Below are 71,612 nucleotides of genomic sequence, written 5' to 3'. Positions count from 1 at the left end.
AGTAGATAAATTTGGAAATGCCGTTTTCAAGTTGTAGTGTTGACTGTCAAAACGGAGGTATTATGATGTAAGTTTAGTCATGTGACGCATATTGAAGCCATGGATATTGATGTTTATACAGGTATTGTGCCTGTTAGGTGCTATTCACTTTCACACAGTTGCTAAAATATGTTTACTCGCATTTTCTGTCTTGCAGCAAAACATGAGAGCAGTTGCGTTTTAGACCAAAAATATGGTGACTCAGTGCGACCTGGACGCATCAGTGAATGGTGAGATATTTTGCTAAATAAAATTATCCTGCCAGAAGAATTGCGCGATAACTTGTAACTTAATTTATTTTTACATTCCATTTTTCATCATACTATCATCTCAGTGAGCTTTTGTGAGGGTTTACATATGCGCAGTAAGGTGAATTTAGCGTTTTCAGATGTTTCAGTGTGGATGAGAAACTTTTGGAAAACGTTTGAAAACACAAATGTGGACGGAGAGCGTTTTTAAACAAAAACGCTGTTTTCAAATATATCCAGATTAATGTAGACGCAGCCTTAGACCGACAGTCACAAACAAACAGCAGCTGCCTTTTACAGTTCCTCCTGAACCAAAACAATAAACTTATGCTGCGTTTACACCCTCTCATAACCGTAATAACGAGATGGCAACCCGTGACGTTCTACCCGGAGCTGTTCACGTCCTCAGACTCGGATTTATGCTCTTCTATGTCAACACTATCAACAGTGAAATTAATCTGCAGCAGTCAGGTGGTACAACTAAAGATCTTTAAGTTGTTTGCGTTCATTATGATTGTAATATTATGTGCTTTGAGACATGAGGTAATTTAACACCGTCTCTGGTGACGTTTTTGTTTGCTTTGTTTTGAAGGAGGCATGGCTTTAGAAAGCGCTGTGAAGAGAGGTTGGGATCTCATGCTTTCAGAGCTAACTTGCTATTGCTAGCTTCTCCGAAATTGCCTAATCTACCTTTAAGGGATTAAAATTTACAGAACTCTATTCTCTACTTATAAGAACTAGTTAGACATTCAGTATGTCTAACCTCACCAATAGCCACAATGTGCTGTTTGTATTTGTCAATCAGCGGTAATGCAGCATCTAAATCCTGTGGGACAGAAAGAAGGAAACCGTGTAAGCTGTAAGACAGTAAATAAAATAAATGTATCTTTATACGCATATGTTTCAGACCTCCGGTACGGCTCCTCTGGGTTGTGCTGGATCTTGGACAGGATGAACTCCAAGACATGGCATAATGAATCCAGGGAACCTATAGGAAATTTATAGCCATTTAATATTGAGTTTGCGGGAAATAATACACAAGATAATATGTAAGATATACCTTTGTGAGAGCTGTATAATTTTCTCAAATTCACCAGCATGCTCTGCTACAGCAAGAAGGGCAACAAGCCCAGCCTAAAAAATAAAAACAAACATTACTGCACTCTTAATATGGGTATCAGATTGGACAGAGAATATAGATTGAAATAGGTACCTTTTTAGACTCTCCAATGACATCATCAATGTCCTAAATAAACACAACACACACTCATTAAAGAACTTCTCAGATAGTTCTATAGTATTATGAACATTGCAACAATTTTTCTTTCTTACACTGTCAAAATCCTCGGCAGAAATATGACAGTGACAGTCGATATATCCTTGCATAGATGTAGATTTTCAGATCGTTGATAAAACCAAAGTCCACGCGGATCACTTCATGTAAACTAGTACATAACAGGATGTGACGAATCCCACTACAGCGAAGGTTTATGTCATGAATATTATTTAGGTCCTCCAGCATAGTTTTAGCCAATCATCGTCGAACGTCGTCTTACCTAGTTAATATTCATAAATCGACCCTTCGCAGTGGTGGCGCTTGTTTCCAGGTTTTGAATGAGGAAGCTTCCTGCTGTATTTTAAACGTTTTGTTAAGCAGTTGGCAGGTATATCACGTGAGTTTATGTAGACAACCACAACACATCATGTGATCTGAAACAACTCTCATTTGATCGCTGTGAATAAGAGACAGCGGCAGCATAATGCATCACTGGGGTGTTCTGTCCCTTTATTTACTCTCGATTGGCAGCTGCCTTTGTCAATACAAACCTACGTGGGAATCAATTGATTCAAGACCCCTACCGGAATGGTTCGATCAAGCCAAATTCGGCATTTTCATTCACTGGGGAGTGTTTTCAGTTCCCAGCTTTGGCAGTGAATGGTTCTGGTAAGTCTGCGACTCTGCGTCTGGTTTGACATTAGTTTTACATTCGGCACGGAGATCAGAGTTGGGGAATGTCGGAAAAGTGCAAAACGTTCAACAGTGCATGATCATGTACAAGGCATTTTTCTGTGAATACATGAATTATGCTTTAATTAAGTAACGATTCAACTTAATTTAGTCAAACAAGAAGTAGCTATATAATTTATTTATGATTTATAAATGTGCTATTATAACTGTTTAATGTAAGTGTTATATTTAAACTATTTAATTTCTTATTTCTTATTGTTTTGACCTACATATGTCAAACCACATGCAATTCAATCACTAGCTCTTGCCACATATCTTACACCGTGTTATTTTTTTGAACTGTTAAAATCTATTTAACTTCCTGGTCATGTGACCTGATGCTGCCACACACTATATTATAATAGCAAATATCACTTGCACAACTTGCATGTAGCTATGTGTTTTTTGGGAAAATTTCTTTGTTGATTTTATAAAACATTTTGAATGATTGAAATCTATTTAAATTGCTAGGGTCAAGTCAAGTCACCTTCATTTATAAAGTGCTTTTAACACTGGATTGTTTAGGGTCATTTGACCTGATTATATCACAGCCTTTTTGTATGATCATTTTGCATCATTTGCAATGATTTTATTTTTCAGAATGAGAAAGCTTACTCAGTTGTGGTATTTTGAATGTTTTGTTTTGCATTTGTTTCACACTCACAGATCATGTGAGTTTTTGTAGGCAACCTCACCACATCATGTGATTTTTAAACAACTCTCATTTGATCGTCGTCAGGGTATGCCTTTACAGTACTCGACAACAATATGCTTAAAACGGATAAGTTTATTCTTTGAGTTTTCCAACATTGTCAAAACAATCCCCATTCACACGGATTCGCAAAAAAGACTAAAAACACTGTATTCTGTTGCCAGGCCATTAGATGGCGATGAAACACTATTGACTAATACGTGAATGGATAACTTCATCGTTTTCACAGATTCATGTTTTTATTGTTTACAGTTTTCAAAAGTTTGCGTTTAAAGGCACCCAAAACGGCCTAAACTTATAAAAAAGTTTAACGTTTTTAGTTGAAAACGGTGTCGTGTAAACAGCTTAGCACAATGCTTCACTGGAGTGTCTTTGGCAGCTATTTAAATTGCTTGGGTCATGTGACCTGATGATGTCGCATTAGTTGTAATATCATTTTGTTTTTTTTTTTGTTTTTTTTTTAATAAGGAAGCGTCCTCAGTAGGTCAAAGTACTAAATTGTTTAATTTAATTTAATTTAACATTTAAGCAGTTATAACACATTTATAAATATGTAAAACACATAAATAAATGCATACATTATATTGCTACTAGTTTTTGTTTCAAATCAGATGATGTGATGCATGAACTCACCTGATCTGTCACATACCTGCCAACTGCTAAACAAAACGTTTAACATACTGTACAGCTTCTTCATTCTGAAATGTTTTTTTAATTTTTTTTTTTAAATGTTCAAACTTTTTAACTTCCCTGTCATGTGACCTAATGTTGTCACCCAAGGCCTGTTTGTATTGTCATACTGTTATCACACAAAATTAATTTCATTACTATGTTAAGTAAATGCTTATCAAGTGTTTTTATTAGTAGTACAACAGCCAATTGTACTATTAACTTGGCACTTTGCAGAATTTAGTGGGTCTAGGCCTTGGTGGCTTTTTCTGAGAAATGCATAAAATAAGAATATTATCATGAAAAAGAGTGGAGTGTTCACATGGACGATAGAATCAGATCAGTACGTGACTCTGGTCAGTCTTGAACCATGTGCATTGTGCTCTGCGCCATGCATTCATTAAAAAAGATGGTTAGTAAAGGAATTTTAAAGGTGCAGTAAGCGATTTCTGAGAAACGCTATTGATATTTAAAATCAACTCAAACAAACACACCCCTCCCTTCATTGTTCCACCTCCAAAATGCACAAACATGCACATAGGAAAACCCTTAGTTATAAGGTTAAGGGCAGCCTCAGTGAAACATGGGTTGCAAGAAAAAACCTAAGGGTCCACTTAAGAAACTTTAAAGGAATAGCTCACTTAAAATGAAAATTCTGTCATCATTTACTCACTCCCAAGTTTTTCCAAACCTGTGTGAGTTTCTTTTTTCTGCTTATCACAAAGGAATATATTTTGAACAATGTCGGTAACCAGACAGTTGATGGACTCGCTCTCCTCCCCAATCATGAGTGACACGCCCCCTAATGCTGATTGGCTACAAGTGTGTTGTGCTGCTCGGTCCGATCCGCTCTCAACAGCGTTTCTCAGAAATCACTTACTGCACCTTTAATTCACCAAGGAACTTAGAATGTTTACTTATGTCATATTTTTGTTTGTGTGCAGAAAACATAAGTTTAAAGACCCAACATCAGGTGCAAGTTTACTCATTATGTTCATGCACAAATGTCATGAGTTCTTGCAGTACTTAAAAGCCATGGACAACTTTCAGCGAAGAGAAATTTCCACTACGGATCCATGGATGTGTACAAAATCTATTTTTGATTATTTGAAATCATAACCAAGTTGGTTTGGGCAGTTAGTTGCCAGTTGGCAGTTAGTGGCCAGTTGCATGTTTAAAAAAAAAATTTAAATTACCAAAGACATTTTTCCACATACATGTATTGTAATTCCATGTAAGATGTTTGAGAGATGTTTTTAAATATAATACAGTGGGTGTGCCAACATCAGGTCACATGACCAGGAAGTTAAATGGGTTTTAATCATTCAAAAAAATGATATAAAATCAACAGACATGTTCCCAAAAACAGGTGCATGTAAGATGTGTGACAGATGTTTATGAATATAATACAGTGGAGGTGCCAACATCAGGTCACATGACCAAATCCAAGTCATGTAAGATATGTGATATGTAAAGATATTACAACTGATGTGATATCATCAGGTCACATGACGGGCAAGTTATATAGAAAAAAATCAAAACATTAAAAAACATAAAATGATATTTTTTTCAAATCCAATATGTGTAAAATATATGGCATGGGTATGTGAATGCATTACTAAACACCTTAATAGAAAATAATAAAAAAGCATTAACTATGTTACTGTATCTAGTGAACAACCCCTAGTGATTTTTTTCATACTTCTCCACTTAGTTCAGACTATTACATTCTATTAATAATGCTATCCATATTTCAAATTATTTGAATGATTTTAATTTTCATGCACTTTTATGACAGTCCCTTAATCTGGTCAGAGAATGCCAACTAATGTCCAATTTCAAACCAACTTTACCCTCAGTGCAAAATAGCATCAGCACAAATACAGTGTTAATGACACTAACATAAAAACTACCAGTATCATGGCACTACCTGTTACGAATTTGCGTGGAAGCAAAGGCAGTAGGCGGATCTAAATGCAGCAGTTGACTTTAATTACGGGTTCAGAACAGACAAGATACTCGTGGTACGCACATTAAACATACATTCAATAACTGACCACGAACAAAAGAGCAGACAGGATTTAAATACACAGACGGGATGAGGGAACAAGACACAGCTGGGGCAAATCAGAACACCGAGCGGGACCATACAACCTAACAAGACAACACACCTGAACCAAGGGACCTAATAATGACATGACTAGAATAACAGACTACAAATAACAAGGCACAAACTGAATAAAAGACCAAAGACAGAGAAACCACAAACCAGAAACATGACAAAATGAATAAACACCGTAACATTATCCCCCCCTTCCATAAGGCGCGACCCCGCGCCGAATGAACATCAAATAGGGGCGGGAGGGTGGGCGCCCTGGAGGCTGACGAGGGCGTGGCTTGCCCGGAACAGGAAGCCTCCAGGGCGGAGCAGGACGTGACGGCGGCCAGGGCGGAGCAGGATGAGGCGAAGGCCAGGGCGGAGCAGGACGAGGCGAAGGCCAGGGCGGAGCAGGACGAGGCGAAGGCCAGGGCGGAGCAGGACGAGGCGAAGGCCAGGGCGGAGTAGGACGAGGCGAAGGCCAGGGCGGAGCAGGACGTGGCAAAGGCCAGGGCGGAGCATGGCGTGGCAAAGGCCAGGGCGGAGCATGGCGTGGCAAAGGCCAGGGTGGAGCATGGCGTGGCAAAGGCCAGGGTGGAGCATGGCGTGGCAAAGGCCAGGGCGGAGCACGATGAGATGGTGGCCAGGTCGGAGCAGACTCAGACGAGGATGAGGACCATGTCGACGTCGTCTCCATGGCCCTCACGGAGTACCTTCTGCCCCCCCCCAAAAAATACTTGGGGAAATCCTCGGGAGGAACCTCCAGGTGGTAGATGGGTTCCGGGCAGGCCTCCCGGAGCTTGAAGGGCGCAGGCAGGACGAGGCGCAGAGGCGGGGCCGGCAGGGCGAGGCGCAGAGGCGGGGCCGGCAGGGCGAGGCGCAGAGGCGGGGCCGGCAGGGCGAGGCGCAGAGGCGGGGCCGGCAGGGCGAGGCGCAGAGGCGGGGCCGGCAGGGCGAGGCGCAGAGGCAGGGCGAGGCGTCTGGGAACGCCCTCCGTAGCCTGGCGAAGCAAACGAGTCCTCCTCCTCCTTCTGCGACGACGCTTCACTGGGCTTGATTCACTACTGGACGTACTTGACTCAGTAGACTCACTTGACTCAGTAGACTCGGTAGACTCACTTGACTCAGTAGACTCGGCAGACTCGCTTGACTCGGTAGACTCGGCACTTGATTCACTTGACTTGGCACTTGATTCACTTGACTTGGCACTTGATTCACTTGACTTGGCACTTGATTCACTTGACTTGGCACTTGATTCACTTGACTTGGCACTTGATTCACTTGACTTGGCACTTGATTCACTTGACTTGGCACTTGATTCACTTGACTTGGCACTTGATTCACTTGACTTGGCACTTGATTCACTTGGCTCGGAACTCGGAACTTGATTCACTTGACTCGGAACTTGACTCGGCACTTGATTCACTTGACTCGGCACTTGACTCGGCACTTGATTCACTTGACTCGGCACTTGATTCACTTGACTCGGCACTTGATTCACTTGACTCGGCACTTGATTCACTTGACTCGGCACTTGATTCACTTGACTCGGCACTTGATTCACTTGACTCGGCACTTGATTCACTTGACTCGGCACTTGATTCACTTGACTCGGCACTTGATTCACTTGACTCGGCACTTGATTCACTTGACTCGGCACTTGATTCACTTGACTCGGCACTTGATTCACTTGACTCGGCACTTGATTCACTTGACTCGGCACTTGATTCACTTGACTCGGCACTTGATTCACTTGACTCGGCACTTGATTCACTTGACTCGGCACTTGATTCACTTGACTCGGCACTTGATTCACTTGACTCGGCACTTGATTCACTTGACTCGGCACTTGATTCACTTGACTCGGCACTTGATTCACTTGACTCGGCACTTGATTCACTTGACTCGGCACTTGATTCACTTGACTCGGCACTTGATTCACTTGACTCGGCACTTGATTCACTTGACTCGGCACTTGACTCAGAACTTGATTCACTTGACTCGGAACTTGACTCGGAACTTGGTTCACTTGACCCGGCGGCGCTTGACTCACTTGACTCGGCGGCGCTTGACTCACTTGACTCGGCGGCACTTGACTCGGCGGCAATTGACTCGCTTGACTCGGGAAGCGCGGTCTCACTTGACTCGGGTTCGTCGAGGCTGAAGCGACGTGCGGGTTCGGAAGACAGAAGCTCAGCCTCAGGCATGTCGATCTCGGCAGGAAGAAGCTCAGGCATGTCGGTCTCGGCAGGAAGAAGCTCAGGCATGTCGTGGAAAGCGGGCTCGACTCGGCTCACGTGAAGCGCAGGCTCGTGGAGCGTGGTCTCGGCTGAGCAGCTGACGTGAAGCGCGGGCGCGACCGGGCTGACGTTAAGCGCAGGCTCTCGCAGCTTCTCCTCCACACCCACAGTAAACGGGGAACCGCTCCACAACAGGGCCAGGTCAACGTACCATTCTAAAGATCCGTGAGGACCAGGTTCGGGCATCAGAGACCGGAGTGGTTCCGATAATCCTCCGCGGAAGAAGATCTTCAAGCCGTGGGTGTTCATGTGCGCGAGATATGCCAGCTCGAGGAATTCTGCGACATAATCCTCGATGGCGCGATTCTCCTGGCGAAGACGGAGGATCTGGACATCAGGACTCCAGGTAGGCATGGCTGCTAGATCCTAGGGGGTCAGTTATTCTGTTACGAATTTGCGTGGAAGCAAAGGCAGTAGGCGGATCTAAATGCAGCAGTTGACTTTAATTACGGGTTCAGAACAGACAAGATACTCGTGGTACGCACATTAAACATACATTCAATAACTGACCACGAACAAAAGAGCAGACAGGATTTAAATACACAGACGGGATGAGGGAACAAGACACAGCTGGGGCAAATCAGAACACCGAGCGGGACCATACAACCTAACAAGACAACACACCTGAACCAAGGGACCTAATAATGACATGACTAGAATAACAGACTACAAATAACAAGGCACAAACTGAATAAAAGACCAAAGACAGAGAAACCACAAACCAGAAACATGACAAAATGAATAAACACCGTAACACTACCAATATTGTGATGTTTTGCACATATGCCGTACAACACCATGTTACTGTTTGAAATACCCATGAATACCATGTAATTATCAGAGCACACTAATGTTAATCATTCATTACTACAATATGGTATAACAAAGTACCATGTTTCTATAATCTGATACCTTACAATGCTACAGTAGTGAATGTGAATGTGAGTTAATAACATTAAAACAAGAAACAAAGAAAATGATGTTTGTAAAATGATCATATTTCGCATGTTTAATTCCATGAAAATATTGCATGATGTGAACACATTTTCCCTCCTTCAGACAGTTTACTTTTGAGATATTTAGCAAAAAAATGCTGTAATAATTTTTTTTTTTAATTCTCATTACAGTAATAAGATTTATATATTTTTATACATTTCAATGTGCATAATCTTAATAAAAAAATTATATCTGAAATGCAAATAATCCAAATCGTTCTAAAAAGTAAGCTTTATTTTCTTTAAACAAGAAGTGAAATGGCCTTGGTCACTTTATGACAATGTTTTTGAATTTATATATTTTAGGTTAATTGTGCTTAATAATATTGTTTTCCAACAGGTGGTATTGGCAGGGCAAGAAATTCCCATCTTATGTTAACTTTATGGAGCAGAATTATCCACCTGGCTTCACCTACGCAGACTTTGCATCTCAGTTCCATGCTGAACTCTTTGATCCTGTAGAGTGGGTTGACATTTTTGCCTCGTCTGGAGCCAAATATATTGTGCTCACAACCAAACACCATGAAGGTTTGTGAGGAATGACTGCACACACTGCAATGCATTTCATTTTTGCATATCTGTCAAGTCTAATTATTTTAAAGCTATATAGTTATTTTACAGTTAACCAATTAACCGGATTTTACCATGGCATCTTTACAGTATTTTTCAAATTTCTTTATTGTAATTATGTATAATTACAATAAAAAATATTGGAAAAATGCCATGGTTAAAAACTGTTAATTGGTTAACTGTAAAATACCTTGCTATAAATGGTTTAACATCACATTCTATGTGCATTTCCTATAAGATACTATCAAATTTATGGTCTTTTTAAAGTAAAAAGTATGGTTTACCATATAGCTTATAGTGAAAAACAGTAAAAGGCCATTTCCAGAAGCCCTATGTGACAAACCATATACAGAATGATACTATTTTCTTTAAATAGTTTATATAAATAGTGTCTTCTTTTTATTTTTGGTTATCAGTGATGTACTGTACTGTACTGTACATTGTGTTTTCTGTTACAATCTCTGTTATTGTGTTTTCTGTTACAATCTCTGTTATTTAGTTAATGTTTATTGCATTATTTTAGTTTCAGTTGTGTTACTCTGATGGTCTTTGTGTATATACATCTGTGCCCTGTCTATATATGAGTTTTGGCCATGTTTTATGGTGGTTATTACATTTCAAGATGCAAAGCAAATTGTATCTGTTCAAGTAGATTGGGAAATTCAAATGATATAAATTAAAATATACAGGCACCAATATGCAATGATAATGCAATACTTGAAACATTGGCTGCGTCCGAAAGCTTAAAACTGCTGCCTTTGGATGACATATTCCAATGTAGGAAGGCATCAAGGCACACCTAAATCCAATGTTAGCTTCACTTCCTGTCTCCTGAGAGACCTTCAACTGATGGATTTTTGAAGGCAGCATAGATGCTTCACTGCCTTTGACTTCCCACAATCCTGTGCGCTTTCCATTCAGTGATGGTTGAGCTAAAAATAAAGATGGCGCCTGAAAGTTGTGTTTGGAGGGTAAAAGTTTGTGTGTAAATGTTTTTGGCCCTGGTTTTTTCACATTTATGTCATTTCTAGGGACATTTATGTCATTCACAGTGCATTACAAATACAACTTTTAAATTTTAATAATGTATTTATAAATGTTGAGATGAACTAACTAAGATTAATAGGTAACACTTTACAATAAGGTTCGTTAGTTAACATTAGTTAAATACATTAGTTAACATGAGCTAATAATGAACTGCACGTATACAGCATTTATTAATCTTTGTTAACGTTAATGTCAACATTTATTAATACTTTATTGAAATCTTGTTAACATCGGTTGATGCACTGTGAACTAACAATGAACAGCTGTTTTTATTAACTAACATTAACAAAGACAGTGCACTCTGTACAGTTACTCTTTTAACTGGTGATTTTAATATTCATGTTGACAATATTGCTTGCAATAATGCTGTCTGTTCATATACTAGAATGTTCCAACTTCACTCAGCATGTCAACTTTCCGACACACAAACACGGACATGTATTAGATCTGGTTTGCACTTCAGGAGTAGGCCTACTTATTGATCATCTTGAGTGTACTGATGTATGTATAAGTGATCACAAGCTCCTCACGTTCAATCTAACTCCTCCATCTTTACAGACAGTGAAAGAACATGTTATCTGTTTTAGGAAAATAAGTGATAGTGATTTTGATCGTCTTAGTCAATCTATGGGTGATTTACCTGTTGCGGCCTCTGTTGACCAGTACAATGCTGCTTTTACATCTTTTCTGGTTGAGTTTGCCCCTCTAAAAGAACGTGTTGTTTCCTTTAAGAGGTCATCTCCCTGGTATACATCTGAGTTGCGCAAGTTGAAGGCGATAGGCAGGCAGTTGGAACGGAAATATAAAAAATCAGGCCTCACAGTTCATAGACTAATGTTTGATCAGCATCAGATTGAGTATCATAATGCTCTCAAAGCTGCAAAAGTGGCATATTATTCTACAATTATTAGTAGTAACATCTCAAATCCCAGAGTTTTGTTTAGAACAGTCAATAATCTAATTAAATCTCCCAGTAACTTTAACTGTCCTTCCACTGAGCAGTGTAATGCATTTCTCAATTATTTTTCATCTAAGATTGACAATATCTATAACGCTATTGCCTGTGAGGATGCTTTTGAGTTTGTTGAGGTGCATCCTCCTAATCTCTCTGGTCTGTCTTTTTCAAGTTTCAGTTCTGTTGATTTTGATTTTATTTCTAAACTTGTTTTGTCAATGAATTCTACTACTTGCATACTTGATCCACTACCTACGACTGTTTTGAAAAACTGTCTGCCTGTCATTGTTCCCCACATCACTGCTATTGTCAATACCTCACTCAACACAGGGAATGTCTCTTCTGCTTTAAAAATTGCTGCAGTTACACCAGTTCTTAAAAAGGCTGGGAGTGATATCACCGATATGTCAAATTATCGACCCATCTCCAATTTACCTTTCCTGGCAAAAGTACTTGAGCGTGTGGTTGTTGGGCAACTCCATACTCATCTTTCTACGTATAGCATACTAGAAACTTTTCAATCCGGGTTTAGATCTGGCTACAGTACAGAGACCGCTCTAGTCAGGGTCCTGAATGACCTCCTCGTTATAGCTGACTCTGGGGCTTGTGGCATTTTGGTTTTATTAGACCTTAATGCTGCTTTTGATACCATATGTCACTGCATATTATTGGACAGATTGCATACGTGGACAGTCTGTCTCGAACTGTGTTAAACTTGTTTAAATCCTACCTCTCAAATCGTTCCCAATTTGTCTACCTGGGTTCTAACAGATCTCAGACTGTGCCTCTATGTCAGGGTGTCCCTCAGGGGTCAGTTTTGGGTCCTGTTTTATTTAGTATTTATATGCTACCTCTTGGGCAGATCATTCCACTGCTTCCACTGTTATGCGGACGACAGCCAGATTTATTTCAGCTCTCAGCCTGATCTTAATTATTCCTCTTCAAAACTTTCTGACTGTTTGTTGGAAATTAAAGCATGGATGAAACTAAACTTTCTAAAATTAAACTGCTCCAAAACTGAAATCTTATTAATTGGCACTCCTATTGATGTCAGTAAATGTAAGGATTTTAAACTTTCAGTTGATAATACCCAATTGTCCCCTTCTGACCAGGTGCGTAACCTGGGTGTGATTTTTGATGCCCAGTTAACTTTTAATTCACATTTTAAAAACATAACGAAAGTTGCTTTTTTCCATATGAGGAACATTGCACGTGTTAGGCCATTTCTCTCTAGGCCTGATGCATAGTGGCTTATCCATGCCTTCATCACATCGAGGCTTGATTATTGTAACTCTCTCTTTGCGGGTTTACCAGCAAGTTCTATTAGGAGGCTGCAATATATACAAAACTCGGCCGCACGTGTCTTGACTCATACATCCTCACGCCAACACATTACACCTGTGCTCCAGCAACTGCATTGGCTTCCAGTTCAGCTGCGTATTGATTTTAAAACTCTGATTTTAACCTATAGAGCAGTACATGGGTTGGCTCCAGATTACATCTGTGATTTAGTTTCTCCATCCATTCCCGCTCGTTCTCTCCGTTCTGCTGGCTCTCTTTCTCTGTGGCAGCCTCGTTGTAAATTAAAAACCATGGGGGGAAGGGCCTTTTCCTACAACGCACCAAAATTATGGAACACATTACCTACAACTATTAGGGATGCTGATTCTCTGGATTGTTTTAAGAAACTTCTGAAGACACATCTTTTTAGTCAAGCTTTAAATTTATAATTGTATTATTTTGTTGTACTTTTTTTACTATTTCTTTATTTATTTTATCCTCATGTTTGATTGTTTTGTTCTGTACTGTAGCACTTTGAGTCTGAGAAAATAATAATAATATTATTATTATTAACAAAGATGAACAAATACAGTAACAAATGGATTGCTCATAGTTAGTTCATTTTTGTTAATACATTAACTAATGTAAAGTGTTACCGATTAATGCATTCTGCAGAAGTATTGTTCATTCTTAGTTCATTTTTAACTAAAGTAGTTAATTAATGTTAACTAATGAAACCTTATTGTAAAGTGTTATTCATTCATGTGTTTCAATTCCTCAGGCTTTACAATGTGGGGCTCAAAGTACTCGTGGAACTGGAACTCCGTGGCGGTTGGGCCGAAGCGGGATTTGGTGGATGAGATCGCCACTGCTTTGCGGAAACACAGTGATTTGCGTCTGGGGCTTTACCACTCCTTGTTTGAGTGGTTTAACCCTCTGTACAGAGCCGATGCTAACAACTTCTTCAAAACCAATGTGTTCCCTACTACCAAGACCCTGCCTGAGCTGTACGAGATAGTCAACAAGTTCAAACCTGACGTACTGTGGTCTGATGGTGACGGAGATGCGCCTGACACCTACTGGAACAGCACAGGGTTCCTTGCCTGGCTCTATAACGAGAGGTAACATGAGTGGCATGATTACAAACCAAGAAACCAAGAGGAGGTCCAAAGGCAGCAGATAGGAAAAAATATCAAATTCAATGTCCATATTTTCCTTTAAGGGTCACACTTTTGATCCTCAACAGTCAACATTCATTTTTAAATTAATTGAATGTACTGTATTTAAATATTAGTTGAAATTGGTTGAATTATTTTAAAATATTTTTATTTTTGATATTTTGTATTTTGATATTTTATGCTATGAGACAATATTCACATCTAATTTATACAAATTCAAATAATACAAATATTAGAATTTTGTTTTATATCTGTATACATTTTTTAAATATTTTTTCATAATATTTAATTACTATTACAAATGAAGTAAAAAATAAAATAATTTCAAAATGTACAATTTTTAAAATGACCAAAGACCACCAGAGAGTTGAGATCCCTCTGTAAAATCAATCACTGATAAAACATCTACTATAAGATTTTAAAATGTTGTGATTTATATACTCTTTGCCATTCTTTTCTACTTTGTTAGAATACACGGCTACTTTTGAATGGCCGTCAATGGTGTAATTGCTGCATCTACCAGCAGGGGCTCACTTGACTATTTAAAATAGCTAAACCTTAACCCCATTGCAATAGCATTTTTCTCCTAAATGCTTATTTAGTCAATGTTTTGGAGTACACTAAGTGTCTAGATGAACTCAAAGCTATCAGACATAGACTAAAGACTTTGATTTTGATTTACTTTCAAAATAATAATGTAGAGAAAACCAAACAAGTTGCATACTGGAACTGTCTATGATGCAAAGTCATGTAGCTTAACTGATGGCAAATGTGTGTTTTCAGCCCTGTGCGTGACACTGTTGTGACCAATGACCGGTGGGGATATGGCAGCATATGTAAACACGGCGGATATTACACCTGTGCGGATCGGTACAACCCAGGACACCTGCTGAAGCACAAGTGGGAGAACTGCATGACCATTGACCAGAGGTCATGGGGCTACAGGAGAGAGGCCAAACTCAGTGATTTCCTCACCACCGAACAGCTGATAGGAGTGAGTTTTACATTTACATTCATTCACTCGGACACTTGTGTGCTCTTGACTAGGGGTGTGTGATTTATATCGTCTACGATCATATCGTAATTGCTGTTATGTGCGATCTGACATTATCGAGTATGTCCCCCACTTTGCAAAAAACATTTCTATAGAGTGCATACAATGTTTAAGGGGATAGCTCTCCCAAAAATGAATATTAGCTTGGCTTACTCACCCTTAAGCCATCCTAAGTGTATAGTATATGACATTCTTCTTTCAGATGAATACAATCGGAGTTATATTAAAAAATGTCCTGGCTTTTCCTAGCTTTATAATGGCAGTGAATGGCTGTTTCTGTTTTGAAGTCCATAAAAGTGTATCTATCTATCCATCATAAAAGAGCTCCAAACGACTCCGGGGGGTTAATAAAGGCCTTCTGAAGCAAAGCGATGGGTTTATGTAAGAAAAATATTCATATTATTTTTATATTATATTTCAAATATTTCAAACTTTATAAAGTAAAATAACGATACTCGGTTACTAACGTAACCTCGGTTCTCTCTAGAGAGGGAACGAGTATTGCGTCAGCTTAGCTTACGCTACGGGAAAGATTCATCTTCTCGAGATATTGAAGCCAAAAAACTATCCTTAATTTTGTATTCATTGTCAACGCAGTGCAGCAGCTAGCAGACCTAGAGCAGGCCATCTCGCGTGCTCATTGGCTGCCCTGCGGGCAACTGCTGCAACCTACCAGTGAGCCCGGCGTGATGTCACGCCCAATGAAGGGCGCCCGCGCCTTCATAGCGTCACAGCCCGCCGGAATGGGCGTGGCTTAGCATATAAAAGTAGGGGCTGTAGGCTGACTTCTCTGGTTTTTCGTCGACTGAAGCGAAGTCGCTCGTGGCGCGAGCACGGCCGGTTACGCAATTCTCGTTCCCTCTCTAGAGAGAACCGAGGTTACGTTAGTAACCGAGTATCGTTCTCTTACGAGAGGTTCTCTCGTATTGCGTAAGTTTAGCTTACGCTACGGGAACACTTTGTCAACGCCGTGCGCGCCAAGCATCCACCATGAGACCCCGAACTTTCAGGGGAACCCCATAAGTGGAAAAAATAAGGTGGCCAGCCACGCGGGCCATTACTTGTACATAAGCAAACATAGGGAATACAGAGCAGCGCGCCGGTCTGTATAGGCACATGGCACATACCCTACTAGTGCAGCTCAACCAGGAGAGCTGAGTCACGTGAGAGTGATCTGAGCAGGAAGATCTGGGCAGAATACACCTCTCCTTCAAACTGACAAAAGTTTAGCCTGCAAGGCAGGAACTTGTAGGTTATAAAACCTGACAAAGGTAGACGGAGAGCTCCAGCCCGCCGCTACACATATGTCATGGATAGAAATCCCACTGGACCATGCCCACGACAAGGCCACGCCTCTCGTGAAATGTTGTGAACGCCTGAAGGAGGCGGAGCGCGTAATGTAAAATATCAGCGCCCTGACAGGGAAGAGGATATTCACCTCACCTTCGCTGTCAGATGCTGGCAGAGCTGACAGCGAAATAACTTGTGCTCTGAATGGAGTGCCCATCGCTTTAGGAACATAGCCATGTCTAGGTCTGAGGATGACTTTAGAGTCATTCGGCCCGAACTCAAGACACGACACGCTGACAGACAGTGCATGCAGGTCCCACACGTTTTACTGAAGACAGTGCAGTCAGAAAGACGGTTTTCAGTGATAGATATTTCAACCCCACGGAGTCTAGTGGTTCAAATGGAAAGGCTTTCAGGGCCTCGAGGACCAATGAAAGATCCCACATAGGAACCGACGGGGGGCGCGGCGGGTTCATCCTTCTAGCTCCTCTAAGGAAGCGGATGACCAACTCATGTCTGGCTGTGCGTCGATTCTGCGAACGCTGCCACGGCCGCCACGTATACCTTGAGCGTGGATGGGGACCTTCCCTTATCCAACAGCTCTTGTAGGAAGGTGAGCAGATGCGCCACCCCGCATGTCCGTGGGTCCAGACCTCTGTCGGTGCACCATCCGGAGAACACCGACCATTTAAATGCGTAGAGCCTTCTCGTGGAAGGAGCTCTAGACTGCGTGATCGTGTTCATCACTCCTTCTGGCAGGGCAACGAGTACCCGTTGATCAACCATGCGTGCAGAGACCAGTGCTCTGGATGGGGATGCCAGATCGCGCCGCAAGTCTGAGAGAGGAGATCTGCCCTCACCGGAATCGACCACGGAGCTGTAAGTGACAGCCGTGCTAGTTCCGGGAACCAAATCTGATTCTCCAAATGCGGGGCTATGAGGAGCACCGAGTGGTGCGTTTCCCTGATTCTCTTGATCACCTGTGGTAACAGAGAGACCGGAGGGAAAGCATATAGCGGGAGGCTGGGCCAAATCTGGGCCAGCGCGTCCTCGTCCTTCGAGAAGAACGTCGGGCATTGAGCGTTGTCTTTTGACACAAATAGGTCGACTTCCGCTCTGCCGAATAGGCGCCACAGCTTCTGGACCGTTTGGGGGTGCAGGGACTATTCCCCTGGGGGAACATTGTCCCTGGACAGTTTGTCTGGGCCGTCGTTCAAATGGCCAGGCACATGCGCCGCCCTCAGCAAACGCAGGTGCATCTGAGACCAAATAAGGAGGCGTTCCGTCCGATTTCAGAGATTTCTGGATCTGACACCGCCCTGACGGTTTACATAGGATACCACAGACATGTTGTCCGAGCGGACAAGAACACGTTGGTCCTGTATGAACGGGAGGAAGCACTTCAGCGCGTTCTCGACCGCTATCATTTCCAGACAGTTTATGTGAAAACACTTCTCTTGGTCTGACCACTGGCCGAAGACCGGTCTGCCCTCAAACAGCGTGCCCCAACCCGAGTTGGACGCGTCTGAAGCACCGCTGCAGCTGATGCCATACAGCCCAACATCCTTTGAAATGTTTTCAAAGGGAGAAAGCTGCCCTTCTGCAAAGATGCGGCTAGGTGGCGAACACGGCGCACGCTTTGTCGATAAACAAGCCATCATGGTCACCGAGCCCAGTTCTATTCCTAAAAAGGAAATTGACTGGCTGGGCAGTAATGAGCTCTTGGTCCAGTTGACCGTGAGACCCAAGCTTTCCAGGTGACTGAGAAGCACTGTTCTGTGAGATAGCAGTTCTGTCTCTGACTGTGCCAATATCAGCCAATCGTCCAGATAGTTCATTATTCGCAGCCCCTGACTTCTCAGGGGGGCGAGAGCCGCATTCCCACGCCCCAGTGTTCACCCCTACACACAAGCACTTCGAATCTCGTGTCACTCACAGAGCACACTCTCATAAAGCGCAGAAAAGCCGCTCGAGTGTTGAATGTAAGAAATGTGTCCACAGGTCTGTGCCCACTCTCTGCCCGCTCTGTTACACAATCAAAAAAGCAGGTTCCGCATTCACTATCGTCGCGGTCCGGGCTTAAAAGCGCGGGGGACGGCGAATGAATTGAAGTGTATAGCCCTGCTTTATTGTGCTCAGCACCCATTCTGAAATCCCTGGGATAGTTTCCCACGCAGCTATGTGAGCCGCTAGGGGGCGAATGGCCTCCGGGTTCAGATCGCCGCCATTTGCGGGCTTGTGAGACTGAACCGGAGCCGAAAGCGCGGCGCGCGCTCTCGGTTCTGGGCAATGGTTGCTCGCTGAAAGCCGAAACGGCTGATTTATGTGAGATGTCCCAATCATAAGGGATGGGGAACATTCTTTTTTCACTTTTTGACGCGCGAGCAGCGCTCCGGGCGGAAAAGCTTCCTGTAAGCGTGAGCGCGTGTGCGCGGGCACGAGACTTACAAGTGTATTTGACGGCCGATCATAATGGATGGGGAGCGTCTTATAATGCCCTGCGTTTTGTGATAACACTTAAACGTGCGGGCGGAGCCCGGGGGGAGGTTTGTGTTAGCAAGCGTGAACGCTCTCTGGCGGGCACGAGACTCATAACCTGCTTTTTTGATCGTGTAACAGAGCGGGCAGATAGTGGGCACAGACCTGTGGACACATTTCTTACATTCAACACTCGAGCGGCTTTTCTGCGCTTAATGAGAGTGTGCTCTGTGAGTGACACGAGATTCGAAGTGCTTGTGTGTAGGGGTGAACACTGGGGTGTGGGCACTTTCACTACACTTAAAACACCGACGGCGTGAGCCGGACCAGACATTATACTCTTTTTGAGTACTCTTTTTGACACTCATTATGCTCGTTGGGTGCTAAATAAACCACTGTAGTAGCCTGTTTGAAGGGGACTGACAGGGAAATAAACTTTGACGGCGGTCCGGCTGCAGCGGGACACGCGCGTCTTTTCTCTCTCTTTGTTAGGAGGGTTTCGCGTGCTCAGACTTCAGCGTGATCTTCTGCCGAGGCCCTCTGGGGGGCGGCGGTCTGTGACGGCTGTCTGAGCGCGACCTAGGGCGGCCGTCCTGACGTCGCTGCGAAGGCTGAGGCTTTGCTGGACGCTGGGCGCTGGCTCGCACAGGAGGCTGTTCTTTCTTTGTCTCTCGCGAGAGAGGCCTGTAGCCAAGCTCTAGCGCCGCGGCAGGAAGAGGTGCATGGCCTGCGTGGTCTTCTGTACCTCAGAAAAACGGTCAACGATCCCGTTCACCGCTGGGCCGAAGAGACCAGTGGGGGAGAACGGCGCGTTCAGGAAGGTGGCTCAACCAGAGGTGCCTCTCTGTTACAGTCAACGCAGCCATGGCTCGTCCAATGGCTTGAGCTGCAGTTTTAGTGGCGCAGAGAGAGAGAGATCCGTCGCACTTCTCAGGTCTGTAACCGCAGCTGGATCCCGGCCCTTCTCATCCCATTCACAGAGGAGGTCGGCTTGCAGGATCTGTAGCACCGCCATGGAGTGGAGAGCAGACGCGGCCTGGCCGAAGGCGGCATATCCGCGGCCGACCAAGGCGGAAGTGGCTCTGCAGGCTTTTGACGGGAGGGCTGACCATTCCTCGCTGTCTGATGCCAGGATGGAGCAGCAGTCTCTCGTGGAGTGTCCCTCGGCCTCATCCTCAGATGCAACGGCAGTAAGGCTCGTGAGCGGCAGCTGCGCGTCGGTGAGGGGGGGGGCGGGGAAGGCGAAAGCGAGGCTCGAGGGAGGTTCTCCGGCGAGCGCGTCGCTGTGGGCACAGGTTCCGGCTGTCTCAGGGAACGGCGCTTCTTCCTGCGCGGTCCCACAGAGGGCGGATTGACTGCTGCAGTGTTGAAGGCTTTGAGTCGAGCCCACAGGGTCGACAGCGGAAGCGCTTCACAGAGCTCGCAGCCCCCAGACGCGAGGGCGAGCTCTGCATATTCCAGGCCCAGGCAGAGAGCGCAGATCAAGTTGCGGTCTCCGGCGCTGAGCGGGGCTCTACACGAGCCGCAGGAAGCGCGAGGCATCTTTAAAAAAACACTCGCTGCTCTTTTAGAATAGGTAGCAATGTAAAGGATACGTTGCCGGATAGCGTAGCTCGCACGGATGGCTGAAGGTAGCGAAGACGGCCGGCTTCCTCAGCGCTGTCCTAAGCTGTTCGACGGCGGCGGTGGCTTCTCTCAGATCCAGCGATGCGAAGAGCTCGCTGAAGAGACGAAAAATCAGAGAAGTCAGCCTACAGCCCCTACTTTTATACGCTAAGCCACGCCCATTCCGGCGGGCTGTGACGCTATGAAGACGCGGGCGCCCTTCATAGGGCGTGACGTCACGCCGGGCTCACTGGTAGGCTGCAGCAGTTGCCCGCAGGGCAGCCAATGAGCATGCGAGATGGCCTGCTCTAGGTCTGCTAGCTGCTGCACTGCGTTGACAATGAATACAAAATTAAGGATAATTTTTTGGCTTCAATATCTCGAGAAGATGAATCTTTCCCGTAGCGTAAGCTAAACTTACGCAATACGAGAGAACCTCTCGTAAGAGAACTAGCTTCCGGTGAGTAATGCAATGTACTGCTGATATTTAGGCTACGCCATGACGTCACAAGTTGCGTAAGTTGCGCATTAGGCGTAAGTATGGCTGTTTGGCCGGAAGCTAGAATTTTACTTTGTTAAATATGAATACTTTTCTTACACAAACGCATCGCTTTCAGAATTCCTTTATTAACCCTCCAGAGCCGTGTGGAGCCTAGGATGACTTGAGGGTGAGTAGATCATGGGCTAATTTTCATTTTTGGGTGAACTATCCCTTTAATCTTTTTGTGGAAACTGTGATACAGTTTCTGTCAGGATGAATATTTCGATGAATAGAAAGTTCAAAAGAACAGCATTTATTTGAAATAGAAATCTTTTGTAACATTATACATTTATTTACTGTGCCTTTTAATCAATTTAATGCATCCCTTCTTCTTAAAAAGTAAATCTTACTGGCCCCAAACTTTTGAACGGTAGGCCTAGTATGTATAAGCATTTAGAAGTCCTCTGTTTGTCTTACAGAGTCTCGTGGAGACCGTGTCCTGTGGGGGGAATATGCTGTTGAACGTTGGCCCCACACATGACGGCCGTATCGTGCCCATATTTGAGGAGCGTCTGCGGCAGATTGGTCAGTGGCTTCAGGTGAACGGAGAAGCCATTTACAACAGCAGCGCATGGAGAGTTCAGAACGACACTGCCACTCCTGGAGTTTGGTCAGTTACATTATGAATTCTGTCACATGTACAGTAACGTGCTACGCAAAAGTCTGTTTGTTTCTTTGCCTCTGTTTCTCTCTTCTTCGGTTTAATCTCTTTCACCTTTATTTACTTTTATAATCAAAGTATAATTTTGCTTTGTCCTAACAGGTATACATGGAATCCGAAGGGGAACGCAATCTATGCTATTTTTCTTTCATGGCCCACTGATGGGTACATTGTTCTGAACGACCCCGTTGTGTCAGCGTCCAAGACTCAGGTAATGTATATTGTAGAAATTATAGATAAAAAAAGATTCTTATTGTATAATTGATTGTTTGTAAAGCCTGGCTTTTAAAAGACCCTGGATCACAAAAACAGTCACAAGTCGCACAGGTATATTTGTGGCAATAGAGAAACAATACATTGTATGGGTCAAAATGATTGATTTTTCTTTTATGCCAAAAATCATAAGGATATTAAGTAAAGATCATGTTCCATGAAGATATTTTGTAAATTTCCTACCATAAATATATAAGACATTTATTTTTGTGAGTGAATGCAGCACGATTAAGAACATAAATGGACAAATTTAAATGTGATTTTCTCAGTTTAGATTTTTTTGCACCCTCAGATTCCAGATGTTCAAATAGTTGTATCTCGGCCAAATATTGTCGTATCCTAACAAACCATGCATCAATGGAAAGCTTATTTATATTTATTTATATGATGTATAAATATAAATGTAAAAAAATTTGCCCATGTGACTGGTTTTGTGGCCCAGGGTCACTAGCAGCTGTTGCCATCTCATCAGATGATCTTTTTTTCCCTATGTACATTAACGTTCAAAAGTTGTTTTTTTAAAGAAATTAATAATTTTACTTAACAAGGATGCATTAAATTGATCAAAAGCGACAGTAAATACATTTATAATGTTATAAAAGTTTTTATTTCAAATAAATAATGTTCTTTGGAACTTTCTCTTGATCAAAGAATCCTGAAAAAATGTGTCACGGTTTCCACAAAAATATTAAGCAGCACTGTTTTATAATAACCAGAAATGTTTCTTGAGCAGCAAATCGCATATTAAAATAATTTTTGAAGGATCATGTGACACTGAAGACTGGAGTAATGATGCTGAAAATTCAGCTTTGCATCACAGGAATAAATAAAAAAAACATGTATTTTAAATGTACACAATATTTTCACAATATTGCTGTTTTTACTTTATTTTTGATCAAATTAATGCATCCTTGGTGAGCAGAAGAGACAAAAACTATGTAAAAAATCTTACTAATCCTAAACTTTTGAATGGTAGTGTCTGTCCTAATTCTTATTCAGTTTGGCAGTTTTTACTATGTATACAAAATTCTTTGCATTGTTACATTTTCATGGAAATATCCTGTTTGAACCCTTTAAATTGCTGTTCACTAATCTGCATTCATTCCTATGGGAATGTCTGAGCAAGTGACATCTGCCTTAAAGGTGCAGTAAGCGATTTCTGAGAAACACTGTTGATAGTTGAAATCAACTCAAACAAACACACCCCTCCCTTAATTGCCAAAAAACACGAACAGACAATGCAAGAGTGAATGTCACAATTCAAGAGTGAATGAAAAATAAAGCTAAGATGACAAATGAACAACAAGGAAGAACAAAAAATGAACATACAATACACGAGTAAATACAAGTAAGAGTTGTTTGTTTGTCGCCACCAGCACAGCAGCTCCAGACAAACAATGACACTCAAAACTAGCTGTCCTGTTACTACAGCTAACATTACAACTACAGCATATCTTGGTTCTGTGAAACAGCAAAACTATGTTACTCACATACAGAGCAGAAACAACACATCCTCTGCATCCGTTTTCAGGCCTTCCCGCTTGGGTCTCTCCAGCGCTGGAAAGCTTTTCTAATATTAATGCAGGTCATAAACATTTTGCTTGATCATAACCCTTCTTTTTCCTGTGATTTTCCTCTGACATTTTCTCTTTTGTAATGTCTCTCAGCCATCTCTCTTTCTGCAGTCTTTCTTCAAACCTCCCTCTTGCCCCCTACTGCTGATTGGCTCACTCTCTCTCCTCCCCGATCATGAGTGACATGCCCCCGACTGCTGATTGGCTCACTCTCTCTCCTCCACGATCATGAGGGACATGCCCCCTACTGCTGATTGTCTCACTCTCTCTCCTCCCCGATCATGAGTGACATGCCCCCGACTGCTGATTGTCTCACTCTCTCTCCTCCCCGATCATGAGTGACATGCCCCCTACTGCTGATTGGCTCACTCTCTCTCCTCCCCGATCATGAGTGACATGCCCCCTACTGCTGATTGGCTCACTCTCTCTCCTCCTCGATCATGAGTGACATGCCTCCTAATGCTGATTGGCTCACTCTATCATCCCCCATCATGAGTGACACGCCCCCTGCTGCTTATTGGCTACAAGTGTGTTGTGGTGCTTGGTCCGATTTGCTTTCAACAGAGTTTCTCAGAAATGGCTTACTAGCTTAGTGAAGGCTCGTCTAATTATTTAGAACGGTTAGCAGAAGGTTCAGAGCATTCACATCTGAAGCAAAACTGTTCTTATTCTTGTTTCAAACCTTTTCCAAATCAGGTGGTACTGCTTGGCTATAAGTCCGTCCCATGGCAGTCCATGAGTCCCACAGGTCTAAAGGTTAATCTGCCCCAGCTGTCCCCCAGTCAGATGCCCTGCTCCTGGGCTTGGACCCTGCGACTGACTGGTGCGATGTAGCCTGAGGATATCGGCACTGTTAATTGCTGCTTTGAGGACTAATGAAGCCAAAGATTGAAGGCACTGTTTTCCCACAACTTTTACATTGAAATAATAATTATACAAAAATAATCTGTATAAGTTTTTTTTAAATCATTTTTTAATTGTTGCATATAGTGTATCCTAGTAGGGACTCAAAGTGGTGTGGTGCTGTTGCTTTGCTAAGTGATCAGACATTTTTGCATGGAAGACGAGTGAAAAAACCCTGAGCCTAGAAATCAGAAGATCATGGAGATGTGATGGGGCCAGTAAGCAACCACCTGACAGAACATCCTAGCAACGCATAAGAACACACTTATTTCTCTGAACACCTTATCAACCACATAGTGACGGATCTAAGAATTTTTTATAACCTGTGTTGCGTTTTATTTTATTTTTTTATTCATCATGAGTAATTTTTGTAGTTATCATTTGATTTTTCATCTAATCATTTTGTTCATATTATTAAAATTTGATTTACATATTTTGATAATTTTTTCATTATTAATTTATTTCATTTTATATTATTTGTTACTTCCTTTCTATTGTTGTTTTATCTTGTGATTGTGGGGTTTTATTGAATGTGGAATTATGAGAGAAATATGACCATTTCAAGGCTTGTTGTTGTTGTAAAGCACTTTGGTATAAGATTTGGCCTTGTTGTACAGTCATTGTGCAGGTCAGGTGAATTCTGGGCATTTAAACATGCACGACTTAGATTATTCAATAGACTAAATGGGTATCTTTTGACAGGATCATTGGATCTGATATTTCTGACGTGGAGATCTATCCGATCTAGCAATAGCAAATAGCAAAGTTACACACCTGCTTCATCCTATGACATGATGGTGTCATGATAATCAAAAGTCATGATGGTGACTTTTGCATTGGCAAAAATATAGGCTGATCGTTTCTTAAGAAAATGCATCTATGAATTAACTTAATTTAAAAAATGAAAAGGTCTTAATGTGAAGCCAGATAATCCATGTGAGATAAATGAGATAAATTATTGGTGTTTTGTGTGTGCATAATCATCTTTAAAATGAATAAACCAATAAATTAATTGTTTGATTAGCATCACTGTGTCCGTTTATAAATGATTTTTTTTAACATTTCTAAACATCCCAACAAACAGGTGAGCTAAATATTTGAATAATTATATGTAACAGCAATATTTTATGCTAGTGTCTTGCAAGGCAATTTGCAGTCTGTGACATAATGATTATACAGTGCAATGAGATGAAGAAAGAGGATTATTTATTTATACTAGTAGTATTTTAAAATAGCTTGTATTTTTACATATTACGTTTTTATTTTCATTTTAGTTTTAGTAATTTTTGTTATGTGTTTCTGTCGTTTTTATTAGTTTTTTTCCCAATAGTTCTATTTAGCTTTAATATCTTTTATACTATTTAATCTTTATTTTTATTTCAGTTTTAGTCATTTTAATACTTGATACTTTTTATTGTATTTTAGTTAGTTGCCAAGAAAACATTTTTAATTTTCAGTGAAGTCTTTAAGTTAGGTTTTTCCTGTATTATGTATAATTGATCTCAGCTTTACTTCAATATATACAAGAATTTTAAATAGTCTAAGTTAGCAATAACAACACTGGGTCTTAATGCACCAATATATTTGAAGGGATAGTTCACCCAAACATGAAATTATCCCATAATTTACTCACCCTCAAGCCATCCTAGCTGTATAATATGACTTTCTTAGTTTTTAATATTTCTTCTTTCAGCCGAACACAATCTGAATTATATTAAAAAAAAATATCCTGGGTGATCCAAACTTTATAATGGCAGTGAATAGTAACTTATATTTTGAAGCCCAAAAAAGCGCATCCATCCATTATAAAAGTAACCAATACGACTCCAGGGTGTATTGATAACTATAGATAAAGTTACTATTACTATTGATAAACAAAGTATCAACTATTGATGATAAACTATATTGATAAAGTCCTTCTGAAGCGAAACAATGCATTTTTATTAGAAAAATATCAATATTTAAAACTTTATAAAAGCCTAAATTAAATCTGTTTATCATATAAAGTGATCGGGTCTCTTCAGAATATTAGTACTAAACTGCTCAATAGTTTTACAATCTCTTTATGAACTTTTTGAAGCGTCAAAGTGGTAGTTGCGTAGCTGTCAATGGAGGGACAGAAAGCTCTCAGATTTCATCAAAAAGATCTTCATTTGTGTTCCGAAGATGAACGAAAGTCTTACGGGTTTGGAATGACACGAGGGAGAGTAAATGATGACAGATAATTTTCATTTGTGGGTGAACTAACTCTTTAACTCCCTTAGCGAAGTGACTTTTATTTTAAAAGTTATGTGTGTAACATGTAAAGGATATGAAATGCGTTCTGTCTTTTGAATTTGGAGACATGTATTAAAGTGTGTGGCAGCCTAAGCTACCCATAATGCTCTGCTTATTGTCGTCTTTGGAATCGGAGAGCATCACATGCTGCATTCAGACACACGTGGCCACTGCTCCCATATCAGAAACTCCCTATCAGAGTTATTCAGGGCAGCTGTGCCAAGAATAGTCCTGCACTGTTTATGAACATCTCACTTGGCAGGGGGGGGAATTCAGAATTAGCAACACATACATGAGTAAAATGTTACTCATGTATGTGAAACTCCCTTTTTGGTCTGTTTTCCATATTTCCTCATGGTTTCCACATGCAACTGTCTCTGTTTTGGCAGGTGTCCGGATGGTGTTTGTGCTGGTGTCTGGTCTGAGCGGGTAAAGCCTGCCGTTGGGAGGTAAAGTAGGAAGGACCTTTGGGGTTCCAGATCCAATCTTCCATTACGTGTAGTACTACAGAATGAGGGGGTCTGCGAGGGGATTTCGTCCTGCTTCCTATTTGTGCACTACATGCGATATGACATAGAAGCAATTACATTATTAGACTTACGGGAAAGTCATTCTGGTGGTTACCAAATTGTAGGCCTATAGGGGGTGCATTATGCATTGTTTTTTAAATTAATATTTTTTTGTTACTAACCCTCATTATTTCTTTAATTATTCAATTCCATTTGAAAAGTACTAAGCTGTTCTAAAATTGAAACGAAAAATTTCTAGTCAACACAAAATTAAAATGTGAATGTTCTTGTGTTTTTTTAACGTTGCTTTTCATAATCTTTTAACAGAATGCAATTACTTAACAACATAAAAATATATTTTTTTTTTTGTGTGTTTTTGACCTCGTTTTAGAGTACAGATATCTAAACATTTTTAAATGAAGATACATAGGCTACTTGAGAAAGCAAAATTACTAAAGTATCAAGTCTTGTTTTCTGTAAAAGAAGTTCAAGTTTACACTTAAATATAAAAATATAAGTATATAAATATAAGAAATATAAGCCATTGGGGTAAGAAAAAACTGAATTCAACTTAATTTTTCTTACCCACTGGTGGATATTTGTTATATATTTGTTAAAGCATAAAGTCACTTATTTTTTCCACAAAATAATTTTATATCCTAAGTAATTTTGCTTCTCAAGTGCATCTTCATTTAAGAATGTTTAGATATTTTACTGTAAAACAAGACAAAATATGTTTTGGTATGCAACATTTTCAATAAATATCCTGCCTCACTCAGAAATTTGCCAGATTACTAAATGACTAGTGTTTTGCTGATTTCAGTAATATTCAGATGCACAGAAGATTTGGTTCTGGATCTATAAGCTGCTGATTTAATGTCACAGCCGTTTGGACAAGTTGACCTTTTACAAATCATAGGATGGCAGACAATGCACTGAATTATGACCATGTCCATTAAACCATGACTGATGCTGTCTGTGACCTGAATCAAGATGAAATTATTAACTTTAGTAGATTACGTTGTATCAATTGCTACCACAAAGCTGGGTCCAGTGTTAAGTATACTATTTCAAGTTAGATGGAGCGTGAGGCACATCTAGTGGGATTCTAGATTCCTGACAAGCTGCTTGACTTTAAGTTGTTATGCAGTCGCATTACTATAGGGAGCTAGATAAAAATACTATCGAGGTAATAGCAAGCGTTGGAGCGGCATTATCTTAATGTACTAGCCATAACCACTGGTTATTGTATGGGCTTTAATTAACTTGTTATATAGGTGACTGTAGTGGGCTACATGGGTACTTTTTAACAATAGCAAGCATGGGCGGCATTGTTAACTGCTTTAGCCATAACCTCTGGTTATTGATCAGACTGGCGAGTTTGTGATCGTGGGTGAGTTGACGGTAGCCATTGACTTCCATAGTAGGAAAAAAACACTATAGAAGTGAATGGATTCCGTCAACTGTTTGATTACCAACATTTTTAATAATATCGTATTTTGTGTTCAGCAGAAGAAAGAAACTCATACAGGTTTGGAACAACACGAGGGGCAGTAAATTATGACAAAATTTTAAATTTTGGGTGAACTATCCCTTTAAAGCCCAGTTTCACAGACAGAGTTTAGATTAAACCAGGATTAAGCCTTAGTTAAATTATGGGCATTTAAGAAGCTTTTATAAAATAGCATTAGAAAAAAACATTACTGGTGTGCATCTTGAGAGAAAACAATGGCACTGATGTTTTTAAGATCACTGCAGGTTGCTTTCAGCTCAAACATGCATTTTAGTCTGGGACTAGTTAAGCCTAGTCTGTGAAACCGGGAGTAAGTTGTGCAAAGTAATCCACACTATGTTCACCAAAACAGTACGTCTCTGCACACTCAGTGCAGAGCAGTGGCACGCTGCAGGTGTGATATTCTAAGCTAATGTCCTTGCTTTCTTATGTCTGCATTCATCTTCCGTCTCAGATTCCCTCCCTTCCTCTGTGCTGGGATTGTGGTGCTCCGGAGTGAGCAGAAATCTATTTCCGTCCCTGTGTATATTCCTCTCCGGCTGCTGCCATTGCCAGCAGTGTGTTGTCACGGTGATGGACATCAGCCCTCAGCCAATCAACACACACGTGTTAATGCCAAGAAACATGATCATTTTCCACTTACTTCCCACTGCTCATGTGAGTAAGAGGATTGTAGCAGTGGCTAACAGAAAGAAGTCAGTGTAAAATAGGACTCTTGCCAGTCATACACTGAGAATGCTGACCTGAGGGAGCTGAATGGGTTTGAATGAGGAGATCTGGCCAGGTGAGAGAGTTAGATATGATCTGAACATGATAATGTGAAAGCTTTTTATCCTGGCACATGGTTGGGATGCAGGACGTATTGGACTTTTGGCTGCTGTTGATGCTCTGGAGATCCAGTAAGAGAGATGTTGTGTTTATAAATATTCTTTGAGTGATTAATGTGTAAAACAACTGTTAAATACAGTAAATATTGGCATAGTTTTTGTCATCTGAGGTGGTATTGGTCAACAGAGCTTGTATGGGCATGTTTGGACATGCATTCATTTCATCTAGACATGTTATAATGGTTTTGATCATGAGTCATATGACTCAGTCCTGCACACTTCAATGGAAGCCTATTCATTGCCTCTTCATTCACTGTGAAATAGCACTTAGCATGTGTTGCCATGGTGATCAGAGAACACTGTTCATCAGCATAACACTAAGAAACTCACGGCATTTATTTAAAAATCCAAAGCTTGTGACCTTCTCTAGTCTGAGAAATAATGGGAAGATGCACTGTGAGGACTTAAGACATACAGTTGTGGCATTACAGAAATAGATCACCCAAAAATGTAAATCCTGACATTTTCTCCATACCTCTAAAACAAACAAACAAACAAACAAACAAACAAACAAACAAACAAACAAACAGACAAAAAACGCCATTAAAGAATTATAACAGTATTCTATATGACTTGTGCACTATAGACTTGCATTGATTAAATGCATTAAGTGGGGAATAGGCTGAAATTTAAGTAATTTTTTCTTTAGTCATTCATTTTGTTCTTGTAACAAGGTTAGTTTATAAGGGAAGGAGGTGGGAACTGGCGAACGTTCAACACTTTATTCAATAAATAAATAAACACAAAATGAAAGTAAAGCGGCAGCCCCTCACAGACGACTTCCGCACACACATAAACACAAAGTAAAATACAGGTCTGGTCCTCTTTTGTCCTTCACTGTCGTCGCTCCTCCTTTTATGCTAATAAAGATTAATAAATACTGTTACAATGAAATTGTCAACATTATGTTCCGTTTAGCTTTCGTTTAATTTTCATGTACTTTTAGTTTGTTTCTCTTCAGTTATCTGTTTCCTTTGTTGTAGTTTCCCATTCATGTAACGAGCACACCTGTCTGTATTCACTTCATTATCTCTGTGTATTTAAGTTCCTCTTTAGTTCACATTTATTGTCCTGTATTGCTCATGTGTTTGTGCTTGCACGCTGTCTCACATCTGTGGATTATCTGAGCTGACTTTGTTTAAATAAAAACCCTTCTATATGTTTTTGATCCAATAAAAAAAAATAAAAAAAGGGATTTTGCAGCAAAACTCATCGATTTAGCCAGTAAGAATCTCTCTGTCTTGGACTTGTACTCTGCCCAATTTACTCAACTGCCTGCAAGATCTAAATTGGATGATGAGACCATAAAGTCTCTTTATTGGATGGGGGCGAACTATTACATCCCCCTTGTCTTACCAGACCTGGGATAAGGAACCTGGAGAGAGGTGATCTTCCGTTGTCTGCAGTGTGCATACCCGCAGCTGATGAATGAATGCACCGCGGACCCTGAGCCAATGTCAACAGCCACGACGGAGCCTGAGCTTGAAGCCCCTTCTGTCCCAGAGCAGAATGACAGCCTTCCTCCATTGATTCCACCCATCCCAAAGCCTTCATCACTGCTGGCCCCACCCAGTTAAATGCCTTGATCGCCACTGGTCCTGTTCAGCTTAAAGACTTCATTGTTGTGGATAATACACCCAGCCTGCCTCACTCTCCCACCTCCTCTGCCCATATTAGTCGCTCCTTCTGCCCGGCCTTCACTGGCACCCTTCAGTCACTCGTCTCCACTGTTGGAACTAGACTGTAAGTTTACCGCCTGGATAAGCTTGGCACCAGCTCTGCTTTTGAGTGTGGATCCCATGGCTTTGCTTCAGACCACCATTCCCGTAACTCCACCTCGGCCCTTTGACCAGTCAACTTCACTGCGGCTCTTCGGCCCCTAGGCTGACACCTGGCATCGTCGTCCTCACGACTTCACCGGGCTCACTCATCCCTCCAGCACCACCTTGGTCAGGCGTTGCTCTGTCTGTGGCGCGGACTTCCAGGCCTCTCGCTGTGCTTCGTCCCTCCACTGCTTTGGTTCCGTCAGGCTCCGTCTTCCCTGTGGATCCGCCTTGGTCCTCGGTCGCACCAGAGACGCCTCTAATTCCACACTGGCCCCTACCACCATCGATTCCACCGTGGGCCTGTGTACCAACTGTGCTCTGGGCTTCCACCTGCATCATCCTGCCATTGCCTCCTCCCTGGTTCCTTCCACCGTCAGTCCTGTATCCACCGTCAGCTCCTGCAGGGGTCGTCCTGCCATCTGATCCGCCCCGGTCCCTTCTGCCTAGGTCTGTTTTTTCTGCCTTCAACGCCCCCACCCTTCCTTACCCCTCAGTCGATTTGTTACAGTGTGAAGCCGTACCTTTCTGGAGGGTGTGTTTTGTCACCATTATGTTCAGTTTAGCTTTAGTTTCATTTTCATGGACTTTTAGTTTGTTTCTCTTCAGTTACCTGTTTCCTTTGTTGTAGTTTCCCGCCACTAATCAGTTGTCATGGACATTCATGTAACGAGCACACCTGTCTGTATTCAGTTTATTATTTCTGTGTATTTAAGTTCCTCTTTAGTTCACATTTATTGTCCTGTATTGTTCATGTGTTTGTGCTTGAATGCTGTCTCACATTTGTGGATTACCTGAGCTGACTTTATTTAAATAAAAAAAGAAGTGTTTATCTTCTTCATCATCATTGGACTGAAACATGACAGAAATGCTCATTGTCAGTTAATTTTAGTTAATGCATTAAAGGCAGGGGTGGGGGTACCCTTTTCCCATGTATTGCGGTGCCCCGATAACGCAATTTCGCCCCTGCCCCCGGAGAGGTCTGTGTACGCCACTGCAAGAGCGTGTTCACACAACAACGCCTGCTCTCGCGTCAACTCAACATGCATGGGTTGTGGTGCTCTCGTGAACGCGTTGGAGATTAATAGTTTGTAAATTGGCAAATTACGTTTTTTTTGGACGCAAGCAAAGCATTGGTGTCACTTCATATAACTGAGGCTGTGTTTACACTTGGCATTAACATGCGACCATATATCCAGATGTTGTCCATATACACATTGAAAAGAGAAGTTTAAACGCACTTCTGATCGGAAAGTTACCCGAACAGCATGTCCAGGTTTGGTGGTAGTCGAGGATGCATTGTAATTGGATCTCAGTGTAATTTTGCATATCCAGCCATCGTGTCTGAATTCACAGGTGGACGTCACACAAAACCCCTCCCACTGTCATTATTCCCCCTCCTCTCTCCGGAACTGAGAGATGTGTGGTTTTGCAATACAGTCGAGTGCGAAGTAGATGTAGGCTACATCTGTAACAGTTCGAAATAGACCCAAACGCGAAAGCAGGTTAATGATTTATTGAAAAGAAAGAAGATAAATGCAACAAAGGCTGTCTGCCGATCACAGGTAGTCTTGATGAACGCAGAACAGGTAAAAGATCTCCAGACAGAAACCAGGCAGGATGATGGATGCAGGTAAGCAGTCAGGGAGAACTCGCAGGAATAGGCAAGCGCAGAGTCCACCAGGCAGTTACCGCAGCACAGAGAATCAGACTTGACACAGGATAGCCGGGGCAGAAACTCATCTGACATATGCGTACACACAGGACAGGAAACAGTAGAATTACTCAAGCGTCAGTAACAGACATGAACAAACAATAAACCGACAAAAGGGAAAGAGAACATGAGGTCTAAATAGCCATAAAATCAGGGCAAGGGGAAACAGGTGTGAGAAGAGCAGGAGAAAACGCTGAGTGAGAATGGGTTCAGCTGTGCGAGAGCACACATAAGAGAGAGAGAGAGAAACAAGCAGAGGAATGAAACTAGACTCCTGACAGTACCCCCTCCCTAACGGGCGCCCCCTGGTGCCCCCGAGGAGGACTGACGGGAGCGGAGGAAATCGTCGATAAGCGAGCGGTCCAGGGGAGCAGAACGGAGGCGGAGCGCAGGTTTAATACACGAGACATGAAAAACAGGATGGACACGTTTGAGGGAGTGTGGTAACCTGAGCCGTACAGCCGCCAGACTGATGACCTTAGTGATGGCATAAGGTCCAATGAAACGGGGGGCCAGTTTCCGAGCGGGTGCCTGAAGGGGTAAATTATGTGTGGAAAGCCAAACTCTTTGCCCACAAACATACCTGGGAGCTTTGGAACGGCGACGATTGGCGATACGACAAGTGCGTTCCCTGGTCCGGCACAGAGCTGACCTCACCCTCCGCCAGGTGCGACGACAGCGCTGAATAAAGGCCTGGACCGAGGGGACGGCGACCTCTGGTTCCTGAGAGGGAAACAGAGGTGGCTGGTAGCCCAGACAACAAGAAAACGGGGAAAGGCCAGTGGACGACGAAGGCAGAGAATTATGAGCATACTCCGCCCATGTCAATTGTTCACACCAGGAGGTGGGGTTATGAAGCGCCAAACAGCGGAGCATCCGACAGAGGTCCTGATTAGCGTGTTCAGCTTGCCCATTACTTTGTGGGTGAAACCCTGAAGACAGACTGGCGGTAGCACCAATCTGTTTGCAGAATTCCCTCCAAAAGTTAGAGACAAACTGGGGTCCCCTGTCCGAAACAACATCAGAAGGAAGCCCGTGAATTCTAAAGACATGGTCCACAACCGCCTGCGCAGTCTCTTTAGCCGACGGAAGCTTGGGGAGTGGAACAAAGTGAACCGCTTTCGAAAACCGATCGACGACAGTGAGAATCACCATATTGCCGCTGGAGGGGGGAAGCCCCGTAACGAAGTCCAGGGCAATATGGGACCAAGGCCGGGAGGGAATAGAGAGAGGGCGAAGCAGACCATCGGGGAGCGAATTACTGGACTTCTGCTGGGCACAGACAGAACATGACGCAACAAATCGGCGTACCTCCCGTTCCATGGCAGGCCACCAGAATCGCTGGCGGACAGCTGCCAAAGTACGACCCACCCCCGGATGAGCGACCAGTTTAGATGAATGACCCCAACGAAGGACGGCCGGACGAGCGTACTTGGTGACAAATAGCTTCCCCTCAGGACACCCACGGGGAACGACAGTGTGAGAAAGAGCCTTTCGCACCAGCTGTTCCACCCCCCAGGTGACGGACCCATCTACACATCCCTCAGGTAGGATGGTCTCGGTGGTGGGACGGCCCTCAGAGGAGGAGAACTGGCGAGAAAGAGCGTCAGGCTTAATGTTCTTTGACCCGGGACGGTAAGAGATAGTGAAATTGAAACGCCAGAAAAAAAGAGCCCAGCGAGCCTGTCTAGAGTTAAGCCTCTTGGCGGAGCGGATATACTCAAGATTACGGTGATCAGTCCAGACTATAAACGGACAGGAGGATCCCTCCAACCAATGGTGCCACTCCTCCAGGGCCAGTCGAATAGCTAGAAGCTCCCGGTTACCCACATCATAATTACATTGGGCAGACGAGAGTCGATGAGAGTAAAATGCGCATGGGTGAACCTTCTGATCAAGAGCAGAGCGCTGCGAGAGAACCGCTCCCACCCCAACGTCAGACGCGTCCACCTCAACGATAAACTGATTCTTAGGATCAGGCGAAATCAGAATGGGAGCGGATGTGAACAAACATTTAAGACGCTCAAAAGCACATTGGGCAGCCTCGGACCAGACAAAACGACACTTTGCGGATGTGAGCGCAGTCAAAGGGGCGGCAACCTGACTGAAATTTCTAATAAAACGGCGATAAAGTTTGCAAACCCCAAAAACCACTGAAGCGCCGAGCGAGACTCAGGAACAGGCCAGTCAGTGACCGCCTGAACCTTGGAGGGGTCCATGCTTATGCCCTCCGCAGACACGACCGAACCAAGGAAAGTAAATGACTGGAGGTGAAACGCGCATTTCTCGGCCTTAACATAGAGGCGATTCTCTAATAACCGCTGTAGTACGCGACGCACATGTTGGGTGTGTACCTGAAGAGATGGGGAGAAAATGAGAATATCATCCAGGTACACAAAGACGAAAATTTTGAGCATGTCTCTTAATACATCGTTGACGAGCGCTTGAAAAACGGCTGGGGCGTTTACCAGCCCGAACGGTAAAACCCGATATTCAAAGTGCCCCAACGGAGTATTAAACGCCGTCTTCCACTCATCCCCCTCCTTGATGCAATAAGTGGTACGCGTTGCGAAGATCTAACTTCGTGAAAATCTTTGCCCCCTGCAGGATCTCAAAGGCTGATGACATCAATGGTAAAGGATACCGGTTCTTAATGGTGATGTCATTCAGCCCACGATAATCGATGCAGGGGCGCAAAGAGCCGTCTTTCTTTTTCACGAAGAAAAATCCCGCACCGGCAGGGGAGGAGGAAGGGACGATGGTACCGGCCATAAGTGAAGTATCAAGGTACTTCTCGAGCGCCTCACGTTCAGGAGCGGATAAAGAATACAAACGCCCGCGGGGAGGAGTGGTGCCAGGGAGGAGGTCGATACTACAATCATAAGGGCGATGGGGAGGGAGAGAAGCGGCCTGGGATCGACTGAACACCGCTCGCAGATCGAGATACTCCTCCGGAACCCCAGATACATCAATAGACTCCTCCTGAAAAACAGACAAAGAAGAAACAGAAGGAACAGCAGAGACAAGACAATTGGTGTGACAAGACAAGCTCCAAGAAACAATAGAACTATCAGACCAGTTAACATGTGGATTGTGCTTAGTTAACCATGGATGTCCTAGGACAATGGGGGCCATAGGGGACTGAAAAACAAAAAAAGAAATCTTTTCTTGGTGGTTGCCAGACGTGGTGAGACTCACCAGGGCAGTAGCCAGGTGAATATTGGAAAGAACGCGACCATCCAGAAAGGGCTGTGGGTGTGTCCTTTAATTCATGAAGGGGCAAACCATGTTCAATAGCCCACCTCTCATCAACAAAATTTCCCTCCGCCCCGGAGTCAATAAGAGCAGAGCAGACAACAGAACTGGTACCCCAGCGAAGGATGGCTGAAATCATGGAGCGGGAACTGAAGGATGGGGATAGTGGGGTAGCGCTCGCCAATATTCCCCTAACTACTGGCGAGCTCTCTCTTTTACCGAACATGTGGCAGCAAAGTGACCCGTGCCACCACAGTAAAGGCACAACCTCTCTCGAATACGGTGCTGGCGTTCAGCAGAGGAGAGGTGTATTCTCCCTAGCTGCATAGGCTCAGATTCAGGGTGAGGTTCAGGTGACAGTCTGAGTGAGTGGGGCTCTCCGGAATCCCGTGACGTCAGAACGAGCACGTCGGCGTAGGTCGAAACGGTTGTCTAAACGGATGGCTAATTCAACCAGCTCATCCAGACTGGAGGGAAATTCTCGAGCAAAAATATCGTCCTTAAGCTCATCATTCAAGTCCTCCAGAAAGCGTGCCGTGAGCGCAGCTTCATTCCATTCGCAGGTAGCAGATAAAGTCTTAAATTCAATGGCATAATCAGCTGCGGAGCGTCTTCCTTGACGAAGCGCAGCCAACTGACGAGAGGCCTCGCGCCCGAAGACAGAACGGTCGAAAACCTTCAACATCTCCTCTTTGAATGAATTAAACTGGTCGCAGCAATCAGCTCCAGCCTCCCAGACAGCCGTTCCCCATTCCCGGGCTCGACTAGTGAGAAGGGAAACCACATACGCAACCTTGGCGCGGTCGGAGGCATACGTGACAGGTTGAAGAGAGAATATCACTTCACACTGGGTGAGAAATGCACGGCACTCAGTAGGCTCACCAGAGTAGCAGGGAGGATTGTTAATACGAGGCTCGGAGGAGACCGAGAAGAGAACTGGTCTTGACGAAGGTGATGAAGCTGACCAGTAAGATCCGACACCTGGGCAACGAGTGAATCCACGGCGTGCTTGGCGGCGGCTAATTCATCGGAATGTCTACCCAGCAATGCTCCCTGCAGTTCAACGGCTGAGCGGATGGTAGTATCGTTCGCTGGGTCCGTCATGGTCGGTTTATTCTGTAACAGTTCGAAATAGACCCAAACGCGAAAGCAGGTTAATGATTTATTGAAAAGAAAGAAGATAAATGCAACAAAGGCTGTCTGCCGATCACAGGTAGTCTTGATGAACGCAGAACAGGTAAACGATCTCCAGACAGAAACCATGCAGGATGATGGATGCAGGTAAGCAGTCAGGGAGAACTCACAGGAATAGGCAAGCGCAGAGTCCACCAGGCAGTTACCGCAGCACAGAGAATCAGACTTGACACAGGATAGCCGGGGCAGAAACTCATCTGACATATGCTGAACACAGGACAGGAAACAGTAGCAATACTCAAGCGTCAGTAACAGACATGAACAAACAATAAACCGACAAGAGGGAAAGAGAACATGAGGTCTAAATAGCCAGAAAATCAGGGCAAGGGGAAACAGGTGTGAGAAGAGCAGGAGAAAACGCTGATTGAGAATGGGTTCAGCTGTGCGAGAGCAAACGTAAGAGAGAGAGAAACAAGCAGAGGAATGAAACTAGACTCCTGACAACATCGCAAATATACTCAAATGTTTGCATTTGCAGCTCGCACCCGAACGTTGCAGAACCATTAATTTTCTGTAAAGAACGCACATTTTTCCCACCACAGCTGGCAACGTTCTCGGACCCATATGTGTTTCTGTACCGTTTCCATTACGGCATCTATCCACATTATTAGTGTACTTGCAGCCTCTTCATCCTCCTCATTTTGCGAGATTTGTAAAATGTTCCCCGACTGAAAACTGTTTTTAAAAAAAACCCACCACTTCAGGTTGACTTTGCACCGGAGCCATCCTTTTTTTTTTTTTTTTTTTTTTTCGCGGGAATGCGAGATCCGATCTGGTATCCAGATACAGAAGCCACTTGATGTGGACAGGTGTAAACACACCGTGTCCTGATTGGCTTATGATCCGATCTGCTTGTTCGGATCACGGTGATTGCATGTTAATGCCAAGTGTAAACGCAGCCTGTGCTTAAACCACAAACCACACATGGATTACTTGTGGTTGTAAATGTCTAGTAAATGTCTTTACTACCTTTCTGGGGCTTGAAAGTGGTAGTTGTGTAGACTGTCAACGGAGGAACAGAAAGCTCTCAGATTTCACTGAAAAGATCTTCATTTGTCTTACGGGTGAGTAATTAATGGCAAAATTTAAATGTATGGGTGAACTAATGTTTACTAATGATTTTATTGTTGCCAGCTATTGAATGGCTTCGGATATGGACTGCTTTAAAGGAGTTTTTCCCGTTGTTGGAGCTTTGTTTCTATGACATTTACATTTATTCATTTAGCTGACACTTTTATCCAAAGCGACTTACAATTGCTATATATGTCAGAGGTCGCACGCCTCTGGAGCAACTAGGGGTTAAGTGTCTTGCTCAGGGAGACATTGGTGTCTCACAGTGGATTCGAACCCAGGTCTCTCACACCAAAGGCATGTGTCTTATCCATTGCGCCATCACCACCCCTATGAAAATGAACTGTGAATATTTTTCAAAATATCGGAGAACTTTTTATGTTCCATAGAAAATATAACAGAGTACAGGTTTGGAACAAAATGGAAATAAATAAATAAGGATACAATTTTAATTTTTGGCTAAACAATTCCTTTAAAGATCTATTTCTAGAGTACCGCAGTGTACTGTTACTGGATTTAAACCATTAAAAATGTGCTTTATATCAATCCAAGCACATTTTAGGTTACCTGGTGAACGATGTATGGATTCTACAGATTCTCATCTGTTCTGTGTGCTGTGAGGGGGTTTAGTGAGCATGTGATGTCACAGGTGCACGAGGGTTACTTGAGGATGCCTGTTAGCCTATTGAATATCCACTTATGTGAGACAAAGAACGTGAAGTGCAGCAAAAATAGCCGTTTTTGTTGCCATGGGAACATTCCTCATTTCTGTACAACACAAGAGTGGTGAGTGACATTTACAGTATAATTTCCAGATCGAGGCCATTTTGTTATGGCACACTTTAAGTTCAATCATCAAACCGATGATTAATCAGTTAACGATTAATATTAAAATATAATATGTAAACATGGCATGCAGAGTAAGACATTGTAATAAATGTACTGTACATGTATGTTTCTGGGAGAACGTATTGTAAAGCTGAGTTTGTATATGTGTTTATATATGTACGCTACTGTTCAAATGTTTGAGGTCAGTAAGATTTTTCTTTAATAAAATAAATACTTTCATTCAGCAAGGTTGCATTTGATTGATCAAAAGTGATTTTATTGTGACAAAATAACAACTCTTCAACATTGCTTCAACATGCTTTCCGAAGGATCATGTGACACTGTAGACTGGACTAATGATGCTGACAATTTAACTTTGCATCACAGCAAAAAAAAAAAAAAAAAAAAAAAAAAAAAAAAGAATATATATATATATATATATATATATATATATATATATATATATACTGTATATATATATATATATGTATATATACTGTTTAGAGAGAGAGAGAGAGAGAGAGAGAGAGAGAGAGAGAGAGAGAGAGAGAGAGAGAGAGAGAGAGAGAGAGAGAGAGAGAGAGAGAAGGCACTGCAGCTTTATATATTCTTCATTAAGTATACTGTGGAACTGCCCTGATCCTGAAATGGCTGATCCTCCACAAGCATTGAAGGTCAAGTCTCTCGTCTCTCTATAAATATGATGGTCTGTCCCAGCGGGTCCTCCTGCTCGGCTTTTCCACACGCGTCTGCTGACCAGCGGAAATCTGCACATTTGCATGTGATTTGATAGTGTGCAAACGTTCTTCCTCCAATGGCTGGTCGTGTCACAATGATGAATTACTGCATTCTGTGAAAATAAATAAAATGTTGTTCAGGACTGCTTCTGTACTATTAATGCTTCACATAAACTGGACGTAAACACAGCTTTCCTAACTCATAAAAAAAAAAGCATTATTATAGCACAAGAATAGAGTGGTAGTTGCCCATTCAGAATTTGTTGCACTATTGCTTGGATGTTGTTATGCTGTTTCTAAAGTGCTCTGAGTGAGTTTTGAGCATGTTAATAGTGGTTGCTAAGGTATATTGTGGGTGGTTGCTTGCTTGGCCAAATCTCGGTTCCCCTTTTCAACGCAAGTTTATGAGATTTGTTTGCCCTGTAGTTGTTTTTATTGTAATTTTTCTTCTTCTTCACAAATGACAATTATACACTTCAATAATTTCTGATTTTCTTACACAGTAATTTGTCTTGTTTTCCAGAACAGATATCTAAACATTCTTATACTTAAGAAGCAAAATAACAAGATATTAAGTTACGTTTTCTGAAAAAAACATATCAAAATGAAGTGAGTTTAAGTTTAAAACAAGAAAAAATCTGCCAGTGGGGTCAGATTTTTTTTTTTTAAAGATAGGCTACTTGTTATTTTTTAAGCTCAATTTTGATCATTTTTTTATCAAGACTCTTGAGAAATCATTCATGTCCGGAGAACGCATGAGTGAAAATGAGTTGCTTACCAAAATGCAATACTAAGGCTTTGATCAAATCACTAGCTCTGAGTATAAGCAATAGTATTGGGGATGCTTGCTTGTTTTTGTAATGCTGGCGGGCTACAATGTTACTTAATAGACTAAGACTACAACTCACTAACGGTATCTATAGTGTATCATGTTATCCTGACCCCCTCCGCTCCTCTAATGCAGAGCAGTTGTCTTCCCCCGTTGTAACTTAAGATGATGGTCACGGCAGGTCAAGTATTTTTAGCTGTGTAAATTGTATTGTGTTGAAAGGTCAAGGTTAAATGCCAATTGAGACGTAGTGAGGATTTACTACCCTGAACAAGGGCTTACTTTCAGTTACTTGTTTACTTAAAATTTTATTAAAATGTCATATAATAAATATCCACATTTGCTTCCACGACTTGATTTCTTTTGTAAGAGTTTGGATAAAAAGCGGTGTTGAAAAAGTTAGGTGGTTGAAAGTAAATTCATGATGTCATGGTGACTGAGAGGAATTCATGATGTCAGCATAAAAGGGATGTTGTTTTAGAGCCGGAGCAATTTAGAGTGTAACAGCGGAGTTCCGAAAGTAAAAGTCCCATTAATTTTCTCCATAGTGGTATTGATTTTTAATGACAACCCTAGTGAAAAAATAAATACACTAAAATGTAATTGAAATACATTTATTTATGCTAAGTATACTACAAATACATTTACATATTCATGTCAAGTCAAGTCACCTTTATTTATATAGCATTTTTTACAGTACAGATTGTTTCAAAGCAGCTTTACAGAGATAACAGAAAAATAATGTTGTAAAAATATTACATATAAAATCAAATGTCCCCAACTAAGCAAGCCAAAAGCCAATGGCGACAAAGGCAAAGAAATTTATACTAAATTTATACTAAAAAATATAAATATCCTGCAACTGTACTTTTGGTATACTAAATTAGTATACTTATATCTCCTAAATTGGGTCAACTAATTTTGTACTTGATTCATTTTAGTTTTCCAGAAATAGTGCTGAAGTCCAACTAAAGAAAGTAGGCTATAATATACTGTATATGTATATCAGTAAATGAAGATATGTCTTATCAATCACAAGTTCAAAATGGGGTACCACAAGGCTCAGTACTAGGACCATTGCTGTTCACTCTGTACATGCTACCCTTGGGAGATATCATTAGGAAGCATGGCTTTAGTTTTCACTGTTATGCTGATGATAATCAGCTCTATATTTCTTCACGCCATGATGAAACTGAATTATTAACGGAATTAACGGAATGCATAGCTGATATAAAAAACTGGATGACTAGTAATTTCCACTACTTACCTCTGAAAAATGAGAGATTCTAATTATTGGACAAAAAACTTCCTCACGTAATAACCTAGAATACTGTCTAACACTTGATGGCTGCTCTGTCAAACCTTCGTCATCGGTTAGGAACCTGGGTGTTCTCTTTGATACCAATCTTTCATTTGAAAGTCACGTTTCTAGTATCTGTAAAACCGCATTCTTCCATCTTAAAAATATATCTAAATTACATCATATGCTCTCAATGACAAATGCGGAACAATTAGTTAATGCGTTCATGACATCAAGGCTAGATTATTGCAATGCTATTATGGGTGGGTGCCCTGCACGTTTAATAAATAAACTACAGCTGGTCCAAAACGCAGTAGCTAGAGTTCTTACCAGAACCAGGAAGTATGGCCATATTAGCCCGGTTCTGTCAACAATGCATTGGCTCCCTATTAAACATCGTATACATTTTAAAATATTGCTGATTACTTACAAAGCACTAAATGTTTAGCTCCCCAGTACTTGAGCGAGCTCTTAACGCATTATAGTCCTTCACGTCTATTGCAATCTCAAAATTCCGGCCAGTATATAATACCTAGAATATCAAAATCTGCTGACTGACTGCTGGCAGTAGATCCTTTTCCTGTTTAGCACCAAAACTCTGGAATAGTCTTCTTAATATTTTCCGGGAAGCTGACACACTCTGTCAGTTCAAATCTAGACTCAAAACACATCTCTTTGACCTAGCAGACACATAACACATTATAATCTTCTATAATTCAATGTTAGGCTGCATAGATTAGGTCAGCTGGAACCGGGAACACTCCCCATAAATCCTGATGTACTTGTTACATCATAAGAAGGATGGCATCTTCGCTAATATTAGTCTCTCTGTTTATCCCGAGGTTTTACTCCAGTCCGCAGGATCCAGGCCGGATCCAGGTCCTTCATCCATCCAGGGTGGTGATGGTGCAGTGGATAAGACACATGCCTTTGGTGTGAGAGACCCGGGTTCGAATCCATGGTGAGACACCAATGTGTCCCTGAGCAAGACACTTAACCCCTAGTTGCTCCAGAGGCGTGCGACCTCTGACATATATAGCAATTGTAAGTCGCTTTGGATAAAAGCGTCAGCTAAATGAATAAATGTAAATGTAGTCTCTTCCCTTCCCTTTACCTCTGTACAGATAAAACGTTGTCAAAATAGTTTCGGTTCACATGGCTACCTTGAAGCGATAAATAATTCAGTATTATACATTTTTAAGGCCAGACAAGTAATTTGGTTAGGTCAATTTGTAAAGAAAGACTACATGCCAGCACACATATTTATATAAACGCGCATACCTATAGACTAAACACGTAGTACGCATGTGCACGCAATCAGCGTTTTCATAGGTTTGCGTTTTTAAAGCTTGCGCAGAAATAAAAATATATATATATTTTTTTTAAAGTATATATAAATATTTTCTTCAAGGCTTGCTCCTTGGAACCTATTTCAAGGTTTGCGTTCTCGAGCCACCAGGCACTGTTTTTGTGCGAATGAGTAACCGGAGCACGTTAAGGGTTGACTGTTAGAACGGTGTCGTGTAAGCGTCCCCTAAGTTAATAACTAATGATCTTTGCAACGCAAGTGAATCGATCAAAACTAACTTTAGCTGGACAATAACTTTATTTAACTATAACTTTATCTCTGTTACTTCAATTTCCTATTATCACTGTAAAGCTGCTTTGAAACAGTCCATATTGTTAAAAGCTCTATATAAATGAAGGTGACTTGACTTGACTTGAATACTTGAATGGAAAATAGAAAAATACTTCCGGAACCAAGGCAGCTGAAAATGTTGATGGACACTGTTGCACTATTACATTTTGATGAAACATTATGAATGCAAATGTGATTTTGAAATAATGTGCATTAATAAATAAAGTAAAATAAAACCCGGAGCATTTATATTAAAAGAGCAAATGGCAGTTAGGATTTTTACTTTAAGACGGTTCTGCTGATCATTTATCACACTCAAGAGCTACATGGCTAATGATAGCTGGCTTTGCAACTATCAGGACTTTCAGTTCCATGTGTTTGGAATAGAATAACATCATACTACTCTTAGCATGTCTGCAATAGTTACTCTATTTTGAAGAAATAGTAAGAGTATGCAACTTTATTCACAGCTTGAATCTTTTATTTCAGTGAAATTTAGGTTTTGCTTTATTCAAAACCTTTCTGCTTGTCCCTTTTCACAAGCAGTAAGACAGCAGCATTCCCATTCACTTCTCCTTTGCGCTGATGCAAAAGTGGCTCAAATGTGGGCCGTTGCATAACCCTTCACAGGGTCCCTTTTCTATTTTTGTTCCTGGATACGCGTCTCAGTGAGGTATTTTCTGTGGTGACTCGCTTACATCTGTAGGTCTTCTAATGTAATCTTATTGAGCAAGACATGGATGACTGTTGAGACTTATTCCTGGCACATTTGTCTTTTTTTGAAGGTGATGTACAGCAATACGGGAAGCAGGAATTATGAGAACATCTGCATTTGACTGGAGACATTGGACAGGGCTGAATTTGGACTCCAGGTTTGTAGGTTGATGGCAATCAGTGTGTTATATGTCTTACTGGCACTCAAAAGCAGGTGACTCATCAAAGTCGGTCCCTGGCTGCTTTGCTTTTTTGAAGTACGAAAAGGTCTTCTATGTGCCTGTTATAGTTTTAAGATGCAACACAGCTGTATTTCATGAGATGCCAGGCATTCCGCTGGGTAGTGATGCCATGGGGGGGGGGGGGGGGGGGGGGGGGCTGATATGACGTAATGGCATTCTCTGGAGTCTGGTTATATTTTCCCGCTTCTGGCTTTGATATGTTCCTCTGGTTGTTGTTGTTGTAGTATTGATGCATAAATGCATGTGTGATCATCTAAATGATGAAGGTCAAACTAAGATCTTGTATTATGTTCACTATTACAGATGAGTTTTTATGTTTTACTTAAAGTATCCATGTCTTAGTATTGAATTCTGTGACACCATTGACACTTGTCAGCCCAGTTTTTAAAAGTGCATTTAGCCTCTGACAGGTTTATCCACCGTATTCCTCCTTCAATGTGTTGAGGACAATGCAGGATTGAGATCGACCTTGAAAAAAGCACATCTGATCGCTGTGTTTTGTCATTCCTACATCCACTCTCTTCTCTGCTCGCTATCATCAGACAGACAGGCTGTTTAGATATTAACTCGACCCGTGGGAAACATTTGACTTCATTGTAGACCATGTCAAAGTTCGGTTTTAGGTTTTATAGCCTGGCAGAGCTTGATATTTCTTCTCTAATGGCTTTAGAGTTTGAACGTCCTAATTAAGAGGTTTGAACCAGATAACCTTATGTAACCTCATTATACACACTCTGATGGATGCAGATGGTAATTATATTTGCACGTCTTCTCAAATTGTGTAGGCAGAGCTGGTATAAGTTACAATATTATGTTTTTATATCCTGTTCATATTGTGGCACTACCTGTTGACTTATGTGAGCAGTAAAATTTTTCCTTTAATATAATGAAATTAGGTCAGAAATTTGTCTTGCGTTGCAAAATAGATTAAGATACATTTTCTAGTCTTTAGACTCTCTTGACATTCTACAGGGTACTTGACATGTAAATACGTTTGGTTAATGAGGTACACAGTCATTAAACCAGGTCGTAACCACCATACTGTATATTGAGGTAGACACATTCTTCTTAATATTCAGAATAGTGCATCAACAGGGATTTTTCAATGGTAGATCTATTACATTTGTTCCCCTGAATCTTGAGTATTTGGATACATCCTTACATCAACAATTTGCAAAAGCTTTTATTTGAAATAGAAAATAGAAATCTTTTGTAAATGTCTTTACTGTAAATGTCTTTACTGTGAAGGGTCAATCTAATGCATTTTTGCTGAATAAAAGAATTAATTTCTTTCAAAAACATTTACTGACCCCAAACTTTTTAACAGTAATGTATATAATTGAGTTATTGATATTAATTCATATTTCAGGATTAGCCTGATTTCTTTTTAGATTTCTTTGAATAGCAACAACAATATTCCAAATAGAGATTATACCTCCTTATTATCCATGCCGTGTACTTATTGTACTTGTAGTTTTGGTCAATTCTCTAATGGAGGAATTCCTGACCTTACAGTTTGAGACAACCTTCGCATCAATCACAAACCTCAGAAAGACACAGAGATGGTGCTGGCACACTGCTTTCAGAAACACTCTACTCAGGGCAGGGTGAGTTTATGGTCCATTTTGGCTTGAAGATGGCCTTTGTACTTGTTTCATGAATAAGTAACATTTCATTATACTACTCAAGTTATACTTCACTATACAGTAATTGAAATGTTTTTAATTTGTTTACTGATAACATGTTTTTTACTGTTTGCAGACAATTTGGATGTGGTGCCCAGGCCTAAATGTGAATAGAGATGGAGTCCATTTTTAAACAACTTAAATGAACTATGCGCTTGAACATATGGAAAGGATTATTTCATCATTTTTGAAAATGATGCTGGTGGACTGACTGCTGTACAATCATAAGTAGCTGTTTAAAGCACTGAAGGATTAAACTTCCAAGTTAAGTGAGAAACTTTAATCGACGCCAGAAGATGTTCGTTGTCACAAAACCAAGGGCAATGTAGCAACTGTAGTTAGTAAATCCTTATAATGGAGGCTACTAAAACCTCAGGTGAAGCGGAACGTTCCAAACAGATTATAAGTTTCAAAGATGACGAAAAACACTTGCCATCTAAGATGACCCAAAGAGGCCAATCCTCTGGCTCAGAGGACAAAATAAGACTTGTGGAGCAACCCCAGATCCCAGCTGTAAGTCCATCTCGTGGTATGGAGTCACAGGTCCTTGCTTCAGGAAATATTCTTACCTCAAAATCTAGAGAACAGTGTCAAATCCAGCTCAGGAGGAAGAACGTTCCTCTCCCAAACAAACGATATCTTCAGTCGGAATATGAGCTGCTGTCAGAGGACCTTCACAAAAAGGAGCAGAAGTCTGTTAAGACTGGGAAGTATGTATGCCAGTATTGTGGGAGAGCTTGTGCCAAACCCAGTGTACTAAAGAAGCACATCCGTTCTCATACTGGTGAACGACCGTATCCGTGCATTCCTTGCGGTTTCTCATTTAAAACTAAGAGCAACCTCTACAAACACAGAAAATCTCACACCCATGCAGTGAAAGCAGGATTGGCTTCATTTTCAGAACAAGATAGCAAGCATATGGATGACGAGTTAACTGTGGCAGAGGGCGAGATGCGTTTTGATGCTGAGCAGAGCAGTGACACCGATGAAGAAGATGTGGAGGACTTGTCCTTGGATACAGCAAGCCATATAAAGGACACAGAGGGTTTTGTGCACGGCAAAGGAGGGAAACAGGCAAAAAGGGAAATCATGTGCTCTGCTCAGACTTCAGTCAAAAAGGAAACAGGGTCATCAGGAAAAGTATCTTTATGGCAGTTCCGGGAAATGGCGGCACCTGCGGCTATTGCTCAGGTGGACCAAATGATTGAATTCTCCTCCATCAAGCAAAGACTGGCACTTCGGCTTTCAGAGAAGAAAAGTCAAGACTCTGATCAGTCTCTTTCCCTGCCCAGTTCATACAGTAAAGGCAGCACTGATTCAGGATACTTCTCACGTTCTGAGAGTGCAGAGCAACAGTTCAACCAGTCGAGCGCGAATGCCAAATCGTATCAAGAAATTATGTTTGGGAAATGTTATAGACCAACGACTAGGCCAAAGCAATCAATCACCGTACAAACATGCATGACAGAGATAAATGAAGCCACATCTAGCTTCATGATTACATTGAACAAAGGTATGATCCCTGGTGACACAGACTCCTCCATTCACAGAAGCAAAAAAGACCTAGTTCGATCAATAAAAATTGATTCAGAGTCCTTCCAAGAGGAAGATTACCAAGAATGTCAAAACCCTAGCTCTGACTTTCCGGAAACGGTATCAGAGAGTAGTGTATTCTTGCGCAGTAATTCTCTTCCAACATCCTCTAATTCTAATCTAAATGCACCAGAAGGGCTAAGAAGCAGTAATTCATTTGATGAAAGATTGACAGGTGCTGATGTCACCTACAGGGGTGCAATGGGTATGAGAAGACTAATGCGGCAAGCTGCGTTTGAACACTCTGCTAACGAAGGACATACAGAATCAGACTGCTACGCTCATCTGGCTTGTAGCTTAAAATCAGACTTGAAAATTCACAGCATAGATGATTCTAAAATGGGTGCAGAAAACTGTCAGGAAGCTGATCTGTGTTCCATATCTCCAAGCTACTTATCTGAAAATTCTACAAGGAAACGAAGAAAAGACAAAAATGTCATGGAGGAAGAAGACTTTCATATCCAAGTCAATCCTTCTGGACACTCTGAGGAACCTGAAACAAAGCAAACTACTTTAGACACTGCCTTTTCTGACACTGAGAAAAGGGCTGGGAGTAATGTTATCTCTGTCATTCAGCACACAAATTCATTAAACAGACTAAACTCGTCAGAAAAATCAAGCGATGTTAGATCACATCCCTTAGATAAAATTGGCACTTACAAATTCATCGAAAAGGAGCATAGCATGGAGGGTCACAGAACAGAAGGAGTAGACTGGCAATGGGGAAGCAGCAGTTTTTTACACCAGAAACTTCACATGCCTAAACAGCCACCATCTCAGCCCAGTATCCAAGTTCCAGAAATTAGAGTAACTGTGGAGCCTGACAGACCGGAAAAAGTTCAGGATGTAGGGGTCAAGCAGAAGGAAAAACACACTGAAGAGTTCCAGTGGCCACAGAGGAGTGAAACCCTGTCACAGTTTCCAATGGAAAAACTACCACCCAAAAAGAAACGCTTGAGATTAGCAGAGTTGGAATGTTCTTCTGGAGAATCTAGTTTTGAATCTGCTTGCACAAGTCTCTCAAGAAGCCCGAGTCAAGATAGCAATTTATCTCACAGCTCAAGTTTTTCCCAGTCCCTTGACAGAGAGGAAACCCTTACCCTTGTGTCCCAAGCCAACCCAGATGAGTTTAATAAGCCTTTGGAGTTCTTATCTGTGCCAGGTGGTTCACAAAGTCATCACAGAGAGATGAGACGTTCTGCTTCAGAGCAGTCACCCTATAAATTACCCTCAGAGGTTCCAGAATTTCGAAGCAAGTCTTTTGATTATGGCAGTCTTTCTCCTTCATCTTCATCTTATGAAGTTAAAGAGCGTAGAAGGGCCTTCTTGGTTAGGCAGGCATCATTAAGTGGTGAACCCGAGATGCAAGGTGCTACAGTCTCAGATGAAATGAGCAAGAGAACAACCCCACCAAACAAACCATTTACACCTGAGGAATCCATTGAGAAAACGAGGTACTCTTTGATTTCTGGTTGTCCATTTCCACAACACAAACAATATAGCCCAGTGCAAGCTTCATCTCAGTATGTTAAAACAAATGTTTGCAATGTTCAAGACATGGATAGCAGAATGCTTCTAATTAAGAAAGAACCTGAAGAATCCAATGCATTTGAATCTTATATTAACTTAAGAAAACCCCAGGAAGATTGTTCTCAGAGTTTAGGCAATGTTTTGTCAACGATAGCAGTGCTTTCACACGGTCACCAAGCATTATCAAGTCAAAGCACATCCAGCTTGTTAGTTCCAGTCAGAATTCAGATGCAAGTACCATCTTACGGAAACATAACGTACACTAGCATATCTCATATTCTGGATTCTCAAACAAACAATCCTATATCGTGCATAGAACACAAAACTTCCTCCTGTCAAAGTCTTGCTATTGTCCTGCCCCAAAATATCCTAGGTTGTGATCTATCTCCAGTGTCAGGGCACCCAAGGCGACTACTGCAAAGCTCACAGGCATCACCAGCAAAGCTTAATACAGGCATACCTCTATCATTAACCTCCAAAACCATCTCTACTACAGAGGCCCCCAGTGGTGGAGCAAACAAGCGCATGCTCTCACCTGCAAGTAGCAGTGAACTCTTTATTGAAGCGAAACAGCAAAAACGAGTCAAAGATGAGAACATTTATGGCCAGATTGTTGAAGAGCTTAGTGCTGTCGAGTTAGGAAATCTTGAATGTGAAAAAGAAAGTCCCAAGAAAGGTTTCAAATCAGGAAGCACCCCAGAGCTGTGTGAGCCCACTGATGTAGTAGATATGGATGAGGCCAGCCAAGACTTATACAGCAATCCAAAGTTACAGTCTTCTGCCATAATTCCTCAAGACACTGCTCTGATGGAGCGTAAACCAACACCTGAACACACAATGGCTAGTTATCGTTCTGGAATAGCTGCAATGCCCTCTGCAATCACTGGTACTTTACTGTTCTCCAAGTTTCCAGGTCTTCACACTACTACTTGTGTGAGCTGGTGCTATCTCAACTCCACTAAGCCAAATAGCACCCAAACAGTTGCACATTTCTCTGAGTATGCCTCATGGCTTGTGAGATGCCATAACCCTAACCCACCCGATCTTAGCACTGGGATGGTTCTTGCTCTTCTCCGATCCAAACAGGGGAGGCAGAATACTATTTATTCAATCGCTACCATACATCAGCCTGAAGTACTTGTGACCTCCACCCCCTGGAGACCGAAGCAAGAACAAGTATGTTGCCTGTTGTTGATTTTTTGCTGATTTGCCACTTGCTACTATGGTATATTTAACTTTACGATTTTCCGATATTTGTCTTCTGTGGTATTGCAGGTAACTCCGGACTACAGAGAGGAAGATACAAAACAGGACGTGAGGATAAGAGACATAAGCCAGAGGTGCAAATCTTTACGAGAGGATGTTGCATCTACTATACGGCAAATAGAACCAGTCCGTGTGAAGATTTTTGAAGGAGGGTATGGATATGTACTTTGATAATGCTAATGTTGGTGCGTGACTTTAGAAATGCCCCCTAACGAAAGTGTCCTCTTTTTGTGATTGTTTATCAGGTACAAGTCCAATGAGGAATATGTGTATGTGAGGGGTCGTGGTCGGGGAAAGTATATATGTGAAGAGTGTGGCATTCGTTGTAAGAAGCCAAGCATGCTCAAGAAACACATTCGAACGCACACGGATGTGAGACCCTATATGTGCAAGTGCTGCAACTTTGCTTTTAAAACTAAAGGTTGGTTTTACCATGTTCTTATTCAAGGATGACTGCAAAAGTTTGGAATAGAAAAATAACCCCTGTCTTTTTTTCAGGGAATCTCACCAAGCATATGAAGTCAAAAGCTCACATGAAAAAATGCCTTGAACTAGGAGTTTCACCCACAGCCATGGACCATACAGAGGATACTGGTAGGAACTTTACTTCAGTAATGATGTGCAGTAGTGTCACTAATAGCAAAGCTTTTAGTTTAGCTGCATTTGTTAGTAGCAAGGTGTTAGTATTGCTATAAATGTGGAACATTTCCGTAGAAATTTGTTTTTTTTAATAAGTAGTCGGTTCTCGTTGACAATACTATAGCTTCACTGTAGAAAACTACTTTTTCATGCATTTGTAAAGGCTAGCTTAGTTAATTTTTCTGTAGAATAGTTGCTAGCTTTCAGTAGCAAATCTCCAAATCTGTATTCTTATAAGGGCCTTAACATGATACTAATTATGAACACCCCTATATGTCAGAATTCTTTTTCATTTTATGCTCTTGCTGCTTGTGTAGATGACACCCAGAAGTCCTCTGGCATAATGTCATTGGAAACGAATATTAAACATCAGTTCTCAGATGTGGAAGACTCTGATGGTGTCGATGACGATGAACCAGACGATGATGAAGATGATGAATGTGATGGTGATTCTACTCCAAAAACTCTGTCCAGAAGCACAAGTCCACAGTCCTATGCAGTCAACAAGCCATGTCTGTCCGCTTGCGTCCCTAAACACTTTGACCCAAGCCGCAATCTACTGAAGGAACAGCTTGAAGTTTCTTCTCAGAATATTGAGGATGATCTGACCTTTGAGCAGTCAAGCAGCTCCTTTGAGTCTTGCCCACCTCAGCTGCTATCACCTTGTTGGGATTCACCTCGTCAGAGGTACATATCCCCAAGAGGAGATCTCTCGCCACAACGTCACCTGATGTCATGCCGGGATTCGTCTCCTTTAAGGGCCATTTCTCCAAGGAGAGATCTGAGCATCAGAGGGGACTTTTCAACCATCCGGCAGCTGTCACCTGTAAGACCTACAGGTTCGGACCCATCGGGGCAGCGACCACAGTCTCCACTGGGTCGACATAAAGGGGTGCTCAGGGCCGTGTCTCCAAGGAGAGGGTCTTATCAGCATAGGACCCTCATGGATCCGGGAAGGAGTGTGAGATTTCAAGCTTCTCCCCTTAGACCAATCACCGGAATGCACTCAGACGTAGGAATGGTATGCTTTTACATTTACGCATTTTGGCAGACACTTTTATCCAAATTAACTTGTATTGCATTCAAGGTACACATTTTTAACAGTTCTTGCTTTCCCTGGGAATTGAACCCATGATCTTACAAGTGTACCTTCTAATTTGTAAAATAATAAAATGTACCTTATAATTTGTATAGCTGTTAACTAATATTTTTAGGTCTAAAAACCATTGAGTACACCTCTTAACTGTTTTTGTAATGTAGCATTTCTACAGTTTTCAGCCTTAAAGGCACAGTTCACCCAAAACATTTTGATTCAGTCATTGTTCACTGACCCTCATGTCGTTCCTAACTCTTATGCAGTTATGTTTTTCTCTAAAACAGATATGGGAAACCAATACAAATTTTTGGTCCTTTTTGACAGCCATTGTCCCAATGAGCTGCCTTTGTGTAGATTGAAAGATGCATGAAGATTGTTACGTTCTTAAAGATGTAAAGGGGATGATTACGCAACATTTACGTGAGATACTGTTGCCATGTGTGCGAGTAGCAGAAACAACCAGGAAGAGCAGAATTAACGTTGAAATTGACAAGGTATAAAGATGTTTCAAAAACACATTATAAATGTAAAAGAAAAACGAATAATCAGAAAAACAGTGAAAGAAAGTGTCGCTAAATCAATGAAATCAAAACATAACTCCCATAAATATTTAACCCAAACTTCTAAAACTACCTACCAAAAGAAAAATGCAGAAACAAACCCGAAATCTTCAGCGTACGCAGCCTTAAATAAACTACGCTGACTAAATAAAAAATAAATACAATGGGTGGTGATCACTCTCCAACTAACTAACAAAAAAACATGCTATCTATCATGGTTTTTAAAGGTGGAATCCTATAAATAGGATAAATATCTATTTATAGAGGCCAACAATCATTAGAAGAAAAACTCAGGAAACACAAACGAAAATTAAACCTAATTGGGCTACTGCATACAACACACCGCGTTCAAATTAGATTAACTGCGTTTAATCCAGTCATCGGTCACACGCAAATTTTCATACCAAAACTACTCCAAGTCTGATGCCTGTATTTCATTTTCTGAAAATAGCTTACAGACCTGAATGAACTGGTCAGCACCATGAACAATGTTCTTACTAGGGCTGAAACGATTCCTCGAGTTACTCGAGTTACTCGATTACAAAAATTCCTCGAGGCAAAAACTCTGCCTCGATTCAAGCCTCGTTAAATTACTATGTAAAATGTAATTCACTATACGCGGATCTATACTATAGCGCGTGATACATTTTGAATTTATTTGGCACGATGGCGGAGGGTAAAGATGTCCATAAACGGCAGAGAATGTCAAAAGTTTGGGATCCTTACATACTTAAAAAGGAAGAGAACAAGGTGCAATGTGTCTACTGCGAAGTAGACCTGGCATACCACAACAGTACGACTTCAATGATTCAGAATCTGAACCGAAAACATCCACTCCATGCTCTAACCAAGCGTCACTGAAACATAACCTAATGGTTTGTTCACACCGAACGCGAATAGAGCGTCAAATACGCGTCTATCGCGTCTAGTTAGACGCTTAAACATTCGCTCGAGTTAAAATTTTTCAACGTGCGCGGAAGACGTTCGCGTCATTCGCGTCTTTGCACTGACTTTGTATGTAGCCTAATCTACTCGCGCAAATAATTAAAGTTGCGTTCGGTGTGTGAACCCCTTCACTTACACACACACACACACGCATACACACACACACATGCACCCTCGTCTCTCTCACGCGCCAGTCAGATCAATTGCGGCAATGCATCACATATGCTTAAACTTTCATGTAGCCACGCAACAATAATTTCAGCATGCATTCACTGTATACACCGCGACGTGATAGAGGAACACATATTGTATTGCAGTCTTTGCGAGACCCTGTTTGTATGTCACGTCTTCCAAATAGTTACAGACAACAACAAAAAATGAAATTCCCCAGCCTGCTTCTCCAAATCCAATCGTACTTTTGGGGAAGACATTTTAATTGGCTACCAAAGTAATTGAGCATAGAACATTGTTGGCACTTATACTAAATGGGTAAAAATTGCAATAAATAGGCCTAGTTTTGGAGCCAAATGTTGGAGTTGGAATACGTTTTTTTTGTTTGTATTTTGAGAAATAAAAGCCAAATGCTTGACCATTTTACAGCCACATCATTTTCGTTATGCATTATTTGTTTTAGTTGTTTAAAAACACACACAAAATTATCCGATTACTCGATTAATCGATCGATTAAGTGCTAGATTAATCGATTACAAGAAGAATCGATAGCTGCAGCCCTAGTTCTAACCCCCCTCCCCCTCCCCCCTTCTTTTCCAGGATCAAGGGGATACTCCTCAGAATCTGTATGTTCCTGTTGGCCTATGCAGCAGTAGGGATCTGTCCACAACCCTGTTGCCAGACATCTTCAGCCATTTGCCTTTGCACTCTCAAGGACAGGTGCCAACACCTGTTCCGATGATCCCTATTGGGGGGATAAGAATGCCATCCACCTCCATATCTGGTGCTGCTGGGGAGAGAAATACGCTCCCATCAATTCCACAGGGGAAAATATTAGAAACGGCTAGTTCAGACCGGACCTCAGCCCTTGTCCTAGATCCTGGAGTTGCCTACAGTGGAGAAATAGCAACCTCTTCCACTGGCCTTTATAGCAAAGATGATAAAAAGGAGGAGAGCATCCATATCTGTGCAAAAGCTATTGCATCCCTCAGAATCACATCTGAAGATGCTGCCGATAGACCACCTAAAAGCTGATTTTGTAAGCATTGTATAATCACATTCAAAAGTAAAACTAAATCCAAGCTCAGACCAGAAACATACTTTATGCAAGTATTCAAACCAAGTGAATGGTTGTGTTGAACATACCTTACATGCTTTCTTGTGTTGCACTGGCGGTTCTTCTGTACTCAATGGGCGATAGAGTTACCTTTAAGTGTCTGTGCCATTAAACTGGATGTGTTATTATTCAGGTAGCTGCTGTAAACAAGCCACGTTTAACAAACTTTAACCAACTTTCTCAGATAAATTCTCAATAGTTGACCTGAAAGAGAACAATGACTCCCCCTTGCAGCATTATACATTGCAGTCTGATACATTTCAGAAGGTAAAAATGCACAAAATCAAACTTGTGTAGAGTGTGTTTTTGGCCTTGGAGTCTGACAAAGTGTATTTGGAGTTTTGGTAACGTGGGCAGAAACAAAAAATATGCACAACATCTCGCATTTTCATTCATTTCAATGCACCAGCCATATACTCTATACCTGCCATACCAATTTTAACTATAATTGTGTATAAGCTTCAAATTTACAACAATACGTGCAAAAAAAAAAAAATAGATCAGTATTTCATGAAAACTATTTAAATTGCAGATCTGCATCTCACAGGACAATTTAAACAATTCCTACAGGAAGTGCATCAAGTCCCAAGTATAATACAAAGCACTAATCGCATTTCTAACTGACATCGTCTTCATTGACTTCTGCTTGTGCCTTTTAAGAAGATGTTTGGATATCCCTCAAAGAGAGAAAGTCATTCGATGTACCCTATTTATGCACTTAACAATAGTGGTGGTCATTAAGGTTAACTAATATGAGATATTGTGGTTGCTTTTTGAGATTGCACTTATTACGTACAGTATGTTAAAGTTTGCATATTGCATTAAGCTGTGCTATGACATTGCCTTGTATGCTGTTGTATATTTTTGCTGGCACCTTTATAACTTAACTGCATTATGTGCATTCAAGATTATGAACCTAAAAGTGTTGATGATAAATTCTTTAAAAAGCCCTTTTGTTTAAACCTTCTCCACCGTATAGTATTTTTCTAAATGTATCATACCTCGTTTCCTTTAACCTTTAGATTTTTCTGCACTTAAGCAAAGAAATGTCATTACAAGGCATTTTTAATATAGATCTGCATATTATTATATAAAAAGTGGTAAGTATTGTCCATTAATATGACTATTTGAAGCACTTTCTATGTAGCTGATAGACTGAATGCCATGTCATCAATATTGGAGCTCTTTTGAATCATTTTAGATTTTAGATTTTTTTTCATTGAATTAATCTTGACACAACATTCCAGTCACTGTTAAGTCAATTATATGTGCACATACAGTACATGCACACATATTTACATGTTTATACACACGTGCATATTTACAAACAAACAAACACACACACACACACACACACACACACACACACACACACACACACACACACACACACACACACACACACACACACACACACACACACACACACACACACACACACACACACACACACACACACACACACACACACACACACACACACACACACACACACACACACACACACACACACACTATCATGTACTGTAATTACTTTTGAAGAGTGTCTTGTGTAGAAGTAAACAAAAATGAAATGGTCTATTTGAAGGGATAGTTGCTTTTTTCAGGTTTTTCTTGTCAATAGATGAATGGGTTTGTCTGGTGAAACTGTCTGACTGTTTGAATGTATGAAATTTTAACCTAAGTCATTTTAAATGTCTTTAAGAAGGTATAAGTGCTATCTCATATTAAACATATTGATATCATATGAAGTAGCAGTCAGTTTATGGTATTTATTTTAATATTCTGAGTATTTAAAAATGCTGAGATGGTAAATTTAAACTGAGATGGTAAATTTAAACTGAGTTTATACTGAAGGAACTTTCATGTCATGTTTACAGTATTACATATTAAAGATTTTGAGGTATCTAGTTTCAGTTTATGGCATTTTAGAAGTTATAACTGTTATTTATCTTTGGACTGGTACATGGTCATCGTTTATAGAAGTTTATGAATGTTTCTTTTGTTTTGCCCATAAAGGCAGCTGATTTCTTATTATTTAAATGTTTGTTTTTGTTTTACTCTGATTACAAGATGTCCTTTAGAAAAAAAAATAAAAAAAATTAAAGTTCTATCATAAAAAATTGTTGACGATGTTCTTACCTCAAAATGCAATATTCGTATTAACTGTAATAAAAAATCTGATTAATAAGGAAATGTAATTTCATCTCTAATTTAAGTTTCAGAATAAGTTTTTGCTTCTTTACCATATTTAGCACCTTACCATATGCTCCTTTTGCATTATTTTGTTTGGTAAATCTTTACAACAAGGTCTCATTTGTTAATATTCACCTACATGAACAATAACATTCACCTACATGAACACATTTATTACAGCATTAATTCCTCTTTGTACAATTATAACTTTTGGTTTTAACAATGTAATCTTAAATTTTTAAATCAACAAAAACTAACAATAATAAATGCTGCATAAGTATTGTTCATTATTAGCTTATGTTAACTAATGATAACTAATGTTAACTTTTTTTCATTACAAATTATATATTAATTACAGTAAAAATTTTAAGTGGGAATTTTCTAAAGAATTTAAGACTCCATATGTGGTCATGAGAGATTAATGAGATTTAATGTTTGCAATGAAACATACATCTACAATAATACATAATACAATCAGCATACAACAGTCAGCATTACACAGTGATTATGTTAGAGAATATGTAAAATGAGAAGATTATTATAGTGCAAAATATTTACAAACAATTATACTGCCTCTCACAGTGTTTTATTCACAGTGAGATAGAGAATAATGTAAACACCTGGATGGATGCCATGCAATCATGCAGTTTGATGATGTGAAAATTATCTTTTACATTTGCATTCTTTTGTCTGTTATTTTCAAGTTTACGATTGTCATTGATTTGTTAAATAGCCCAACCTTCTGCAGAGGATTTCAAAAATCTCAGCCATACACAGAATCAGGGTGATAATGGTGAAAATGTACATTGCACTGAGGAAGATAGTCTTTTCAAAGTGTTCTGGTACCATACACTTGGTGAAGATTAATGTCTTCTCTAGTGAACTGGCATCACAGAAGTACAGCGAATGAACTAGGAATCCAAAGAGTCGAATCTGGAGCCAGAATGCTGCCATCTCCAGGACGATTCGTAACAGTACAGAAATGATGTAGAACACAGTATATGTTGGTTGGTCCAGAATATCCTCTTGATCTATGTTTTTATACGCGGCATAGAGATGAAACACGGCCCCTGGAACAAGAACCGTCACTAGCTGAAGGGCCCAAAACACCTGCAGCAAAAAACAAAAAAAACAAAAAAAACAACAATAACTTAATTGCACTGTAAAAAAAAAAAATCCAATTGTTTTTTCAAAACAATCCTGCCAGCTGTGGTTGTCGGAATGATTCTGTAAAAAATACAGTAAAAATGTAAACATATTTACCAAACAACCTGGACATTTCACATTATAAAACTTACTGTTAACCTAGTAACAGTTATTTTTCTGTAGTGTTTTTACAATATTTTACAGTTAAAATGACACAATTTTTTTTACAGTGTGATGATGCATAGATTGGGGCTAGTTGTCACATTTTCTCCAATGAATATTTCTATTTTTTAAGCTTAAATTCTTGACTGCAACAAATAAATAAATACATGGTAGTAAATAATAAATAAATATACATTTTTTAGGATGCTTTGATAAATAGAAAAATCAAAAGAACAGCATTTACTTGAAATATATATATTTTTTGTAAAATTATAAATGTGTTTACTGTCACTTTTCATTGATTTAATGCGTCCTTGCTTAATAAAATTATTATTTTCTTTCTTTGTTTCTTTTATTTTTTTATTTTACGTAGCCCAAACTTTTAAATGGTAGTGTATCACATTTACACAAAAATATTAACCAAGCACAACTGGTTTCACAATTAATTCACCTTTGTCATCACATGAACTATTAATTATTACAGACTTTTGACTGGAAGTGTACAAAATAAATAAATAAAATGCCCCAATAACAGGGCATGTTGTCACAGTCTCAATGGCGTTTTAGCATTTAGTTTAAAATAAAATAAAACAATAAAAATTATTATGCAGGACAAAAGTAATGAAAAACAAAAATGGATAAGGTAACCTACAAATAGTTTGGGCCAACAGAGAGAATGAATAATACAATTACAATACTTAAACTGCACCTGAAATTTATGTAAAATACTGTTGTCCTGAGAACACTGTTCAAACTTTTTATAACTGGACCTTTTGACTGAAAATTGAGATCCAGTTCTTGTGAGAAAAAAAACAACAATGAGATACATTCCATCTTCAGACTTTAATTTTTACCTTAAAAATGACCTTTAAACTTTACCTGGGGTGTTACAGGTCTGAACTGATTGTAACAGAAGAGGTTGAGCTCCCTTCTTTCGGGGTCACAGCTGAAGTGAAGGGCCTCATTCCCATAAACCGCAAATCCCAGAACACCCAGGAAGAACATGCGGACGGAGCCAAAAAACAGGGTGTGGAATTGACCAATCACAGTTGGAGGCCGGAGCTACAAAATGAAAACAGTATAGGTGCATTTACATGGACCAGTGTATTCTGATTACAATCAGTTTAATGGAAAATTTTGCGCATGTGCAATGATGTAGAATGACGAAATGACGCACAGAACGAGCTGATGCTGTTGTTGACGCAGAACGTTTGAGCTTCTGTAAGAACCAATGAGGTTCATTCATGTGTTATGCAGCATGTTTGAGCTTCTGTAAGAACCAATGAAGTCCATTCTCGTGTTACGCAGCACATTTAAGCTTCCTGAAGAACCAATGAGGTTCACTCTCGTTTACACAGCATGTTTGCAATTCTGTAAGAACCAATGAGATTAATTTTCATGTTACGCATCACGTTTGAGCTTCCACAAGAACCAATGAGATTCATTCTCGTGTCACGCAGCACGTTTGAGCTTCCACAAGAACCAATGAGATTCATTCTCGTGTCACGCAGCACGTTTGAGCTTCAGCAAGAACCAATGACGTTCATTCTCAAGTTACGCAGCATGTTTGAGCTTTTGTAAGAACCAATGACGTTCATTTTCGTGTTACGCATCATGTTTGAGCTTCCACAAGAACCAATGATGTTCATTCTCGTGTTACGCAGCACGTTTGAGCTTCAGCAAGAACCAATGACATTCATTCTCATGTTATGCAGCACATTTGAGATTATGCAAGAACCAAAGAGGTTCATTCTCGTGTTAAGCAGCACGTTTGAACTTCAGCAAGAACCAATGACGTTCATTCTCCTGTTACGCAGCGGCAGCATGTTTGAGCTTCAACAAGAACCAATGAGGATAATTTTCGTGTCACGCAGTACGTTCGAGCTTCCTCAAGAACCAGTGAGGTTCATTCTTGTGTTACGCATCATGTTTGAGCTTCCACAACAACCAATGAGGTTCATTCTAGTGTCACGTACCACATTTGAGCTTCTGCATGAACCAATGAGTTTCATTCTCGTGTTACGCAGCACGTTTGAGCTTCCTCAAAAACCAATGAGGTTCGTTCTCATGTTACGCAGCATGTTTGAGCTTCCTCAAAAACCAAAGAGGTTCGTTCTCATGTTACGCAGCATGTTTGAGCTTACTCAAAAACCAATGAGGTTCGTTCTCATGTTACGCAGCATGTTCGAGCTTCCTCAAGAACCAATGAGGTTCATTCTTGTGTTACGCATCATGTTTGAGCTTCCACAACAACCAATGAGGTTCATTCTAGTGTCACGTACCACATTTGAGCTTCTGCATGAACCAATGAGTTTCATTCTCGTGTTACGCAGCACGTTTGAACTTCCTCAAAAACCAATGAGGTTCGTTCTCATGTTACGCAGCATGTTTGAGCTTCCTCAAGAACCGATGAGGTTCTTTCTTATATTAATCAGCACGTTTTAGCTTCCTCAAGAACCAATGAGGTTCTTTCTCATGTTACGCAGCGTGTTTAAGCTTCCTCAAAAACCAATGAGGTTCGTTCTCATGTTACGCAGCATGTTTGAGCTTCCTCAAGAACCAGTGAGGTTTGTTCTCATGTTACGCAGCACGTTTGAGCTTCCTCAAGAACCGATGAGGTTCTTTCTTATATTAATCAGCACGTTTTAGCTTCCTCAAGAACCAATGAGGTTCTTTCTCATGTTACGCAGCGTGTTTAAGCTTCCTCAAGAACCAATGAGGTTCATTCTCGTGTTACGCAGCACATTTGGGCTTCAGAAAAATGCTGCCTTCAGAGGAAGCATTCCACAGTAGGGAGTCATCGGGGCACGTCGGAATCCAGTGTTAGCTTTACTTCCTGTCTCCTTCATCTGATGGCTTTTTGAAGGCAGCATAGATGTGTCCTTCCCTGCCTTTGACTTCACACAATCATGTGCGCTTTCCATTCGGAGACAGTTGAGCTAGAAAAAGAAAGATGGCGTCTAAAAGTTGCGGTTGTTGGTCAGTTTGTGTGTAAATGCACGTTTTTCAGCGTTTTCCACTTCCGATGTCATTTCTCGAGAAATTACTAATGTAGTAAATATTTGTTTAGTGCTCACAAAAGCTCCCTCATTAAACTGTTTCATAGCTTTGTGAGCAAATGCTGCCTGTCATTGCATAAAGCAGTGAGACAACATCTGACTGCCTGAGTTTTCGGCTCCAGCCTTATTGTGCATCAAGCAGGTTCGGTTGAAATGTTTATGTATGCTGATCAATGTTTATATATGAACAAAAGCCTAAATTTCATATGTTCATCATATAAAGCGATAAAGTCTCTTTAGAAATTTTGGACTAAACCATTTAATTCATATGGATTAGTTTTACGATCTCTTTATGAACTTTTTCAAAGTGGTATTTGCGTAGCTTTCAATGGAGGGACAGAACGCTCTCAGATTTCATTAAAAATATCTTCATTTGTGTTTCAAAGATGACGAAAGTCTTACGGGTTTGGAACGTCATGAGGGTGAGTAATTAATGACAGAATTTTCATTTTTGGGTTAACTATCCCTTTTGAAGCTTGTGACATATAAACACACTTTATTTAGCGTTCTGGTAAATACTATGTTTGGATTCATCAAACAAGTGTCTATATAAACGTGGCTGTACTGAATTACAATACAAAGTAACTCTGAAAGTAAAGAAGACCTCAAACAAATATGTACAAAAATTGAGAAACTGCTGAAATCAAATGTTTACTCAAAATTCACACACACAAACACACACACACATAATCTGTTGGCATGGTTAACACTAATTTATTACAATAAATTAAAAACACCCATTTACACGGAATATAATTAATGCAGGGATTTTGATGTTATAATCAATGTTGATTTTGCAACAAAAAAAATAAATAAATAAACATGATCAGGAAAAATGCAAATAAAAACATCACCAGCACACATTAATTCTGTCTTACTTACGCATCCCTCGTAGAAGTTCTTGATGTAGTTTAAGGACATGATAATGTCTTTTTTCTTTAAGTTCAAATAGTCTGTAATGCTTTGCCCTCATGTCAGACCTGTTGCCTTCTGCTGAGCTCCAGCTCAAACGCTGCTGTTCCAGTTGACCTGTGCAGCTCCGGTCAATGCATTTTCCCTTTCATCTACTCTACCTACATTGATTTACCCATGAGGTACAAAAAGACAACAAAAAGGCAAAAACAAAAGAACTGAACATGTGCTCCTCACATAATCCCCATTCAACTACGTCAGCAGAAAAAAACAGGCCTTTAGAGGCATAATGGGGGAACAGCTGACAAAAAGTTTAAGACAAAGTAAATTAAAGAAACCAAGACACGGCAATAAAACAAATACAACAGCTGATGTTTTCAAACCGATGTAAATGTCTTTAGTATATCACTTATGCTACTTTGGATTTTGTATGCATGTAAATCTATATACAGTCATCTTCGCATTTTCAAGATCAATGGAAACACTTTCACTAAAATGAACAAAGCAAAAAAAAAAATGTATATACTATATATATATATATATATATATATAATTTGAATTTGATTATATTTTGTATAAGCTTACTAGCCTGAGCCCAAGTAGAGAGTTTGTCCACCTCATTTAATCAGGCATAAAGCAAGACTCATGGGAAATACTTAACAACTGGAAGTTAAAAACTAGAGTTTTTTCATATTTCATGGTAAGAGCACGATTGCGTACAGAGAGGCCTTAAAAACTGCTAGATCTGCTCATTTTTCAACCCTATTAGAAGAAAAGGTAACACTTTACAATACGGGTGCACTAATATGCATTAATTCATACTTAACTAATGCACATATAATCATGAGTTAATGTATGACTCATGAAGAACTAAACCATTAATTAATTATTACTGCATCAGCAACTAATAAAGAGTCTATATGATTAATAGATTAAGTAATACATGACTTGCTATTAATTAAACGTGTCATCATGTATTAATTCCTTAATAACATATTTTATTAACTAATAATGTAAATTAATGTGTTAATTACCACAATTAGTCAACGCTATGCACTTCAACTTCCTGTTGTCTGCTTTAATTCCTCATTAGCTAATGATTTTCAAATCTATCATTATGTTATGACTTTACTTGTTGAGGCACATGACTATTAACTAATTGTTAAGTAATATGTAATTTTGGTTTTGACATCCACACTATGGATTTCAATTTCCAGCCTTTTACAACCGGGATTCCACTGTGCCAGATGAACCACCGCATCCAACAGTTCATGGCACAGGAGAGTGTCAGGTTAAGCTTGAGCTCGAGGATTTAAAGGCAGAACACTGAGAATATGTGGTCAAGCTCTGCTATCTCATAACACTGTGTCTAGACCAGACAAAGACACTAGAACCCATTATAATCAGTGCTACAACACTGGGTGCGACACAATGCTACACAACACAACAAACCCGCGACAGTAAACTGATGCCTTACTCTATTTCTGACGTACTCCAGGCTCTTGCGCTACTTCTGTTATGAAGGACAAATGGACTTGCAATAGTCTGTCATGTCCAGTGTAGACCGCTGTAATGGTGTCGTCCAGTTTAAACACGGTGTAACAGCGTCAGTATTTCAGATTCTGGTGTGCTGATATTTGTGTGCGACCCAACTTACCCATCCTTCAAACACTCTCTGAAATTACACTCACTGCATGTGCAACTGCCCCACAGACCTTTAGTGGGGATGACAAAACCCATAACCATAATGACATATTACTTAACAATTAGTTAATAGTCATGTGCCTCAACAAGTAAAGTCATAACATAATGATAGATTTGCAAATCATTAGCTAATGATTAATTAAAGCACACAACTGGAAGTTGAAGTGCATAGCGTTGACCAATTGTGGTAATTAACACATTCATTTACACTATTAGTTAATAAAATATGTTATTAGGGAATTAATACATGATGACACGTTTAATTAATAGCAATTCATTTATTACTTAATCTATTAATCATATAGACTCTTTATTAGTTGCTGGTGCAGTAATAATTAATTAATGGTTTAGTTCTTCATGAGTCATATATTAACTCATGATTATCTGTGCATTAGTTAAGTATTAATCAATGCTTATTAGTGCACCGTTATTGTAAGGTGTTACCGAAGAAAATAAACAAAACCATAGGTATTTGTTTGAAATAGTGGCTAAACTAACGGAAAATAAAGCTTCAACCACAGACATTTCCAAGCAGCACAGCAGTAATGACTTTATGAACTTCTTTAGTTACAAGATTGTTAATATCAGGCAGAAAATTATAACTATGCAACCGTCTACTACAGTATCGCACCAGGCAGTGCATTGTAGTGTCCCTGAGGAGAAATGTGATTCATTCATTTCTATTAGAGTGGGAGAATTTTCTAAACTCGTTAAATCATCTAAATCGACAACATGTATGTTAGACCCTATACCGACTAAGCTATTTAAAGAGATGCTTCCAGAGGTCATAGATCCTCTTCTTAATATCATCTTTGTCATTAGGATACATACCAAAAACTTTTAAGCTGGCTACGATTAAAACGCTTGTTAAAAAAACGCAACTTGATCCTACAGAATTAGTCAATTACAGGGCGATCTCTACCTTTTCTGTCAAAGATACTAGAAAAGGCAGTATCCACACAACTATGTTCCTTTTTAGAAATAAATGGTATCTGCGAGGATTTTTCAGTCAGGATTTAGACATTGCACTGAGACAGCTCTCATTAGAGTCACAATGATTTGCTCTTATCATCCGATCGTGGTTGTATCTCTCTATTAGTGTTACTGGATCTTAGTGCTGCATTTGATACCATTGACCACAACATTCTTTTAAATAGACTCATAAATGATGTTAGCATTAGTGGAATTGGACTAGCATGGTTTAAATCATACTTATCTGACCGTTATCAGTTATATAACACATTATAGACTTCTATAATTCTATGTTAGGTTGCCTAGATTAGGTCAGACGGAACCGGGAACATTTCCCCTAAAATCCTGATGTACTTGTATAGTAAAATGGGTGTTTATATAGCTATACTATCTTTTTTAAATGTAAATCAGCATAAATTGAAGGCGCTTCCACAAATACAGCCATTCTGGAAATATTATGTTTTTTCCACATCCAAGTCATTAAATGTCATGAATTTTTTTTCCATGACAATAACAAAAAGGGTTAGAAAATATGCTTAATTCTCATTAAACTAACCTCAAAATGCAAAAAGCAACAACAAAAGCAGACATATTTTGGCCTAAAATAGACCTGGACTTTATGAAATTTCCTGAGATTCACAATTTCAAATGATAATTTATAAAACATTTAAAACGCTTCGTCCTGCATATTTAAAGATTTCACATCAATCAAACCGTGTTTGACAAAAAGTCATAGATATTCTTTACCTATACTGTAGATGAACATGATTTGAATTTGACATACATTGCAGAACATGATTGGAATCTCAGCATGGGCTTGCACAGAATTCAGCGTTCAGTGTGTTGTGTGTTCAGGGTGAGCATGATCCCTCCTGATTATTTTGAGGTCTGTCTGCCTCACACAGCTGCTGTGTTTGTCCTGACAGACTCGGCTCGGCTCTGCTCCACTCATTCTCTCACTGCTCCTGCTGGTAAGTGTTTCCTCACATCTTTATTGTGTCATGCACTGTTATCATAGTTTTTTTAAATGTCAATTGGTTTGACTGGATGTTTGATTGCCATACTGTAAAAGTAAATATATATTTCAACATGTATTCAGCATGAAAAGCATGTTTTCGTGTAAGTGAGTAAAGTTTCTGAGTAAAGGTTTTGTGTCTGTTGAATCCTTAAAAAAATATCAGTGCAATACTTTGCAATGCATGAAGGTTCATTGTAAGCTTTTATTTATTAAGTGAGCAATGCAATTTTACAACATATCATTTGAACATTGTCATGCTGAAAAATAAGCAGACAAGTTGACCATATTAAGGGTCTCTTTAAATAGACTTCAGGTCATGAACAGGTGCCATGTGCTTGTGAAATCTTGCAGGGGGAGTTATCAGCCTGGACTGAGCAGCTAAATTTAACCAGATAAACAGGGGAAACAGACAGTTGCTCTGTATCTCAGGGGGTAAACAACCCTAAACAGCTCTTTAGAATCAGTAAGAATTAAATCAATTCAAAGCAGTCATCTCACAAGGTCTAATGTGCATGTCCACTTTTAAACATATATAAGAGACATTTTAAGGGAACTTTTCTGACCCCTCTGGCTCATAATGATGCATTATTTAAAGCTTTTAAATAGTTTAGTTTGAAATAATTTATGACTAGTGATACAATCAGGGAAATTCAACCTTATAATTCCTTACTTGGTATGTGTAGCCTACTATTTGTTTATTACAAAACATTTCTGTTTCATTTCATTAGCATCATGCTAAACAGATAGTTTTTTTAGAAAAGGATTTTTAATCACTATCACCACTATATGCATATCATTAGCATCATGGCAAACATTATTTGGGAAAATATCTTTTTCCCAAAAAAGAATTAAAAAGTTATATATTATAGTATATTATAGTTACAAATAAGTATATATATTTATTAATCAAATATTTTATTAATCAGGAATTGTATTAATCAAAGTAGTCTCACTTCTAAAGTTTTTCTTCAAAAACTGATAAATCATTATCATCACATTAAACAATATCAGTAACACTTTACAATAAGGTATAATATGTTAACATTAGTTAACTAACATGAACTAAAAGGAAGCAATAAAGGCTATTCTTAAAGCATTTATTAACTTTTGGTAATGTTAGTTCACAGTGCATTAATTAACAGATACAACTTTTGATCTTAAAAACGTATTATTAAATGGTGAGATTAACATAATAAATATTTGTTGCCATAAATAATAATAAATATAATAATAAATACAGCTGCAAGCAGCAATTATCGGGGTTCGATCGTTTGAAAGCCTTTAAGCACATGCGTAAAAAGATATGTTTTATTTAGCAAGCATGTAACCACTTAAATCACTTGAAAAAGAGTAGGGGTGTAACCCCGGCATCCCGGCCAAATTTGCCCCTTGGCCTCTGTCCATCATGGCCTACTAATCATCCCCATATATATATATATATTTCTTTCTGTGTCTTACCCTCTTGCTTGAGGGTGTCAATGATGGCCTTCTGGACAGCAGTCAGGTCGGCAGTCTTACCCATGATTGCGGTTTTGAGTAATGAAACAGGCCGGGAGTTTTTAAAAGCATCAGGAATCTTTTAGAGGTGTTTAGAGTTAATTAGTTGATTCAGATGATTAGGTTAATAGCTCGTTTAGAGACCCTTTCATGATATGCTAATTTTTTGAGATAGGAATTTGGGGTTTTCATGAGCTGTATGCCAAAATTATCAGTATTAAAACAATAAAAGACCTGAAATATTTCAGTTGGTGTGCAATGAATCTAAAATATATGAAAGTTTAATTTTTATCATTACATTATGGAAAATAATTAACTTTATCACAATATGCTAATTTTTTGAGAAGGACCTGTATATATATATATATATATATATACTAATGGGCTTCATCACTGTCTCCTCTCCACCAATAAGCTGTTGTGTGGAGGGTGTTCTGGCGCACTATGGCTGCCGTCGCATCATCCAGGTGGATTCTGCACATTGGTGCTGGTTGAGGAGATTCCCCCTTGCATATGTGAAGCACTTTGAGCACCCAGAAAAGCGCTATATAAATGTAACTAATTATTAATTATTATTATTATTAAATCATAGAAGGAAAATACTATTTTCAGCCAATACAGGCAATTTTAAAGTTTTTTAACAGTTATTGCTCTACTTATGGCCCGATCTCTGTAAAAGTTTGCATGCTTCTTTAGAATCATATGGCGCATATAAACCTAATTTCGTGAAGTTCTATGTACAGCAGACCATTTTTTCAGTAATGTAAATGTAATTTTGCATAGGAAATATATAATGTTGTTCACCTTTATAACAGTTAAAGTGTCACCTATGGCATAAAAGTGTCCATGCTTCTTCAACAACACAATTTTCCAACACCCTTTTACCAGTTATTCAGAGCTACGCGCTTTAATAGCTCATAATAACAATAAACGCTGTAGAAGTGTTGGTCATTGTTAGTTCATGTTAACTAATCTAGTTAACTAATGTTAAAGAGATAGTTCACCCAAAAATGAAAATTCTGTCAGTAGCCTATTTACTCACCCTCATGTTGTTCCAACCCCGTAAGACCTTCGTTCATCTTCGGAACACGAATTAAGATATTTTTGATGAAATCTGAGAGCTGGATCACTCCTCCATACTAGTCCATAGGCTTCTTGAGGGATTGAAACTTGGCGGCCTCGAAAAGTTATTAAAGACATCGTTAAAATAGTCCAAGTGACTACAGTGGCTCAATCTTAAGTTTATCAAGCGACGAGAATACTTTTTGTGAAGTTTTTTCACAAAAAGTATTCTCGTCATTTGATAAACTTAAGATTGAGCCACTGTAGTCACTTGGACTATTTTAACGATGTCTTTAATAACTTTTCGAGGCCGGCAAGTTCAATCCCTCAAGAAGCCTATGGACTAGTATGGAGGAGTGATCCAGCTCTCAGATTTCATCAAAAATATCTTAATTCGTGTTCCGAAGATGAACGAAGGTTTTACGGGGTTGGAACAACATGAGGGTGAGTAAATACTGACAGAATTTTCATTTTTGGGTGAACTAACCCTTTAACAAATGAAACCTTATTGTAACATTTTACCATAATATCCAATCTTGTAATAAAACACAAGATGAAGTTTCATGTTGCATAATTTAGTAGTCCCTAAACCAGGAATCATTCTTATACTAACCACAATCTGAATAAAAAACCTTGTAAACGATTACATTGTTCAATCTAAAAGCAACGAATTCATCCCACCATCTTTCACTGACTCTGCCCTGTCTCAATAGTTGAATATCATCAGGATGGAGAGCTGTTCACAACCTACAAATGGAGACAGCAAGGCTGATGTGACCAATGACCTCACTGAGGATCTGAGTCAGCAGCTGGAGGACATTATCAACACCTATCAGGTGAGCGAACAGCCAGGTGAGCCTGAGGATGTTGAGGAAGAGGCTGTTTCAGGCAAGGCCAAAGAACAGAAAATGGAGAAGAAGATGCTTAAAGGCCTCGGTAAGTCATGTGCAAGATATTTAACATGTTAGTCCATTTAAATCACTGGTAATGTGATCAGTGATAAATTCAAACAAGTATTTCCTCTTTATACTGCTTATTTTTCCACTTTGCTCAATCACACAGTGTGACCAAAGTAAATTGTGTCAATAATCACAGGGAAGGAAGCCATGCTGCTCATGCAAAGCCTGAATAAACTGGGAACGCCAGAGCAGAAACTAGATGCTCTCATCAAAAAACATGCAGAACTGGTGAGTACAATCATTAACAATGTTCCGCATTTGAAACATTAAAAAACTGGTAAACTTTATTTTGATGGTCCCTTTTGAACATTCTGTTAACTAGGCTATACGTAACTTTTCAACTACATGTCAACTAACTCTCATTAGAGTATTAGTGGACTATCTGCTTCATATCTGCAAACTCTTTATTGTGATGGTCCTCCAACAGACACTCTATTGACTATAAGTAACTTTGCAACTACATGTCAACTTATTCTAACCCTAAAAAGTCTACTAATACTCAACTAATACTCTATTGAGAGTTAGTAGACATGAAGGTGCAATGTTACTTATAGACAACAGAATGTGTTAAAGGGACCATCAAAATAAAGTGAAACCAAAAAACTTTTTAACAAAATACCTAATAAAACCAATGTATTAATAACATTGTATACTGGGGTACTGCTGCTTAACTAACTTAGTACTGTAAATATACACATAAGCATTTGGAAAAATCAGCCCCCTTTAAATTCTTTTTCACAGCTTTGTGAAACCATTTTAAGTATATTTAGAAACAAACAGGCTTTACATTCATGTATAAAATACATTTTATTTCAATACAGATTTATTTAGGGTTGTCCCATATTAGACTGTATTTATTGTACATGTCCAAAATTAATGAATTCTCTAAGATATTTTTATTTTTAGCTTGTTATATTAAAATAGTTTTTATATTTCTGTAAACGAGAGATCATAACAACATTGTTTGTTCAAATAACTTGCAGCTGGAAGAGCACCGTTCAGACCAGAAACAGCTGAAAGTCCTGCAGAAGAAACTTCTCCAGGTGCTGAAGGAGAAGGATCAGCTCCAGAGTGAACACAGCCGAGCTGTTCTGGCCCGCAGTAAACTAGAAGGCCTGTGCAGGGAGCTGCAAAGACACAACAAGACGTTAAAGGTGCCAATATCATCCATTCTCATGGATATGATTGTGCAAAAACATCTTATATTGCTTTAAACACTTATATCTACTAATGAGCACAAATCAAAACATGCTCGACAATAATAAAAAGACAAAAGTGTCTCATAAAGTGGTATCACTTTACAATAAGGTTT

General features: G+C 40.2%; 5 protein-coding genes across 14 annotated transcripts in view; 3 read left to right on the top strand and 2 right to left on the bottom strand.

Moving 5' to 3' along the window:
- The window catches only part of LOC143746732 (putative deoxyribonuclease TATDN3), a 4,823-nt gene extending 2,856 nt beyond the window's left edge, over nt 1-1,967 (bottom strand). For 3 of the 4 annotated variants that reach the window (XM_077238757.1, XM_077238759.1, XM_077238760.1), the window contains exons 1-5: nt 1,620-1,950; nt 1,501-1,533; nt 1,348-1,421; nt 1,197-1,275; nt 1,051-1,113 (exon numbers count right to left, since the gene is read on the bottom strand). In XM_077238757.1, the coding sequence (XP_077094872.1) occupies nt 1,051-1,113; nt 1,197-1,275; nt 1,348-1,421; nt 1,501-1,533; nt 1,620-1,673 (303 nt within the window). In that variant the 5' untranslated portion in view covers nt 1,674-1,950. Of the gene's footprint in view, nt 1-1,050; nt 1,114-1,196; nt 1,276-1,347; nt 1,422-1,500; nt 1,534-1,619 lie in introns of all 4 variants that reach the window. The other variant, XM_077238758.1, reaches the window with a different exon arrangement.
- fuca2 (alpha-L-fucosidase 2) lies at nt 1,900-25,505 on the top strand. The gene is made up of 7 exons (XM_077238744.1): nt 1,900-2,232; nt 9,410-9,597; nt 13,704-14,043; nt 14,884-15,094; nt 21,488-21,678; nt 21,832-21,940; nt 24,273-25,505. Exons 1-7 carry the CDS (start codon nt 2,048-2,050, stop codon nt 24,408-24,410), a joined length of 1,362 nt encoding a protein of 453 aa, XP_077094859.1. The 5' UTR covers nt 1,900-2,047; the 3' UTR covers nt 24,411-25,505.
- A 3,921-nt stretch (nt 25,506-29,426) lies between these two features.
- Nucleotides 29,427-57,736, top strand: hivep2b (HIVEP zinc finger 2b). Of its 6 annotated transcripts, XM_077238713.1 has the most exons (11): nt 29,447-29,562; nt 43,259-43,377; nt 44,841-44,927; nt 46,527-46,618; nt 46,773-50,995; nt 51,095-51,237; nt 51,331-51,506; nt 51,584-51,679; nt 52,042-52,745; nt 55,097-55,535; nt 56,146-57,736. In XM_077238713.1, the coding sequence occupies exons 5-10, from the start codon at nt 47,051-47,053 to the stop codon at nt 55,529-55,531; spliced, it is 5,499 nt and encodes a 1,832-aa protein (XP_077094828.1). In that variant the 5' UTR covers nt 29,447-29,562; nt 43,259-43,377; nt 44,841-44,927; nt 46,527-46,618; nt 46,773-47,050; the 3' UTR covers nt 55,532-55,535; nt 56,146-57,736. The 6 variants fall into 6 exon arrangements, with proteins under 6 accessions (XP_077094823.1, XP_077094825.1, XP_077094829.1 ...); XM_077238714.1 differs by lacking the exon at nt 43,259-43,377 and having other exon boundaries at nt 29,443-29,562; XM_077238709.1 differs by having other exon boundaries at nt 55,097-57,736.
- Nucleotides 57,737-58,523: 787 nt separating this feature from the next.
- Nucleotides 58,524-63,097, bottom strand: LOC143746367 (gap junction epsilon-1 protein). The gene is made up of 3 exons (XM_077238186.1): nt 63,059-63,097; nt 59,997-60,179; nt 58,524-58,919 (listed from the first exon to the last, which is right to left on the bottom strand). Exons 1-3 carry the CDS (start codon nt 63,095-63,097, stop codon nt 58,524-58,526), a joined length of 618 nt encoding a protein of 205 aa, XP_077094301.1.
- Nucleotides 63,098-66,602: 3,505 nt separating this feature from the next.
- Nucleotides 66,603-71,612, top strand: part of txlnbb (taxilin beta b) — a 14,017-nt gene continuing 9,007 nt past the window's right edge. The window contains exons 1-4 of one of the 2 annotated variants that reach the window (XM_077238706.1): nt 66,603-66,735; nt 70,055-70,277; nt 70,437-70,528; nt 71,284-71,454. In XM_077238706.1, the coding sequence (XP_077094821.1) occupies nt 70,070-70,277; nt 70,437-70,528; nt 71,284-71,454 (471 nt within the window). In that variant the 5' untranslated portion in view covers nt 66,603-66,735; nt 70,055-70,069. Of the gene's footprint in view, nt 66,736-68,699; nt 68,834-70,054; nt 70,278-70,436; nt 70,529-71,283; nt 71,455-71,612 lie in introns of those variants that run through there. The other variant, XM_077238707.1, reaches the window with a different exon arrangement.

Source organism: Siphateles boraxobius, unplaced genomic scaffold, assembly GCF_051911475.1.
Source record: "Siphateles boraxobius isolate OS27281-9 unplaced genomic scaffold, OSU_SipBor_1 22, whole genome shotgun sequence".
Lineage (NCBI taxonomy): Eukaryota > Metazoa > Chordata > Actinopteri > Cypriniformes > Leuciscidae > Siphateles > Siphateles boraxobius.
This window is presented reverse-complemented; position numbering and strand designations above follow the sequence as displayed.

What these genes read in the sequence shown, in the direction of transcription:
- fuca2 (XM_077238744.1), top strand. Translation starts at nt 2,048, where the DNA reads ATGCATCACTGGGGTGTTCTGTCCCTTTATTTACTCTCGATTGGCAGC. An exon ending in TTTGGCAGTGAATGGTTCTG is followed by an intron (nt 2,233 to 9,409) that starts GTAAGTCTGCGA and finishes GTTTTCCAACAG; the next exon opens with GTGGTATTGGCAGGGCAAGA. An exon ending in CCACCGAACAGCTGATAGGA is followed by an intron (nt 15,095 to 21,487) that starts GTGAGTTTTACA and finishes TTTGTCTTACAG; the next exon opens with AGTCTCGTGGAGACCGTGTC.
- hivep2b (XM_077238710.1), top strand. Translation starts at nt 47,051, where the DNA reads ATGGAGGCTACTAAAACCTCAGGTGAAGCGGAACGTTCCAAACAGATT. An exon ending in GTGAAGATTTTTGAAGGAGG is followed by an intron (nt 51,238 to 51,330) that starts GTATGGATATGT and finishes ATTGTTTATCAG; the next exon opens with GTACAAGTCCAATGAGGAAT. An exon ending in TGCACTCAGACGTAGGAATG is followed by an intron (nt 52,746 to 55,096) that starts GTATGCTTTTAC and finishes CTTCTTTTCCAG; the next exon opens with GATCAAGGGGATACTCCTCA.
- LOC143746367 (XM_077238186.1), bottom strand. Translation starts at nt 63,097, where the DNA reads ATGTCCTTAAACTACATCAAGAACTTCTACGAGGGATGC. An exon ending in AGAACTTCTACGAGGGATGC is followed by an intron (nt 60,180 to 63,058) that starts GTAAGTAAGACA and finishes TTCATTTTGTAG; the next exon opens with CTCCGGCCTCCAACTGTGAT. An exon ending in TCAGACCTGTAACACCCCAG is followed by an intron (nt 58,920 to 59,996) that starts GTAAAGTTTAAA and finishes TTTTTGCTGCAG; the next exon opens with GTGTTTTGGGCCCTTCAGCT.